This window comes from Onychomys torridus, chromosome 5 (genome assembly GCF_903995425.1).
Source record: "Onychomys torridus chromosome 5, mOncTor1.1, whole genome shotgun sequence".
Lineage (NCBI taxonomy): Eukaryota > Metazoa > Chordata > Mammalia > Rodentia > Cricetidae > Onychomys > Onychomys torridus.
The window spans coordinates 31,184,274-31,256,362 of NC_050447.1; positions in this window are offsets into that span (position 1 = coordinate 31,184,274).

The following is a 72,089-nucleotide window of genomic DNA, read 5'->3' on the forward strand; positions in this document are numbered from 1 at the left end:
GAGAAACACCCAACCATGACTGCAAACACCATTAACACAAGGACACCTGGGCATCTGTGTGCTCTGGGAACAGGAGCAACACTCAGGGCCATTGTGACATGCCAGCAATCTCCTCCAGCATTTCCACAGCCAAAGGACTGGGACTTTTCTTTTTAAACTGGGCAGGAGAAAGAAAGAAATATTTGCAGGAGGGGGGGGATATAAGCTCTGTGTGTGTAGCAGCAATTAAGAAGGGAGTTTATTCTAAAGCCCTGTCAATATACTGAGTGGGTTATTTTTAAGTTCCCCCCTCAAAAAATTGAGCCCCTAATTAGTACCCTCATCAAAGCCTGCACCTCACAGTTGGAGGCCACCCAGCCTCTCATGTGTACCTGTAATCACATTCAATAAGTGGGGTGCACACCTGACAAACCCATCCACTTCTGGAAGAGAATATTTAGAGAAACTACAATAGGAACGGTGGCCCTGTAGCTTTCAGCTGTCACCATTTCCATATGGAATTAAGACCAGCTATTTCATAATACATCTTTTCTGGGCAAACTATTGTAATATGGCTAAGACCCCTGGCCAGAACCCTGGAGACCTAGGCTTGGGTACAGATTACTATGCAAAAAAGCACTGAGTTTTCCCAAATTTTCCTGTACCTCTCATAACAATGCTAATATGAAAGTCATCCAATTTTTCAGATGACAAAAATGAGCAACAGAAAAGCAGCAGTTCTTGCCTAATCTTACTAGCCAATTACTGAAAGATCCAGCCTCTTGCCTTCCTAGATCAGGTGAAGTAAATTCAAAGTCCTTCTTCCTGCACTGGTAATGAGTTCCCCATCAACTCCAAAGATAATTGGTATCAGTGTTATCAGAGCTGAAGAGATGGCTCAGCAGTGAAAAGCAGGTACTGCTCTTGAGCAATACCCTAGTTTGGTTCTCAGGCAACTATTAACCACTTGTAATCTTCAATTCCAGAAGATCCAACACCCGCTTCTGGCCTCTACATGCAACTATACCATACACACACACACACACACACACACACACACACACACACACACACACACAGAGAGAGAGAGAGAGAGAGAGAGAGAGAGAGAGAGAGACATAAATATAACTAAGAATAAAAATAAATCTTTAAAAATCAATGTTTACCTCTCCATAAAGCCTCAGAGAAGGTTCCTTAAACAAGGGGCAGCCTCTCCAGAGTCCTCTTCCCGTGTGGTTCTGGGATTCTAGACATGCAGGACAGTCATCACCAAAGCACAGGGAAGACAAATATCTTATTCACAACAGATGAAAATAGGAAGAACCATTACTGCAGCAGAGATAAACAAGCCCTGCCCAGTGTAAGGAGTGCTGGAAGAAATGTGATGACATTCTGGGCTTCCTGTCCCCCCCACCCCCTGACTACAATGGGTTTTCATAAGCCAGTATGAGCCAAAGAGCTCTGTCTTAGTTTGGGTTTTTATTGCTGTGAAGAGACACCATGACCATGGCGACTCTTATAAATCAGAACATTTAATTGAGAGGCTCACTTACAGTTTCAGAGGTCCAGTCTATTATCATCATAGCGGGGAACATGGCAACATGCAAGGCAGACCTGTTGCTGAAGCGGAAAGTCCTACCTCTTGACTCAGAGGCAACAGGAAGTTGACTGACTGTCACACTGAGAGAAGTATGAGCAAAAGATACCTCAAAGACTGCCCATACAGTGACATACTTCCTCCAATACCTCCTAACAGTGCCACCCCCTTTGGAGGCCATTTTCTTTCAAACCACCACAAGCCCAAAAAAGGCAAATGTCACAAACAGTGCAGCAGCATTTGGCAAATGCCTTCAAGGGAGAAGGAATCGATCTCTGTGGACTTTTGGGGTTGGAAAAGGCTACCTATCAGCTTCTTTTAGATGGGACATCCCTCTTTGTGGTCACAGAGACCATGTAAACCAGATACAAGACTCCTAATTTTCAGATGAGGAAGTGAGTTCAGGAAAGGCAAACAAGTTGCCTGATGTTAAAAAGATGGCCCACCCACAGTGATGCTAGGTCAAAGGACAACCTCTAGGGGTGAGGCTCCTTCACCTAAGACAGGCAGCAAGCCACTCTGATGCAGTCCATCATCAAATCTGCTTCAGCCTCCCAAACCACTCAGTCCAAATGGCATTTGCGTGGCCAGATGACCCATATGGTCCAAGAGCAATAGAAACTATTCACAGAGCTGGACATGGCAATGCATGTCCGTTAACCTAGTGTTCTGGAGGTGGAGACAGGAGGACTGCAAGTTCAATGCTAACCTGGGCCTCATAGTTCTTAAGACAGAAAGACAAAAGGGAGAGGAGGAGGGAAGGAGAGGGGAGGAGGAGGAGGAAAGAGAGGAAGAGAAGACACTGTAAGATACTAGTCTCATTCATCATACACAGATTCTCACTACCTCACCCCAAGCATCCCCAAAAGTGATTCCTTTAAAGAGTTCACATCACACATTTTCTTCTGCAATTAATTTTTCCACTCAATGTTTTGTTGGTGGGATCAACTTTATCCATGTTGGTGCATGTCATTCAAAGGCATTCATCCTCATTTCATAGAGCAGATGTTGACTCCTGAGCCAAACCCTGCCAGACACCTCTTGGTTTATGAATAACGTTGTTAGAGAACTTCTGCAGTTATTCATTTAAATGGATTGCTTATGGCTGCTTCCTTAATACAGTGGGGGAATAGCTGTGGCCGGGATGGTGTGGCCTGCTAAGCCTGCAATATTTACCATCTGGTCTTTTCTGTCAAAGTTTCCTGACCATCCCCCACCCCGTTATACAGTACACCATTGTATTACTTAAATAATTTATTCATTTTCCTATTGGTGGGCATTTAGATTGCTTCACTTTGATGTTATTTAGAGTATGGTTGGGAATCTTACACATATCTTTGAATTTATCTAGGGTGTGCATTTAAAGACGATGAAGCATGTTAGACTTTTCTGGAAATTTAATTTTTTTCTCCTAATTGGTTTTGCTAGTTTGTGTTCCCAACAGCAATGTAAGATAACTATTAATTATCTTCTGTGATATCAAATTCTGAACTACGTTGGGTACTGTGCATATGAAATAGAATCTTCTGGTTTTAGTTTGCATTTTCTCTAATTGCTAGAGAAAGTAAGCCATTGTGTTCTTCAATAGCTTGCCCTCTATGGCTTTGCCCACCTTCCATGGTGGTGTTTGCATCCCTCCCAATCTTGACAGGTTTGCCCATGTTCGGATACAGGTTCTCTGGTATAACACTACACAATCACTACCCCGAAGGTCAGTACCTCCCTTTCCATGTTCAGAGTTTAAAAAAGAAATGTTTCTTAGTGAAAATCATCCTTTACATGGTCTGTGATTTTCTGTCTTATGGAATCATTGCTTACAAGAAACAGAATGTCCAGGTGCATGTATAAATGTTCAAATTTAGAAGGGAAAGATCAAATGTCTTCCAGCATCTTTATACCAAAAAGGTGATGTCTCAGAGACACTGTGCATCCAACACCACCTACTTGATATTTTCAAACTTTTACATTTTTGCCAGTTGAATGATTAAGAATATAGCATATCACTGAGGCCTTCATTTACATTTCTCAGATCACTGATTATATAAAATGTTTCTTTGTGTGTTTATTTGCCCTCTGTACACACTTTATGAAAGATGTTGATTCATATATTTTACCCATTTTAATTCGGGTATGATTTTCTTTAGGATTATCAGTTATTTCCTCTTCTTGTAACCAGCCCTCTCTGGAATATGTAGACTACAGAAAGTTCATTGCTGATGTGTAGGATATAACTGAATTTTGCATATTGTCCTCTGTTTCAAAGGTGTCTTTTCATTTTCCTTAGGGTATATACAAAAGTTCCTCATTTTAATAAATTGCAGTTTGCTGACCTTTTTAATAATCAGCAGTCTTTGTTACCCTTTTTTTTATCTTTTAAAGAAATCTTTCCCTACCCTTAGAAATAATCAAGACAAACTCTTACATATGTAGAACAAAAACAAACAAATAAACAAACAAACAACAAAAAACGTTGCACAACACACCAATGCCAATTCCTGGGAAAGAATACCAACCAGCTGTGGTGGATTCAGTGTGAAAAAAAAAAAAATCACAAAACCACCACACCAATAACTACAGTAGGACACAATGAAGTGGAAGAATCTGAACAATGTCATCTAAAAGTAACTCCTAGGGGACTTAATGCCCTTTTTGGCAAAGCTAAAACTATGCAAAAAGATTAAAAGCATGTAGTTTAAGGAGAACCTAAATGGAACGACACAACATCAAACGGAACTAGAATAATGAGCACACCATGGAGAACGATGGTTCCCACATGCTGCTGACGTGAAGGGCAGGACAGAGTGGGGTGCTCTAGGAGTGGGCAATTACCTCGAGGGCTTGGTGTTTACTTTGGGCAGTGGCTTCATAGGTGCTTGTTGCCTTTTTAACAGTTACAAATACAAGAAATTCAGGAAAAAAAAATAAAACTGTACCCAAAGTAAGAATTATAATTAATGAAATTACATCTTCTAAAAGTATTGGTTTTTTTGCATTGAGATCATAGATGTAATCTTCCTAAATCTTCTCCTAAACTTTTTAAAGCATTACATTTGATTTTAGGGGTTTAATTTGCCTGGAGGTGTGTATGCGTAAACTGGCAATCTGATGGTTTTCTAATGTGGTTTATTATTTATTCCTATGCCATCAGCATGTCTGCTGTGTTATACATACCACTGGGAGGCTATTATAAATGTGCCTGGATTCTCTGGATTATGTGCCATTCTTCTCTCTGTCCAAACTCACAAAATAGTACACCTTTTTAATTAGTACAGCTCTCTAACAAGTCTCAGTGCCTTGCAGAGGTAATTCCCATCTTTTTCTGCTTTGAGATGCCTTAGCTACTCACAGCTCTTAAATATTCTACATTCAGCTTAGAAAAAGCCTGAAATTCCACAGATACCTTGTTGGGATTTTCATTACAGTTATATTAGCTTTATAAAGTTAATTTTCGTAGAGCTGACATCTTTCTAATATTGATTCAACATGTGCTAGAACCTGGCATATATCTCTGTTCTGTGGGATTTTCTTATAAGGGTAGCAATATTCTTTCATAGAACTTAGACAAATTTTTCATTAGATTTATTCCTAAGCACATTACATTTTGCTTCTATTGCATATAGTATATTAATGCTTTGTTGCAAATACTTAGGATGCAATTAATTTTTGCATATTGATCTTTAACGCTTTTTATTTAACTAAATTTTTATTTTTCAGGAGGAGGGGTAGGTGGGTGCATGTCTCAGTGTGAATGTGAAGAGAGAGGACAACTGAGTTTGTTTTCTCAGACTCTCAGTCTTGATGGCAAATTTTCACCAAGCTTTCTCACTGGCCCTATGTAGATCTTAGAGCCAACAAACTTGACAAACTTTTCTTCTAATTCTAGTCACTGTCTTTAGTGTTTCCTGTTTTGTTTTTTTTTTTTAAATTTGTTTGTTTTTTTTGTTTATCAGTTTTTTAGGGGTTTGTTTTTGTTTTCATTAGTTTGTTTTTTGCTTGTTTGTTTTGTTTTGAGACAGTGTCCTATTAAGTAGCCCTGGCTAATCTGAAACTCACTATGTAGACCAGGCTGGCCTCAAAATTCCAGAGGTCCTCCTATCTCCAGTGTTGGCATTAAAGGCATGAACCACCACACTTGGCCTCTCTTGATTTTTCTATAATGTGCAATCAAAACTGCCTATGAACACGGAATTTTGTTTCTTCTCTCAAATCCTTGTCTCTCCTGCTTTGCATTCTTCTATCCCTGTGATGACAAAGACTCCTGATGTAATACTGAAAGGAAATGCTGAGAACCCAGTGCCTGTCTCCTTAACTTTAAATGTTTGTCTTTCCCCATTAAATAAAAGGGGTTTTTAGGGCTTAACATGTGCACTTGGCCCTATTTAAAGAAGTTCCTCCTCCATAAGTGTTTACAAGCAAAGAAGGTAGCATGTCCACACAGCCAAATCCAACAACATCCAGGGTATAATGACAGAACCCCCTTATCCTCAAAGCCTCTAGTTTAGATAAAATAGTATATGCTTCCTCAGTGAGATGGCGTTTGTCAGTAATTCTAAGGAGGCAACTTGGAAATTTGAATGTGAGATAAATAAAAGGATAGTGGTCGTTTCCGTCGACCTGGAGGTTCCAGAATGTTCTCTGCCTAGCTGAGAAACTTACAGCACAAGTAACAAAACACTAACTACCTGCACCTTCTGTCTACAATGCGAGAAGAACTGCCTCAGAGACAGCCCAATATGGTCCAATCTGCCCTAAGAGAAGCAAAAAACACACACAAAATAGAGTAATTATCTTATCAAAACCCAGCACAATTGGCAATCTGAGAATGAAGCCTCCAACAACCTGGACTGTCACATGCTGTATTTTGTTACTTACATCCCCAATATAAACGCAAAACTGTGAAAACCAGGGGTGAGATTGAATGGCAATGGATCCATTCTGGCGCTGGGCATGAGTCACTTATTGAAGACATAAATTATAGCGCTGTCACCATCAGCCGTCTTATTTGCAAATAAATGCTGTCATCTAATTGTAGAAGACTTGGAGATTGTTTAACAAATTTCTCTGAGGAAAGGCTCAGCAGCAGCTAGGATTGCCCCGACATCCAGATTCTATCTGTCCCACTGGGCTGTCTCTGCATATGCTTCTTTTTGTTTGGCAAGACAGACATTGTTAGCCTATCTTCTCAACCTTTCTTGGAGGTAAAGCTACAAAGGCCAGGTGAGTTTCTTGACTGATTCCATTAAAGGATCATTAAGAAGAAGAGATGGAGAGAAGCAGCTTCTGAAAAACAGCAGGAGGGGGAGGCGACATTCCTCTTTGTTACAGGATGTATGGCCAAGCAGGATGCTCAACACTGGAGCTGAATGCACAAAACCTATTCTTTTTCCATGATCATGCTAGAAAAAGAGGAAGCCCACCCCTCCTCCCCTCCCTGCAACACACACACAGCAGGATGAGAAGGGCTGGGGACAAAGCTGGGGATCCCTGGATACCTGGAGTGTGGACTGTGTGTTTTGAGCCTGTGGACACCCATTTACCACCCACTAGTGAGTACTTGACTCTACTCTTCTGAAACCTTGACCTGTGCATCATCTTTTCCTTCCCATCCATCATTTTCATCTCCATATTACCTCCACCTCCATCTGCATCTCCATCTTCATCTCCACCCCCTAACCCTCTGACTCAGGCTCTGAAGTGTCTCCTTTCCCTCCATCCATAATAGTAACTGTGTTAAGCAATACTACTATGAGAATGTTCTGCCTGCTAGCCACTGGATTACTCACGTGATATAAGGCTATCTACTCATTTAAATCTCTAGCATAACTAGTGCCCCATGCTTGGGGCCTTCTCAGAAAGATCACACTTTGCAGCAACTGTAAGGTGTCAGTGACAGTTAGCATCCATTTTCAACGTGACAGGATGTGGAAGCACAGAGGAGACCAGCCTCTGGGCATGCCTGTGGGAGATCATCTAGATCAGGTTAGCCTCTGGACACATCAGTGAGGGACTTTCTTACACCAAGTTATGTAAGGTGAGAAGGCCCACCCTAACTGCTCAACCAAATAAAAAGGAGACAGCAAATTGAATACTAGAGTTCATCACTTTCTTCCTTGACCTCTTGCCACTGTAAGTCCCTCACCACCACAGACCATGCCCTTGAACTGTGAGGCAAAATCCCTTTCCACCTTTAGGATACCTTTGTAAGGTATTATATCCCAGCAACCAGACATGGAACTAATACAGCGTCTAAAACTCCTAGATAAAAATGCAGGTGGACCTGGCTATGTTAGCTCAAGTTCCATGCCCATGAACTGTCCAAGCCTACATGTATGTCCCTGTGATACTATGCAGCTGAAATCCCCCGGAACCCCTCTCCTGTCCTGTTTTAGGAACTAGTCCCATCGCTCAAGGATACGCCACTAGCAGCATCATCCCAGGTTCTCGGGAGTGGGAAAACAGAAAGAAAGCCTCCACCGTTGTTTTCAGCTGCCTCACACAAACACCTCTTTCACCTATCTTTTTCTCCTATCTTTCTGCCCTTTCAGCCACCCCTAATCTCTACTCCAAAGGATGGTGATTGCACTTCCTGGGATCATCAGAGTTTTATTCAGTTTCTGATGACATATTTTCATGGCTTTCTCCGACACACTGCCCTGGTGATAAAGAGGTGGTTTCATAGTGGGAATTCGGGTAGTACAAGAATATTGAAGGGTGTGAGGATGGGGGATCCATTTGGCATCCCCCCTTGTCTTTTGCATCAAAGGAGCTCAGATTCAGAGCCTGGTAAACTCAATCCAAGAAGAGTCAGTGACAACAAAAGGAAAGATAATGGCTTTTTACTGGGAAAAAAGGAACCACAAAGGCAGACTCGACCTGCTTATCTTGCATTCTGGCAGAACTGCAGACCACCAACTCAGATACTTCAAAAGACCCCTGGCTGGTTCCCCAGCCCCTCCCCGGGGGTTCCTGCAGAGAGAACATCATAATACATCTCCTCATTTTCTCCTGCACTTTTGAAGTCAAAGTGTGGTCTGGTTAATTAGATGCTAGTGGGGGCCAGGGGGCGCTGGAATCCAAACTCAATAAATTTCATTTCTGAAAGACAAAGAGGTCAAGTGCATATTAAACTTGAGCACGCAGGGAGCTCAGCCGGGGCATTTATTCAGCCGGACGCCTTGCCTTGCAGGTTAGGCAAAGAAAATGCCAGGCAGCTTTTGGAGGCTGGCTGAGTGCAAAGACGGGCCTGGAAGGATGCCCATCTAGCATTGTGGGAGAAGAGGGGGTGAGGGAAGCCATTCAAATGTTTGCAACATAAATAGCTCGGTCCCCACAGTCAGAATTTGAAATTTCTGCCAATATCCGACTCCTTTCATGAGACTAGCCGGGTAAACAGACTGGTTCTTCATTTCACCTCCTGCTGGAATCAAATCCACCAATTCGACTCTCTCTGGGGGAGCTGGCAATGGCAAGGGCCTCCTGCGAGCCCCTTGGAGCCACTGGATGGAAGCTACCTCTCACTTCTACTCCTAGGCTTATCACAGAGCCACAGCCCCAGGCTGGCAATTTCTTTTGCCCTTCCTTCACCTCCTGTTTCTTTGACCTTAGCAGTAAGGAACATGCGCATACCACCCGACCCCAGGTTAATGACTCCATAGTTTTGAGAAAACCAAACACACCAAAAGTCCATGCCATTCCAAGGTGATTTCTTTGCCTCTTACTTAAGGAGAAAATACAATCTCTCAATCTACTGCCCCAGTATCATGTAGACTGTTGGCCTGCCTTTATGATCATAGACTCTAACCCGCTAAAGCCATAAGCCTCAATAAGCATTTGCTTTTACAATTTGCCTTGGTCATGGCATCTTATCACAGTGACAGAAAAGTAACTAAGACAGAAACCTTGTCTTCCAGGCTCAGGAAACAGACATCCAAGGTCAAATTTGGTCTCTCTGCTTCTCATCCTCTGGATACTTTAAGAAGGACTTTCTGGTTGTGATTCATGAGTAAACACCTATTTAACATTTCCTAAGAATCTACTTAGTATTTGGCTAACCTCAGGAAATGGGTGACATTTTGACAATTCCCTACCCAGATACATCTCTTAATAAGAAATTCAGGTCCCAAAGCTGTTTTGATTGTTGTTGCTTGGTTGGTGTTTTGTTTTATGTGGAGATGGGAATAGGGGATGATGAGGGGTGTGTTCACGTGCAGTCCAAAGGTCACCCTGGGATACCATTCCTCAGGAGCTGTCCATCTTGGGACCTGGAGCTCATTGGTTAGGCTAGGCAAACTGCCAGCCAGGCCCAGGGATCTTCCTGTGTCCACTTACTCGGTGCTAGGATTGCAAAACCTCACCCTGCCTGGCGTTTGCTGTGCATTCTGTCCTCACACTTTACTGGATGAGCCATCTCCCCAGGCTCGTTGGGGGTTTGTTGTTTGGTTGGTTGGGGGTTTGGGTTTTTTGTTTTGTTTTTGTCTTTGTTTTTTTGGTTATTTTTGTTTGTTGGTTTTAGTTTTGATTTTTGAGGCAAAGTTTTGCTTTGTATATGAGACTGGCTGGGACTCATTATTTAGTCCTGACTGGCTATAAACTTACAACACTCTTGCCTCAGCCTCCTGAAGACTAGAATTACAGGCATACACCACATGCCTGGCTTTCAAGACTCAGCTCTTAAGACCGTGTTTTGAAATATCCCTTTCTATTTTGTTGTGTTCCGTTTGTTTTCTTCTTTGCTGTAACATGTTTTGATTAGCAAAGGAAGGGCTAGTCATGTATGAGGTGTCCACATTAAGGAATTTACTGATTCGTCAGTTGAATTACATTCACAGGCCGATATTGAGAACATTCCCTTTGTTCAGACTACCTGGCTCTCACCCGTGATTTGGGCACATGGCAATTCTAAGACAGCTTTATCCCCAAAGCTCGCCAAGCCACCGCAGCACTCTCTGCAAACGGGCGGAATGCCACGTAGACATACTGCAGTTTGGATTTCCCTAAAACCCTCAATTTAAGATTTCTTGTCTGGCAAAAACCCATCTCAGCCCACTGCAATGTGGGGTAGGTATAGCACCATCTCTCACTCGGTTCCCCTTTCTATTTCTGCAGCATGAAGTCCCTGGGCTGTAATTGTTTCCCTCTCTGCACAGTTCTGGGCTTCCCAAATCAAGCCTGTATTGAGACACGTTTTTTTTTTTTTGTTTGTTTTTTTGTTTTTTGTTTTTGTTTTTTTTTTTTATTCTAACTCTACCAAGAGTGGGTGGAAAGAGTTCTGCTGAACTCACAAAGCTGTTTCCAAAGCCTGCATTCATCACCATCTTTAGACATCAGAGACCCAATGTGGGTTCTCTCTAAAAGCTGTTTCTACACTGACTGCCCAAAAATCTAAATTGGGAATTTGAAGGAACCATTCCCAGTGATCAAAGTGGTGATTCCCATCTGCCTAGATTTTAATTCCCCAAAAATAACCTACCAGGAGTCTCAGAGGTGTAGTTTAGAAAGAAGCAAGATAATCAGTCACCAAGAGAAATTCTTCTTTGGAGCAGTGAATGGAACTAGCCCCCTGCAAAAGCAGAGGCCACCAGCTTCCAGAGTATAGAACTTTGTGTGCCAAAAGAGGTACTCAAAGAGTCTACTTCCCACACAAGCTTGACCACAGTGAGATATCACTTCACCCCTGTTAGACTGGAAATTACCAAAAGATAAGAGTGGGCAAGGATGCAGAGCAGGGGGAACTCTTGAGTTCTGTTGGCAGAACTATGTATTAATAGAGCCTTTATGGAAGACAATATAGGGATTCGCCCACAAAGTAAAAATAAAACTACTGTGCAACAGCAACCTGCTTTCTGGGCTATGTAAGATACCAGATCAGTTAGCTGAAGAAATCTGTCTCCTTCTCATAGTCACTGAAGTTTTGTCCAGTTAAGATAAGGAATTAAACTAAGTGTCCACCAACAGAAGAACAGAGAAAGAAAACATGGTGTGCATGTACAGTGAAATACTATTCTGCCCTTAAACAGAAGGAAGTCCAGGCCTGGGTTGCCTCAGCAACAGGAGTGCTTACCTAGCACTGTGAGGCCCTTGTGTGATGGGTAGCCTTTGCTGCTAACTTGACTGAATTTTGAATCCTCATAGGAACACTTCTAGGTGTATCTGAAGGTATTTTGGAAAGGAAGAAGGAGGCAAAGTCCCATAGACTTGGGTCTTGGACTGAATATAATGAAGGTTCAGTGAACACCAACACTGGTCTATTTTCCTGACTGTTGGCACAACATGACCAGGCACTTCCTGTTCCTGCCATCATGCTTGCCCCCGCCCCCCATGATGAACTGCAGCCTCAAACCAAGAGGCAAAATAAATTCTTCTTTTTACAGGTTGTTTTTGTTGGGTATTTTGTCAGCAATGAGAAAAGTAGTTAACACACTCAATATTTTTTTTAAAAAAAATCCTCTGAAGAGAAGGCAGTGCTGTCATTTGTAGCCACATGGGTAAACTGAGGTTATTATTTGAGGTGGATCTCATTCATAGCCCAGGATGTAAATACACTTGAAGGATAGTAAGTAAAACAAGTCAATGCAAAAAACAATAATTATCACTCACATGTGAAAAAAATTGTAAAGGTCATTTTTTTTCTTATTTAATTTTACATGGGAAGTATACGGACAGAGAAGTCACATCAGCAGGTACCTCAGTCGTTGCCTGGGCATCTCTGACAGCTGCCACTGGCAGAGACTTTGGAAAATGGGCTCAGCAACTTCCTAGAGCTTGAGTAGCAAATGCTGCTCCCTCTGGTACCCACTGGCATGAGGCTAGGCTCTCAAGGAACCAAGGGGGGGGGGGAGCCAGCTGCCAGAGCTGCTCAGTGTGATGGAGGGCCTAGCTGTCACCTAACAGTTTAAAATTTGTCTCATGTGGTCAGAGAGCACTACAGGCACAGAGTAGAGCCAGTTCCCAACACATAAAACCTCTGAAAAGGTACAGTATGCTTAAAAATGCTTATGTACTAAAGAAAGAAAAGAAAATAGATATAGACAGCCATTAAAAAAATAAATAATTTAAAAATAATAAAATAAAATCTTTAAAGAAAGAATAAAGTAATATACAAAGAATAAGCTATGTAAAAATGGGAAATACACAGGGTTTCTGGATTCTATATAATGCTTTATTGAATTCGAATTTTTTAAATGCTAATGTATAAAAAATAATAGCTGCTGAGAGATATTGGATTATGGAACTACTAAATTAAACCAACCTATGTATTTTAAGAATGTCTTAACTTCAAAATGAAAGCCAAAAAAACCATGTTATGTTGGGGGAGAGGTTATGCCTTTGTTTCCACAGGAAACAAAAAGTTATGATTCTCTTCAAAATTAATAAAGATCACTCTTTGTATATAGAAGTATAATTCATTTTTGCATATTTTTATCTGTGACTCTTGCTTAATTATTTGTTTTAATTTTATCTTGTTTATTTTAGAATTTCTAAATTGAAAAAAATTATATCATGTGAAAATAGATTCTATGTCCTTGCCAATGTGAAGCTTTTCTTCCTTTCATTCTTTATCTATCTATCATCTATCTATCATCTATCTATCTATCTATCATCTATCTATCTATCTATCATCTATCTATCATCTATCTATCATCTATCTATCATCTATCTATCATCTATCTATCATCTATCTATCTATCATCTATCTATCTATCTTTCTATCATCTATCTATCTATCTATCTATCATCTATCTATCTATCATCTATCTATCATCTATCTATCATCTATCTATCATCTATCTATCTATCATCTATCTATCTATCATCTATCTATCATCTATCTATCTATCATCTATCTATCTATCTTTCTATCTATCATCTATCTATCTATCTATCTATCTATCATCTATCTATCTATCTTTCTATCTATCTTTCTATCTGTGTTTAGAGATTGGGTGTCACATAGCCTAGACTGGCCACACAAACTCAATATGTATCTGAGAATGGTCTCAAACTCCTCTTCCTTCTGCTTCCATTTTCTAACTGCTAGGGCTACAGTCATGCACCATCATACCTATTCCTTACCTGAGAGAGAGAGAGAGAGAGAGAGAGAGAGAGAGAGAGAGAGGTGGGGGGAGGGGCAGAGACACAGAGGAAGCAGGATGTGCAGTATTTAGATTAATAGAAATGGGTTAATTTAAATTATAAGAGCTAGTTGAAATCAAGCCTAAGCTAAGACCAAGCTTTCATAATTAATAAGTCTCGGTGTCATTATTTCGGAGCTAGCTAGAAGGACAGAGAAAGAGTTGCTACAATTTTCTTTTTTATTTTTACATAGGAAGTATAGCATGTTAGTGCAGTTCCCTTAATAACCAGAAGAGGACATTATATCCTCTGGCACTGTGGTTATAGGCAGTTCACAACTGCCTGGCATGGGTGCTGGAACCGAATGCAGGTCCTCTGGAAGAGCAGCAAGCACTTTTAACCTCTGAACCAACTCTTCAGCCCCTATAAGTAAAACATTTTAAAGTCAGTATTTTGGAAACAGAAAGTCAGGCTAGGGATGTAGTTCAGATGGTAGAGTTCTTGCCTGACATGAAGCAAGTCCTGGATTTGACTTCACACTTGGGAGGTAGAGATAGGAGGATCAAAAGCTCAAGGTCATATTTAGCTACATAGAAAGTTCAAGGGCAGCCAGGGCTACAAGTGGTTCTTTCTCAAAGAAGTGGTGAGAAAGGGAAGAGGTGGGGATGGGGATGGGGACAAGGAGGGAAGAAGGAATAGAAAGTAGACAAGTGCTTATCAGAGGCTGTGGTGGGAAAGATTGGTTTGCATGAAGGAATAAAACAGAATGTCCTCCAGGTGTAAATGACAGGGTTTAGAGTTTAATTTGCTGAATGATGTTCAGTTGTGTATATCAACCACATTTTATAAGAACTTCATCAGGGAAATTTGCTTCCAGGAGTTTTTTTTTTCCAGTGATGGAGGTCAAATCCAGGACTGTGCAAGCAATTGATCACTGAACGATCCTTCAGCCCCACCCCTATTTTTGGTTCAAAGAGAATTTTTTGTTTGTTTTGATTTGATTTTTTGAAACAGGGTTTCCTCTGTGTAGCTGTAGCTGTCCTGTAACTCACTATGCAGACCAGGCTGGCCTCAACATGGAAATCTTCCTGCCTCTGCCTCCAAAGTGCTGGGATAAAAGGGATGCACCACCACTACCCCACACAAAGAGAATTCTTAATATGTCATCTACTCAAGAACATCCTACAGGTGAACAAGCCATTCATGGAAATACAAGTGAGACATATGTGAATTCACTCACATGCACTCTTGTGGGATGACTCATTCCTAACAGGCAAAAAAAAAAAAGATACTTTCTGAGAGCCAACCTGCATCTGCCTAAGAGCCTTAGCAACAGTAGCTGAGACATGATCTGGGATGACCTGGACCAATGATAGGCAGCCATGTCACCAACATATGCATATTCATCAGACCTTCCCTCAGGGTAGGGTGGAGGGTATATAAGCTTGCCTCTTCCTGAATAAACTGAGCTTGTTGTTTTGACATTCTCCCAGAGTCTGTGTTGTTGACTCTGTGCTTACTTGGCCCCTTTCCCCAAAGGGAACAACAGCACAGGACCCTGCTACACAGTCTAAAGATCTTGTAGAATGGAAAAGAAGAATGATGGTCACCAGAGGTTCTGGAAGGCAGTGACAGGGAGAGTGGGAGCTAGGAGCTGGTGAGAACAGTCATAACTAGAGAGGACAGGAGAGTCCTGGCATTCCTCCACACAGTGAGATCACTATAGTAGCAACGCTGTAGTGGGTATTTCAAAACAGCCAGCAAAGAGAACTTTGAGTACTCTTAATGCACAAAATATAACTGTGAGAGGTGATAGATATGCTAACTACCTTGATTTGATTATGTGGATAAGTTATACATGTGTTATTACGCAATGTGTTCTTGCCTAGAAACAGCCACTGTACTCACAAATATGTACCACTTAAGGACAAACAAAAACAACAAAACAGAAACAATAAAAATCAGACTTATGTGATGATTAGACTAGTAAGGGTGTTTGCGGCCAAACTTGAGGATTGGAGTTCAATCACCAAATTCTACACTTGAGAGAAAATTGACTTCTGAAGGTTGTTCTTTGATCCTCTGACTTCCTACACACACACACACACACACACACACACACACACACACACACTAAGATAATTCATAAAAGCCAGAAGGTAGAAATAACTCAAATGTCCACCAGGAGATTAGTGAGTGGTATGTACATATAATGGAGTGCTACTCAGGACTAAACCTCAGACATACAGAACAATATGGATAAATCTCATAAATCTCTGATCAAAAGCCATCATACAAGAGCCACTCTCCGTGATTCCTCAAATAAGAAGTTCTAGAACATGACAATCGGACTCAAGTTGAAAGAAATGGGAGCAGCTGCTGTTTCCAATGGAGGAGATGGCAGGGCTTGCCTGGAAGGGAGCACAAGTCAGTCTTCCTGGGTGACAGTGTTCTATGCCTTCAGAATCATGTGTGTTACATGGATGAAAGCGTTTATCAAAACTGATGAAACCATGTGGTTAACACTTGACTGTGCCTGCCTGTTCTGAGCTGAGCATTCACTGGGGAAGTGATACTTTAATTCTTGAGTTGTTTTCCTTAAAGCTTCAGAAATCTCACACCTTCCCCACTGCAGATCAACACAGGGAAGCAAGCATGCTCTCAAGTTCAGCCTTCCCCTCTTACCCTTACTTGCTGATATGGTATGCATCTCCCCACAATCCTCTTGTTTGCTCCTCGTACAACCACAGTCATATCTGCCTCACCTATCACACCTACTAGGAATTGAACCCAGGACCTTGCACATGTGAGGCAAGTGCTCAGTCCTTGAGCTAGCTTCTGGGTCCTGTTTTTTTGTTTCATTTGTTGAAGATGTTGTTTTTGATGGAGGCTTGATGTGCACATTTTGCTTCTGTCATGTAGCCAGGCTAGTCTAGGTCAGGAAATAAAGCTGCACATTATTTCATTGAAAGCACAAACCACAAACTAGGAATTTACTTGTGTCCAACACACACGCTTGCACACACACCCCAGTAATGGACTCTTCCCAGTTGGTTTGGGTTTTGGGTTTGGGTTTGGAGTAGGGGGGTTTTGTGTGTGTGTGCGTGTGCGTGTGCGTGTGCGTGTGCGTGTGCGTGAGAGAGAGAGAGAGAGAGAGAGAGAGAGAGAGAGAGAGAGAGAGAAATTGTGTATACAAGTTCACTTGCCTACATGTGTGGAGGCCACAGGTCAACACCAGGCACCTTCCTCTATTGACTCCCCCTTACCTTTTAGTCACAGTCTCTCCCTGAGTCTGGAGCTCATCAGTTTCACTAGGATGGCTAGTGACGAAGCTCCAGGGGTCCACCTGCCTCTACTCACCACCCTCCCAACTGTGGGTTTACTGATGCATGTTACCAATCAACCCAAACTCAGGCCCTCATAGCAATCATTGTGTATATCTCAGGCTGGCCTTAAGTGCATAGCCACCCTCCTGCTTCAGTTTCCTGAAGACCATGATTACAGACATGCACCAGTAGGCCTGCCATCTCCCCAGTTCTTGCCACTATAACTGTGCATGTTCCTAACATTTCTAGCCTTTGTCTTTCAAGAGGAGAATTCCCCAAAGGGAGACAGCTAAATCTCGAAAACAACAGTGTTGTTTGTTTTAATAGATACCTTGGGTTATATTCCCCAAAGAGTGCAGAAATGTCATTTAGTGCTCAGTCTGATATACTTTAAGTCTGTAGATTGGTTTCCAAGATGGAAATAAATTATGACTCATTTTAGGCAATTCATCTGTGTCCTTAGGGGGAAAATCCAACTATGTATCTAAGGCCTACAAACACCTAAGTTATTCTGTCAGAGCCTATCTGAGAAATCCGACAGTATCAGCGTTACAGAACTGAGATAGCCCTGCTTAAGGAACTGTCCAAGGCAGTCACACATCACTATGACCTTAAATAAGCTTTTTCTGTTGTTTACTGTCCTCATGAATAATTTTATAATAATAATTATGCCTGTAACTTGATAGATTAAAGATAATGCTAAGGCACTGAGTGTTAAGAGTCTGACACATATAAAGAGCCTAATCAGTCATTACTGGGCTAGTTATTTTAAGACCTCCAGGCCTCTGGTTTTCATTGGCGAAGTGGGGGCAATTATCACCTGTCTTAGAGAATGAAGTAAGGAATTGCATTAGAACAATGCTTACCTTATATGAAGCTTCCAACAAAATGAGCCAATACCATGCTTAAAATGCAACATTACCAAGGCAGAGTCAGACTTATGGAGCTGCCCAGACCTAAATGTGGTGTCAGCATGGGTCTGGCACCCACAATTCTCCAAAATGCTGGGGAAATAACTTCCTGGCCAGCATAAGCAAGGTATGGATTCTTGGAAAGCCACATACATTTTCCAGGATAAAGCAAGCAATCAGTAGCACCTGTGCAGACACTCTTGTTTCCCCTGTGGTAGCTAATATACATTTAGCTCCTCCCACTGTAGAGTGGCTGTGAGCACCAGGAGCTCCTCCTTCCAGGTGCTACCCTGGCTGCTCACTTCTCAGGTGAGCATCCTGGCATGGTGTGATGCTGAGCCAGGGTGTTGGAAGAGTGTCAGGTTATTTGAATAACCTGATAGAGTACTTGCTGAGGCCAGAGGCCTAGACTGAGGACTAGAAGAATTATAGAAAACAGAGTCCCTGTCTGCAGGAAGCAGCCAGGCCACCCTTACGGGCCTGTGTCCAGTAGGCATGCTGCTTCCCAGGAGTCACCTGTACTATGGGCAGGAAAGGCTTGAGAATAGATTCAATGGAAGGTACAACTAATGCTTTTTTAAAGCTCCAAGTAAAGTCATTGATTATATTTTTGGAAGATCCATAAAAGAACCCACGTGATCTCTTTCTGAGGATCAGCTTGGCTTGATTTGCCAAAGGCTGCTAATGATGCTCTTATTTGAAAGTTAAGTAGCATTCTTTAGCTTGGGACCAGAAATACTAGCCCAGACCTTCAACTAAACCAAGGGTTGTGAATACAGTCTGGTGTCTTATGGATGAGAAACACAGAAAGGACCATAGCATCTAGAGTCAGGAAAAGAGCTGAACACTGTACTCTGTGATGATTAGGTCCCACTAAGGTCCTCATACAGTAGATTTTCTCTACCATCAATTCCCTCCACACACATCAAGTCCTCTGGTGGGGAAGGATGAGGGAACTCTTTAAAACCTCCTCACTCACACTGGGAGGGTCCAGAAAATATATATTTCACAAACACATGGTATATTGGGCAGCTTTCTGTTGCTGTCACAAAGTGCTTGTGGAAAAGATGGTTAAAAGTAGGAAAGGTTTGCTTTCCTTCAGTTTCAGGGTTTTCAATACATGATCACTTGGCGCTACTGCTTGGGACACATGGTGAGGCAAAGCATCACAACAGAAGTGTATGGTAGAGAAAACTGCCCACCACATGTTAGCAGGAGAACCAAAAGAGAAGACCACATACCCACCATAGCTTTTGAGGTCACACCCACAAGGATCTACTTTCTCCAACTAGGCCCCACCTCCTATAGGGTCTGCTATTTCTTAACAATATTATCAATATTAGCCATGTGGACTTTGAGGGGACACTTAAGTTTCAAGTCGTAATTGGGGATAAATTATTTTTATGAGGAAGAGAGATAAATGGTACAGATGATAGAAAGATAGATAGATAGATAGATAGATAGATAGATAGATAGATAGATAGATAAGAGATTGTAGATAGATGTATAGATTGATATAGAGGTGAATAATAGTTGATAAAATAAATTATAGATAGATACATGCATAGATAATAGATAGATAAATAGATAGATAGATGATGGACTGATAATAAACCATAAATAGATAAGCCAACAGCATGATCATAGGTAGGTAGATAGCCAGTATCACCGAAGTGTTCTGTGATTGCTTTTTATGGGCCAGAACTTTCAGTGGGAACTGTAGCCACTCTGTTAGAAAACTTTAGTGCAGTTGGGCTAATTGGATGCTGGGGAGGTAGGCGCCAATGGCAGTACTTGTCTCCCAAAAGTAAGGTGGGTGTAATTATAGTAATGAGCAGCAGAGGCCTGACTCATGTAGACCTGTGGCACTGGCTACATAATCATGGTGTCCCTAGATGGGGAACACAGGGAATGCCTATTAAACTGCTGCTTCATCTGTGTAAGTAAGAAATCCTTCCAGTCAAGCAAGCAAATGTCTAGCTCAAAGCATAGGAATTCTCAATAGAGAATTGTGTGACCCCTCAGACTGGAGCCAGTTTACAGATCCAGACCCTCTTGAATGAAGGGTAACTAGGTTCCTTTGAGGATGGACCTGGTTTATTCTGTGAGTCTTCCCCAGCCCCCAGTTTTCCCCTAAGGGACTCAAAGCCTTCTGCAGGGTAACTGGCAAGTGAGCAGTGCTCACTTCATACCTCTGGGCCTCAGGGAATGTGAATATATTTCTATTGTAGGGCTCAAAGAAAATGGGAAGTTACTCTTATTTTTAAGGACCTATTTATTATGTGGCCTCTTTCTTTATATGACACCATATCAAATCAAGTCACATAGTAATAGACCATCCCAGGGACATGTGTTTCAAGTACGGTGAGGTGAGAGGCCCTAGATAAAATGTCAATGATCCAGGATCTTTGATTATAGTAGAAAAGAAATAGAGTAAGCTAAACACCATGAGGCAGAATAATAAAGTATAGTACATCCCCCTGTGTTTTACCTGACGTCTAACTGGGGTCATGGCCTAGATTATCTGACTAAAGCCTTATGAAACACAAGTGCATTGCTTATTGATTGGAAGCTTAATGATTAAAGAGTCTTAATCATTATCCCTGTCTCCTCCCCCAACCAACTCATCCTCCTCCACACCTGCTATCAGAGGGAGCTTTTTTAAAATGTAGTCACTCATCTGCTTAAACTACTATCAAGAGTTTAGTGGGAAATCTAAGTATCTTACCATAGAATTCAAGACTTTGCTAATCCAACTCCGTCTCCTAGGAATTCCTGTCTCACATTATCTACCCTAGCCTCCTTGAAGATGCCTCTATATCTGAAAACCAGGATTTCCCCTACCTAGTATTATCTCCTCTACTTTTCCTATTGTTTAATTATAACCATCCTTCAAGCTAAAATATTACCTCATTTCTAGACCATTCTATTAAGTGTTTTTGTAGTTCTGTTTATGAACTTTTCATACACATACTGTTCCAATTACATGTCCTTGTATGTTTCTTATTTACCTCTTGTTCCATCTTTGTGAATACTCTCTTGTATACAATGTTTATAAACATTGGTGAGTGGGTGGACGAGTTAGTTAGTTAAATAAATTAATAGGAAAACAAAAATCCTAACTACTGGAGAGAAAATAAATATGATTGATAGATAATAGATTGGATAGATATGTATGAAAAAGAGAGAGACAGAGAGAAAGGAAAGAGATAGAAGGCTTGCATGGGTAGTTAAATAAATAGTAATAAATGAGTAGGGAGATAATATATGGATACATATATGCATAGATGGATGGATAGGTAGATGGATGGATGGATAGATATACAGACACACAGACAAATTTTATGTGTGTGTGTGTGTGTGTGTGTGTGTGTGTGTGTGTGTGTGTGTGTGTGTGATAGATGTTGAATAGGTAAGTAGGCAAGCCAGATTTCCTAGGACTTAAATACTACTCTTCTATCCCTCTAATGACTCATACATTCTTCCTAAAAAAAGAAGAAAAAAAATACTTATTTTTCTCTCAAGTTAAATCTTGCAAAGTTCTTTTTTTTTTTTGGATAAAGGAAGTGGGGAGCAAATAATAGGTGACTCACTTTCTTTTCTGCTAATGAAACCTGCTTTGGCAAATTATAGCTTGTAGGGTGTTCCTAAAGATTATAGAGGCCAAGCTCATGTAGCTGGACATATTGGAAGATTCTGTGACTTAAGCCAGTGTTTCCTTAACAAAGACGCCCACAGTCTCACAATCCACATTTTGGGAACAAACCAAATAGAAGTTTTCCAGCCCTTACTGAATTTCATATGGAGCCACACTAGCTTCCCTTCAGCAGTTAATTTAATTACATATTAGGATCATACATTTATGTACCTTTTATTGTCCACTACTTCTCAAACATGCCCTAAAAACAAACATTTTAGCAACGAAAGAGTCTGTAGACATCCTGATTGCCATGTTCCAAGTATTTATAAGAACTGAGCATTTTTCAGGGACCCTGGTGGGCATGGTACATGCACTACTCCTCCTGACCCTCACAACAGCTCCACAAAGAAGGCACTAGTGTTCATGTTCCCCACTGTACTGGTGATGACATCAATTCCCAGAGAGGGTAAGCAGCTCAGGCAAGGCCACAGCTCTCCATCAGTGAAGCTGCTAGCATCCCATATGCTCCCACATGACACAGGGCAGCTAAAGAAGCCAAAATGCATCTTTCCTCTTAGAGCTGGATAAAATTACGTTTATTTACTGCTTTCAAAAAGTACAACCCGGCCGGGTGGTGGTGGCTCAGGCCTTTAATCCCAGCACTTAAGAGGGAGACCCAGGCAGATCTTTGTGAGTTTGAGGCCAGCCTGGTTTGCAGAGCAAGATCCAGGAAAGGCACAAAGCTACACAGAGAAACCCTGTCATGAAAAAACAAACAAACAACAAAAAAAAAAGTACAACCCATAGAGCCAACATGATGGCACACATGTGTAATCCCAACAGGCAGGAAGGAAGAGGCAAGAGGAGAGAAAGTTTGAGGTTATCAAGTAGGACCTTACCTCAAAAAAGAAGTGAAGAAGGAAATGGGAGGTGAGGAAGGAAGGGGAAAAAACGAAGGAAAGAAAGAAGAAAGAAGTCATCCCATAAGTCTATTTTTCCTAACATGCCAGGCCTTCCTTCACTGTTCTAGACCACGAAGGAGGAAGCATGGCAGTTTCCACTACCTGCTTGTCTTCCTTCTCCCAGACTAGAATACCTCCAACCCAGACTTCTCTATATCAAGAAACCCTAAAGATAAGCTCATGAATTTGAAGAAGAGCAGGGAAGGGTATATGAGGAGGGTTTGGAGGGAAGAAAGAGAAGAGAGAAATGTTGTCATTATTATAATATATATAATTATATATTTTAATCTTAATATATTATAATCTCAATAAATCCCTCCCCCCCAGGAAATCCTGCAGAAGAGTGAAAGGGGAAAGAGCCAGGGAATATGGAGGACACCAAGGAAACAAGGTCCTCTAAATCAACAGGATCAGTGCACATATGAACTCACAGAGACCTAAGCAGCATGCACAAGGCCTACATTGCTCTATACCAGATGGAGTCCTAGAGCTGAAAGAAGAGGACACATTGCCCATCTCTAACCCAGATGATATCTCCAGTAGATAACCAATTGCAAATGAAAATTTTGTTTTCTCCAAGGGAGTCTTACTGGGGAAACTGCTCTTAAGGGTAGGCTACATGCCCAGCAGTAAATGGCCAAGAAAAACAAACTCATCTTTGGGGGTTCCTTGTTTTATAATGTCAAGTCTTTTTTTTTTTAATCTTATATTTTAAAATTTTTGTTTTGTTTTGTTTTGTTTTGGTTTTTGTTTTTTTATTTTTGAGACAGGGTTTCTCTGTGTAACTTTGCGCCTTTCCTGGAACTCACTCTGTAGCTCAGGCTGTCCTTGAACTCATAGAGACCTGCCTGCCTCTGCCTCCTGAGTGCTGGGATTAAAGGTGTGCAACAACACCACCTGGCATATTTTTTCAATTTTTATTTATTTTATTTTATTCATATTTTTCTCTATTTTTCACCCTACAGGTCACTTGCATATATATTACAGATTCCAATTTAGTGTTTTTATGGGAATCCTGTGTGTGCAAACAAGTTGGTTCTTGTGCCTTTTCTTGGACTCTTATCCTCAGGCTTGCTGACTTTGTCCTATTCCAGTGTGTTTGTTCTTGTTTAATCTTGTTAAATTATATTTTATTTTATTTAGAAGTCTGTTTGTTTTCTGAGAGACAGAAAGTGGATGGATCCAGAAGGGAGGGGAGGAGGAACTGGGAGGAGTAGAGGGAGAAGAAACCACAAGCAGGATATATTATATAAGAAAGAAAATCTATTTTCAATAATAGGAAAAAATAAATTTTTAAAAATTATAATCTCAAAATTAAAAGAAAATTAAAAAAAAACTCGTGATCAAAAAGTTAAAGGTGGGAGGCAGAAGAACTGACTCAGTGGTCAAGAGCACTGGCTGCTCTCTCAGATGACACAGTTCAGTTCCCAGGAACCTGCACAGCTCTCAATCATCTGGAACTCCAGTTCCAGGGGATCCAACGTCCTCTTCAGGCCTACAGGGGCACCAGCTATGCGTGTGGTGCACAGACATACAGGCAGGCAAAACACCCTCACACAGAATAGAAAATAATAATAATAATAATAATAATAATAATAATAATAATAATAATAACGGAGTTACCATACCATCCATCAATTCCATTCCTACATGTCTACTTAACAGACCTGAAAACATATCTTTTTTTTAAATTATACATGAAAACACATAGAAACTCTATTCATAATAGCTAAAATGAAGGGAAAACCCAAATGGCCATAAATGTACAAATGGATAAACAGAATATCAAACATCATGTATATGGATGGACTTCTGTAGAAAGGGTGTGCCACGAGATCATTAAACTAAGCAAAAGAAACCAGGCTTCAAAGGACACGTGTGTGACTCTGTGTTGGTTAATCCTCATTTTCAAGTTGACCAGATTGAGAATCACCTAGGAGACATACCTCTGGATGTTTCCAGAAAGAGTCAACTAAGAAGGAACATCTGCCCTGAAGTAGGTGACACTGTCCTATGAGTTGGGTGCCCAGACTGGAAAAGTAGGGGACAGGAGAAAGGCCTCCAAGCACCAGCACTCATCCCTCCCTGCTTTCGGATCACAGTTCGTTTGATGTGACCAGTTGCCCTGTTCCTCAAAGCCACACCTTCCTTCCACCCTCAAACCAAACGCCAGCATAAACCCTCCCTTCCTTAAGATGCTTTCATTGGGTATTTTGTCATTAAAGATGACTAAAACAGATTCCATTTACATTAAATCCAGAAATAGAAAGAATTGTAGTTTCTAGGTACTGGAGGAACAGAGAAATAGAAAGTGGTTGCTGGTGGGCACTGGGTTCCTCTTTTGAACAACAAAAATGTTCTGGAATTAGATAGTGGATGATACTTGTGCAACTCTACTAATTGTACACTCGGAGAGGCAATATTATGATTGTGAATTGTATCTCAACAAAAATAAATATTTTTTAAAAGATTAGCAGTCACATAAGAGATTTGTGAATGCCATAAAATTGGGAAAGATGTAACATGAGAAGAATTTGATAGATGATTTTCCGAACTGGACAACAGTCCAGAAATGTGCAGATCATCACTTTGGAAACAGTGGTGAAGCTGAAAGAGCTGTCCTCAAGCATCAACAATAAATACATTTCAACAACCATGCTCGAAGAAAGGCAGAATTATCCTGCCTTCTGTGGAAAACTATATTATACATTCACTGTCAAATGAAGAGCCAATGACAGTGTGCAGCCCGGGATTATGGGGGAAATACTGGAGACATGTCAAGAAAATAATAAAAATCACCTTATTCTGCTGAGTTTTTATCATGTTCATTGTATTTGTCAGTTAAATGAGTCATTTGTTACATCTGTTTTTGTTTTTAATAAAAACTTTTTTTTATCTTAGAAGGGCTGGGGAGGAAGGAGGAGGTCTCCTGAGCTGAAGGTGGAAGTGGACCTGAAGGATAGGTTTTGAATTCTTCTTTCTGAAACCTAGACAGGCAAGACATTCAGCCAGGTCCCAGTCATCTCTAGCTTTGGCTCATTCCCCATTCTCTGTTGGGTACCAAACTCCAGGGCCACTAAGAATAAACATGGGGGAGACACCTAGGGCAGATTACTCCAGGAAGATCCTTCTTTCTGTTCTTGCTGTTCTCAGATATGGTCTTCTCAGCCCTCAGAGTATGTATCTCAGATAGGTAACCCTGCTAAGTCTTGCTCTGGCTTAATGCTCATGGATAAATCAGGGTGCATTGAAGTCTGTGGAGTTGACTTCGATTACCCAAAAGTTCTGCAGTGTGCAGCCTAATGCCAGAAATCTGCTTCAGTTCTTGGACTTAAATACCACACCAACAATATAATACCCTTTCTTGATAGCTCTGTTTTGTTTAATTCAAAATGTCTTGGGCATTTTTCCTCCAAGACATCATAGGAAAAAGGACTTAAGAAGTGAACTTAAGTTTTCCTGGGTCCTCTGGCTGTAATTAAATTTTATAACACAGTTACTTCCTCCTCTTCCTTCTGCTGCTGCTGCTTCTTCTTCATTTTTTCCTTCCCCTCCACATTTCCCTCCTCTTTCTATTTATCTTTTTCCTCCTTCTTCTTCCTCTGCTTCTCTGATTCCTTCTCTCTTCTTCCTTCCTCCTAACATTGTTGCTGTGATAGAGATTGAATTTGGGGCCTTGTGAATGCTCACATGCTCTGTCATGGAGAAATACCTCCAGCCCTCAGTACAGCATCTAAAAATAAGGGGAAAGCACAATGCAAGGTAAGGAAACAGGATCTAACTTCGGTCTCAGCGGGTTCTTGAAAAGGAAAAGACCTACCTCAGTGAAGCAGATAAATGAACTGGAAAAAAGAATGGTGTTACTATACATAAGGTTGGTGAGCGGCAGGTGGGGCTGATGAGCAGACATTGGACGTGTTGGATGGTAGCAATGCTTCCTCATAAGACAGGAGCTCCCATTCAGGTCACATCCCTTAGCAACCCACACAAATGCCGGGCAGAAATGTTCATACCAAGGACATAAAATAATTCCAACTTCCCTACCTGCCTACTCCTTTATGATCTCACCCAAAAACTCCAAGACAGATGATTACAAGAAGATGGATGCCTGGGGATAAATGTCACTGGTCCCATTAATTCTCCAGGTCACTCTGCAGACTTCCTCTGTGCTGAGATAGATGACTTGTGCTCTGTTCATAACAATGACCATCAAACCTTAGCATTTGCTTAACATTTTACAATTTATATGAACATAGATCTCCATCACTCCATGAAGAAGTATGATGGTATAATTAGAACTATACAGATAAGAAAACTGAGATCTGGGGAGGTAAAGTGAGCTCTCTAAAGTTTTCCATGTTGTATGTATTTTTAGGCCTGAGCACTGTCCTAGTCTCCCTAAGATAAATAAAATTCCTTCGGAACTTGGGAAACAGATTAACTTAGCTTGGGGCTTCCCTTGATTCTTTTCATATGTGAAAGCTGGGGCTTGCCTCTCAATGCAGTTGTCCCTTGGGGAAAGGCCACATCTCTTTTCTTTCATAATGACAGGTGCAGTCAGACCACCTTATACTAGAGATCCATATTCAGTAACTGACCATCTATAGACAGAAAGTATCAAGGAGGGAACACTCTGTACTGACCAAACATTCTTACCATTGTTCATTCCCTCAACAACACACTCTGACAACTGACACCACATTTCCACTGTATTCGGTCTTAGAAGTGAGAGACATGATTTAAGGACTATGAGCGGTGTGTATAGGTCGTATGCAAATATTATGCTATTTTGTACAGGGCACTTAGTATCTTGAGTATCCCTGGGGGAACCTGGAAGGAATGGCCTGTGCATATCACATACATTTCATATAAATTACTCTTCAGGACCCTGAATCACTCCACTTTCTCACTTAGGAACTATGAATTCTTTTAAGACTTTTCTACTTGTCAACTCTCTTTCCAGATCACAGCATAAATGTGTCTTGCCCTCGAGCCTCCCACAGCTCACCTGGACTAGATCAGGAGAGACTGGCATGAAGAAAACCTTGCAGAGGCCTCAGTATGGACGCTGCTTGGAGCTCAGCAGCAATGGAGTGACACATTCCTCACACCAAAGCCAGCAGCCCAGGCCACTCCTGACTCTGAGCCCACATTCTTTCTCCCACCCCACATGGCGGGGACTGGTTCTCTGGCACCATCATGCAGGACTCAGGGGTTCTACAGACTCATTTATGTGAAAATAATAAAGGTGGTTTCTTATGAAGGAGGGGGGTAGAAGAGCTCTGCGACCATCCAGATCCCAACAGCAAACATAGGGCAACAATCCTGCCTCCTGAGTAGAGGCAAGACATGGAGGTACATGTCCCTCACATGCAACGCACTCTCAAGAAATTCCATTTATGAAATATATAGAGAAAGCTGTGGACTCTTGTTTCAAGTTATTAGAAAATGTGTGTTTTGTCATCTCTCAATCTCTGTTCTTCAAACCCTCTTTCTCTTCCTCCTGATTTTCTTCATCTCTTCTCCATCCTTCTTCTTTCTCATTTGCATCCCTTCAAACTTCAAATTCTTCTATTTTCCTCTCTGTTTATCTGTCTGTCTATCTATGTATCTATCTATCTCTCTATCTATCTATCTATCTAGTCCATACTACCTGTGAGCACTCCTGTAACACAGGTGATATGCATTAAAGATATTACAAACCTGGGGATAAATTCAATCTTAAGTAAACCAGGGGCAGAGTTGCTGCAATATTCCATACCTACATCTTCCCTCCCATTCATCTCTCCCCATCTCCTTTTATCCACTTGTTCATTCATTTGCGCCTCAGTTAATAGTAACACCAATGATGTTCCAGGACCTTTGAACTAACTAGTTCAACCTCCTTTCCCAATAAATTCTAAGCCTATAGGGGGAGCCAAATATATGAACCACATAATGTGCCAGACACCTCAGGATGGTTGTAGAGTTGCAGAGACAGCTTCCGCAATGAGCATGACCCTGAAAGGTAAATAGAGATTGATCAGGAGGATATGATGATGTCCCAGATGGAAAAACAAATGATGGAAAGTCAGAGTCTGGGAGGATCTGGGCTGAATCCAGAATTATTTCTATTGCTGTTTGAGACCATAATGAAAGAAAGTCTTCCATTTATAGGTTGTGTTTTAAGTTGACCAAGATGAAGTCAAAATGGGCATAGTAAAAGAAAAAAAGTCATGGAACACAATTATTAGAATGGAAATAAGTAGAACATTTAGGGATAGTGAGTGAGCTCACCAATATTGATGTGGTTGATTTGAAGAAGACTTCTGTCCTGGAAGAAAGAGAAAGAGGAGAGAGAAAGAGGAGGCAGGGATGAGGAAGAGAGGAAAGAAGAGAAGGGAAGAGAAGTCCTAAACCTCCTTCTTGCCATGGAGTCAGCTTTTCAAAAGTAAACTCTCAGAGCTGGTGCTATAGCTCACTGGTAGAGTACATGCATGTAGAAAGCCCTGGATCCCATACTCTATGACATATAGGCAGGGTATGGTGTCATACACCTGTAATATCAGCACTTGAGAGGCAGAGGCATGAGGATAAGAAATTCAATGTCATCCTTGGCTACATAGCAAGTTCGAGACCAGCCTGGGTTACATGATACCCTGCCTTAAAAGAAAAAAAAAAAAAAGAGGAAATTGTCGTATCTCTGACATATTGTCCTTTTTACTATTGTCCTTAAGAAGGGGCACTGTCCCCCCAGTCCATTAAAATATAATTCTCACATTCATCTCATAAAATAAAACCTCTTTGAAGTTAACAAACTATTTTAAACATGATAAAACATGTTTTAAAACACAAATTATCAATTATCATTCATTCAAACCTCTGAATAATTGTTTAAAACTCAAATTGCCTTCCTAACTTAGGTATGGATTAATGGATTAGCCATAATGAAGGGGTATGTGTCAATTTGACTGAGACCACAGAGAACGGAAATATGAGAAGGAAATCCTTAGCAGGAAACAGCAGAATTCAGGGGTTCAAAATTACATGGAAAGCTTGGAGTAAACAAGAAGCCACCAGCTCCTTGGTCCAGGCAAGAGGAAGATGGGAGTGTGCTGGTGGCAGATTTTGCCTACTCTGCTTCTGTCATCTTGATGGCAGTGTGGAAACTCCTCCCACAGTGTTTGATTCCCAAGCCACACAATGCTGGGAGCATAAGAAACATCTGTTGAGCAGGATCGAATTCACAGACATCAGCATCTCCTCCACATGTACATTCTCTGTGAGTCACTACAACAACCCAGAAAGAAGGGTTATCTTTCTCATTTGGAAAAAAATGAAAGCTAAGTCCTGGTAGGGCAACGTGTTCTGGATTGCATAGTTTAGGGGCAGCCATGTTGTGGTTTATGTAGGGTCTGATTTTCTGTGAAGCACCTACTCTTGCTCATCATGGGCACATTTTCTAGAGGACCAAATCAGATTGGGCACCATGCAGACAGACATAACCAGCAAGCTATAAGTATTTAAGGGCTTGGCAAATGTCCCTGGGAGGATGACTACCTCACTCCTGTCTGAATCAAATATATATATATGTATATAATGTCTTTGTCTTATTAGAGGAATCTGAGCAGCCTAATGTTCCTCAGTAAAAAGAAATCAAGTTGTGCTCAATTCCCCAGTGCTGGCATAATGACATGGGTGGCTCAATCTTAAGCCTTGGAGGATACATGTTCCAAACTGAAGCATGGGGAGGGCAGAATCCTTCCAGAGTTTGCCATCAAACCTTGGTGGCCCTTGGCTTGTTCACCAGGCATGCCTGTATCCAAATCTTCTCCTTTTATAAGAATGTCACTCATTGCATTAGAGCTAACTCAAAAGACCTCATTTTTACCTTTATTACCCTGTAAAGACTCTATTTACAAATAAGGTGTGCAGTATGAGGATCATACATCAACATGTCTTTGTGGGGGGACATAGTTCAACCCATAGCACAGCTCAGCTGCTACCACTCAGCCTGGCTTCATTTCCTGCCTGCCACCAGCTCCCACCTATCCCTCATCTCCTGAGGCCTCTGTGATGCTCTGGCTCATCTGGATGGTGGTTGGAACACTTCCATCTCCAGCCTTGAACCTCACCCGACCCAAGCTCAGTCTGCATTATGCTGCCCATCAGCTTTCTGTGAGTTACAAAGAAGCTTCTCTCCAGGCAAGTTGCCAACTTCACGTTTATTCCCACTTGTTAACAGCATCTGGCAGCTCCTCTCTAACAGCCCCGTGCTACTCTGTCATAATCAGTGCTTTGTCTGCTGTTTCCGGTCGGGTGTTTAGATGCAGCTGGGGACAGTCAGCCATTTTCTCAAAAGCTATTGTGTGCTTAAGAAGAAAAACCCAAGTCTTTTAATTAGTCACCATCCCTCTGCATGGAAGCCCAAAGCATATCCACTTTACCTCACTTCACCCTGCAGATGTTTCCCCCAAGGTGAGGGACAGAGGGAAGTGGTAACAATAATGTAGAATTTCTACTACTTTTCTAAGCACTTTCCCATCCATAATGCCTCAGAAATAAATAAGGAGAGAAGCATCCCCCTTGGGCAGATGTGGCAACTGAGGCTAATCTCTGTGGCTAAATAATTAGTAAGTAGTCTATTGAACCAGGCATCATTCTACATTGTCACATCTCTCCTGTTCCCAAAGCCTAGAAAAATCTCATTTAGATGAATGCTGAGTAGGGAGCATCTTCCTGCCAGGACTAGAAGAATGTTCCTTTGTTTCCCTAGAGAATTTGCTCTCACTGCTCCTGCTACCTAGAATGTTCCTCTGAGCAACATTATTCTCCCTTCAGCAACATTATTCATAAACTGAAACCTCCAGGAAGTATTTCTTGGTGCTATGTAAGGTCTCCTAGTACACTCTCTTCTAGAAACCCTAACTTCCCTGAATATGTGTCATATGTAACTACATGTTTAACAGCCTTTCCCAGATAGGTCAAGACAAGAACCAAGAACTCCACATTCCCAATCCCCAGTGTTATAACCCCACTGATCTGTCCCTAGAAGATGGCTTAGTAAACACCTGCCAATGAAGGAGGTTATCACCTCCTGCCCCCAGCAAAGCTACCCCTTCCTCTGAGCTTTGGTTTCTTTCCTCGTGGTCTTGGTTATGGTTTTTATTGCTGTGAAGAGACACCATGAGCATGGCAATGGTTATAAAGGAAAACATTTAATTGGGGTGGCTTATATTTTTAGAGGTTTAGTCCATTATCATCATGGTGGCATGCAGGCAGATATGGTGCTGGAGAAGGAGCTGAGAGTCCTATATCTTTACCCACAGGCTACAGGAAGTAGTCTGAACTAGGCACAGCTTGAGCATAGGAGACCTCAAAGTCCACCTCCACAGTGTTACACTTCCTCCTATAAGGCTACACCTCCTAATAGTGCCACTTCCTATGAGCTTATTACATTCAAACTACCACACCCATTTTGTTTACAATTAAAATGACATTAGCACAACAGCATATTTCAAATAAACAAACAAAGAAATCTAAAGCTGTTCTTTGCTTTTGTTCTTTTTGGGGTCCACCACCCAGCTCCCAAATAAATCACACATGGAGGCTTACTTTTAATTATGAATGTCTGGCCTTAGATTTGCTTATTTCTAGCCAGCTTTTCTTAACTTTAAATTATCCCATCTGTCTTTTGCCTCTGGGCTTTTACCTTTTCTATTCCTGTATATCTTTATTTGCTTCTTACTCCGTGAGTTGCTGTGTAACTACCTGGGTGACTGGCCCCTGGAGTCCTCCTCCTTCTCTGGCTACTTCTTTTTTCCTCCCAGATTTCTCCTTCTATATATTCTCTCTGCCTACCAGCCCCACCTATCCTTTATCCTATCTTGCTATTGGCCATTCAGTTCTTTATTAGATCATCAGATGTTTTAGACAGACAAAGTAACACAGCTTGACAGAGTTAAACAAATGCAACATAAAAATAAGTAATACACCTGAAAACAATATTCTACAACACAAAGCATTCCTATGAAACTATATACTATACAAAATACATGAAATTGGGACCATTAGAAAATTTTGCAATACCAACAAGCTATAATTTATCATCTATTAATTGTGGTATGATTGTGTTTCTCCTCTTCTAGACTTCTATACCACTAACTCTATACCATCCCCTTGAGTCTCCTGGAAATACACACAACAAATGTTTCTAGAATTAATGAACTAATTAATAAATATATCAGATAATGAAAGTGGGAAATATTTCACAAAACTAGAAAATCTTGCCCAATAAGACATTTTGCTAAGATAGAGTTGTTGCTCTTTGTAATATAAAAATTCATGTTATCAAGAGACTACTTCAGGAACCCATTACAATAAGAAATTTCCTGTGCTGTTTCCAGAAAGACCTTTGTGTAGTTTGTATGTTTGGGACTCTTATGTGCTATTTTTCTGTATTTATTGAAGCATTATCAGCATATTGAACGCAAAACTCATACTAGGAGTAGGAATATACAGTCCTTGAGGACTTAACCATTGTCCATGACCAAAACTATTTTTGATATTAGTATTAGACACAGTAACTTAGGATAGATATAAATGTAGCCTTGGAAAGAGAAGAAACTTTGAAGTTGCATGGACCTGGCTCTTCTAAGACCCAAAGTTTCTCTCACTTTGCACGTCACAGAATCACTGAGCAGAGGTGGGGAACTTAATAGATAGATTCTGACTCTCTAGGTAGAAGGTGGTACCTAATGTTCTGCCTTTCCAGCAAGACCCCCTGTGATGCTGATGCTACTAGCCATAGACCACTGACCATGCTTTAAGTAGAGATAATCTAGAGTCTTCACTTACAAACATAGCAATACCTTCACTATTACATGGTCTTGGTAATCTACCAGCATTAGAGGATATTAAAACCTAGGATTATGATTAAATATGAACCCCATCCTAACTCCATCTATCTCCATTTTAGTAGAATAAGAATTCAAACTTCTAAATTCTGGGAAAAATCTTTCAAAGACTCTGTTTCCTTACCTCTTCTCCAGAATGATAGATTTAACTGGAAAGTTCTTCTTATATAGACAACTAGTCTACCTCCAGCCTTCACTCCCAGAACAGCAAGCATCTCCTTTGGACAAATGTAATAATTCTTAACTAGTTCCTACTGATTACTGCTATTCTCTTAACTACTTTATAATCAAACATAATCTAAAAGATCTGGAAAGATGGCTCAGTGGATAAAGTACTTGCATTAGGACATAATTCTGATACTCATGTAGAAAGTCTCACATAGAGGTACACATCATTGGGATCAGAGACAGGTAGATCCTGGTGACTCATTGGCCAGCCAGTCTAGCTGAATGAGTGAGCTCCACGTTCACTGAGAGACACTTTCTCAAAACACAAAGTGAAAAAAATGATTGAAAAAGACATACAGATGACAATTGCTGGCCAATACATGCACATATACACACAGTAGAACACACACACACACACACACACACATGTGCGCGTGCGTGCACACACAAACAGAATACCATACACAAAGATTATTTGAGTTTTTAATTAAAAATTGATCTGAAGAACTTTTAATTCAGCCATAAAGATTAATTTCAAAACTTATTACTATACATATATAAACTCTCAAGGTTGAGTCTGTGCATTAATCACATTGTTAGTATATGGACAGTGAGTGTTGACATTTCTAAAGAGAAGGCTAAAGAAGAGAAAAACTGAAATGTAGAAATTAAGGAAGTTTGCAGATGATGGTGGGCTCCTTGATTGGCCACTCAAGACTACCCATTATGTGATGTATGTCTGATTCTTTGGCCTTTCCTTCTATATTAGCCATGTCCTGATATTCTCAGTTCATGCCACACTACTTTCTGACCCTGACTACTATGTGTCACCCTCTGTATTAATTACTTATCTCATTGCTGGGACAAAAGGCCTTACAAAAGCAACTTAGAGAAGGAAAGTCATTGTGACTCATGGAGTGAGGGTACAGTCTGTCATGACAGGGGATGTATGGCATTGGAAGCATGAAGCAGACAGTCACATCTTGTCTGCAGTCAGGAAGCAGAAAGACGTGAATATCGGTCCTCTTCCTGCTTTCTCTTTCTAATTCCATCTTGGATCCCAGCACACAGTTTGGTGCTACCTACATTCAGAGTATGTCTTCTTCTCCCAGTAAAACATCACTGGGAACACCCTCACAGACACACGCAGAATTGTGTCTCTTAAGGAATTCCATATGATCACACTGACAATGAAGCTTGAGTATCATAGCCTTTTCTACTCTAGCCCCTTTGATAATACTATTTCAATCACCTTGAATGTTTTTCCTAATTTGTCTGTCTCACAATACTTAACTCAGACACAACTGTGCCTATTAAGCCTTTCCTAACTCTTCCAACATAAAATGACATTTTCCTGTTCTTCCTGCCCAACTCCCTATAGGTTACCACAGCATGTGCTTACTTATAATCTATTTATAATTCCTCCAATCATTTATAATTCCTTCCCTGAGTCAGAGGCCACACTGGGTTGGTTCTTTGTTGATGAAGGAATGAAGGAATGAATGAATGACAGACAAATGAGTGAACCTCTGTGGTAACTCTGTATGGATAACTCTATGTCTATTACTACATTAATCATTCAAAGTTTCAACTGAGTGCTATTTGTGTTTATCTGTCTACTACTCCTTTATACTCTGCTATTGAAGGTAGGTTCTGGGACCTTTACCACAGTTCATGTCAATACTCAGTAAGTATTCATTTAATGAATGTGAGTCACTTGAAGTCTGAGGCAGATAAAGTTACTTCATAATACAAAGGATAAATGCAGCATGGTAAAATTTTGAAAGGCTGTCAAGTCCATGTGTTGATTTATGGAGAAAATTAATATGACAGCATCAACACTTCCAGCCCTCCCAAATCAGTTTCCTCAATTATGTGCACCCAGAGCAGGGCACAGCTGTTTGTGAGACATGACATAAAAGAGGTCCCCCTCGGTTTGTTCAAAGGTCTTCAAGATATTTTTAGTTGACAAACAACCATGTGTCACTCATCAGACATCCCATTAAACCAAATTGTACAACTTGTTACATGTTTCCCATATTAATTGTAAAAGCTCTCTGTGTAACTTTGTTCTTCTGGGAATTGAGCCTAGGCCAAAAGCAGACACAGCATATGTATATGCCTGAAAAGTATTGGCCCCACAGCTTCATTTATCATCTACACCTTGCCTCCACCTAGGTCAGCACCAACCTCCTCAGAGACTTAGCAACACAGGATATGTATGTAATCTACAAATTCTCTGTCCCAAACTCCTGAATGCATCTGAAATAGGAAATACCTCAACTCATTTGCTACAGAGTATTTAGAAGTCCTATGAGAGTATAAATGATATAATACTCATCAAATATTGAGTGCAGGTGACACACACAGTAACTGATAGTTTAGACCACAAAGAACATGGTAGGCATCCCATCTCTGGGTGATGAATTCCCCAACTCTGAGCCATGGTGATCTGTAGCTATCTCCTCTGAATTGAAATATCCCCTCCTGGAGGGAGGCTCTTTAAAAAGAAACTTGCAAGGTTCAGGAAGTAAACATAACCACAAGTCTCAGGATGCTTCTAGATTTACACAATTCTCAAGATGAGTGACTAAGTTTATAAAAGCAATAACAATTGCTGAGGAGCAAGACTCCCCACCAACCAAACTGCCTAGGGATTGGACATGGAGCTCCAGGGATATATCATGAGATGTCCATCACCAATGCTAGCATGAGGTTTATAGTGGTACAGCTGCCTCTGAGACAACTCTACTGCCCTCAGTAACCCCTCAAACAAATTCACTTATTCATTAAGCTAGACCTGAGTAGAATCACATCTTCTGTTGCTAGTGTTCTGTGAGATGAAAAGAAGCTTGCTTACATCTCCCTAGAAAACATCTCACAATACGTGAGCACCCTGTCTCTGAGTTGTAAATACTCCATCTCTGAGACTGTAAGTCAGTATGATGTTTTTATACAAATTTCATCAGCTCCTGATTTGGAAGGCCCCCGAGTAAGGGAGCTAATGTGCTGACTTAGTAGCAGTGTAAGTAACTATGCAGTAGTAACTTACGCAAAATAAAAGTGAATTCATCCTGGAATGACAATCCTTGTGTCACACAGCCATCCCCGGAATATAAGAGAGTGACATATATTCCTTGTGACTCACCCACCAGTTACCCATTCCTCTCTGCTTTCTCCATCTCCCAAGATCTGCAAAAGCATGAACTCTCTCTCCTGCTTTTTGAAGATAGCTCTCTGTTATTATAACAGATACCTGGTACAATCAACTTCTAACAAAAAATGCTAATTTTGACATAGTTTTAGAGGTTTAAGGACCCACTGATTTGAGCCTCTGTCATACACTGTGATGAGAGTATACAGGAGAGCAAAGCCATTTACCTCATGGTTGGGGATAAAACGGAGCAATGGTTCTCTTCAAAGACACTTCCTAGTGACCTGAAACTCCCTACTAAACCTCCATCCACCTCTTAAGCTCCTCCTGCCTCCCAATAGCATCAGGCTAGGACTAAGCTCTTAGCATGTGGGCTTTGGGGGACATTTCAGATCTAAACTGTGACAAGGGTAAATATTTTTAAATGCAATAGCTCAACTTTACACAAGCAAAAATCAGTTGTAAAATACAGGGGAGAAAAAAAAAACATAATGAAAAGCAAACTTGTATTTAAAATATATATACAATTATAACTCATCTAAAAATAGATTTAACAAGAAAAATATAAGCATTCTTTGAAAACATACTAAAATGCATTTTCAAAAGACCTAAAATGAAAAATTATATTCTTGGATTTAAAAGCACACACTGCATATTTCTTTGTTCTTCCTATGAATACAATACCACTTCACTCAGAATCCTTTCATTATATTTAACAAAGCAAGTATTAAGGTACAATGGTATGGTTTTCTGTTACTGTAATAAAATACCTGAGGCTGCTTACTTATAAAGAGGATTATTTAGCTCAAGTTTTTGAGGCCCAAATTCTATAACTGGGTATCCCTATTGGTTTTGCCTTCTGGTGAGGGCCTCCCAACAGCATCATACTAATAGAAACTGCATAATCAAAGCAGAAGTCAGAGGCTGGGTTATAAATCAGGCTCACCCACAGTAACTAGGTCTTGGGAAAGTGCAGAGGTCTAATAAACACTGTCTTACTTCCTAGGCAATGAACCCGCTAAGCACCTCTGTCATAGCTTGGTTCTCGACTGTACCCCAAGGCTCATTGCTGAAACTTAGTACCTGGCTGGTGTGATATTGGGAAGTGGTGAAAACTTTAGGTGGAAATAAGTGACTGGAGTCACATCCTGTAAGGGCAGGCTCTGTACTGGAGCCCTCTCCTCTTCATTTCTTACTCTTTGCTCCCTGGCTGCCATGAGGTGAACAGCCTCTACCACAGCCTGAAGACAACTGGGCCAAGAGGGCATGAACTGAAACCTGTGAAACTGAGCAACATTAGGCTTTTTCTCTTTTAAGTTTACTTTCCTCAGGTATTTCAGCACAGTGGTGCAAGGCTGACTGACACATGCTCCAACTGTACTCTACCTCCTAAAGCTCTCATTCCCCTCAGGTAGCCAGAATAGCACCAACCTCCAACACATGAACCCTTGGGAGATGCAGGTGAGCCAAACTGTAAATACAAGTGTTCAGATGCTTAGAAGAAAATGAAGGAACAGGGAGACATCATTAAAACAAATAATAATAACACAGAAAGGAACTTGAGAGCAAGTTCCAGGTGTTGGAATTCACACTAATCTATAATAAGTAAAAGAGTCTGGTGTGAATTTGTCTGGGGAATATGAGCCAGAATGGGAGCCCAGGATTTATGAGAAAGATTACTGTTGCCTAAAGATCTGTTTGCTGCATGCTGTCAGGTGCCCTCAGTCCACTTAGATCTGTGGCCAGGAAAAAAATGAAGGAGTCCATACATGCTCTTTGTTCTTCTTTTTGAAGAAAAAGAAAACCAAGTATGACATTAGAGAATATAGGGACAGATCAGTGAAACAGAAAGCTGTAGCAAAGATACAGTAACATGCAATAAATGAGCAGAGAAAGGTTTTCCCAATCAGTATGGATTAAGATGCCTAACAAAGGATGCCTTAAAAATTGCTTTAAAATGGAAAGCTGGTTAATACCATAACAATTATGTCCACATCAGATATTCCTATTTCACATCACATACAAAAATACATTTTCAGCAGGTTAAAACTATAACGATGGGACTACCAGAAAGAGAGATAGGAAAATTAATGTGACTTAGGGTTATAAACTTAAAAAAGGAAAAAGATTAGCAAAAACTCAGGAATCACTAAAAAGAGAGAAATGAAAAAATCTGGTTCCATAAAATTGTAAACATTTTCATGTTTACCATAAAAGCAGAATAAGAGTTGCGGTTACAACTGAAGGAGAGTAACTTCAACATATTGAAAGTTCTGGGAAGTCAACAATAAAAAGATAAGCACTCAGCTTCGAATAAATCAAAGTTCAGGTAGGCGTACAAGCACACCACATGTGCACACACACATACATTACACATAACACACACACACACACACACACACACACACACACACACACACAATGACTGGGAATGAACCCCTGAACTTGTAAAATTTTTAATCTCTTTAATGAACAAATCAATATGTAAAAATATGTATTATTATATTTATCTAACAGATGCAAAGCAACAGGACTGAAAACAGGTCAGCAGGAAAGTGGTTCGCTCTTACTGAAATGCAAATGGTTACAACTCTTCTGAATAACAATTAACTAATATTAATTAGAGAACACAATACTGGACCCTACAATCAATTGCTCATTTTAAAATATGTCCCCATCTACTCAGGGATATGGTGTCACTTGATTTATCAATACTGAAATGTAAGGAAATACACTTTTAATTAATTATGATTTTAAAAATATGGAATCAAATATTATCTCCCCAGGAGAAAGGATGAGGTAGGGGCTGGGCACGATAGTACATACCCAAAATCCCAGCACTGAAAAAAATGGAGACAGAAGGATCAGGAGTTCCGGCCCTCTGAGCCACACAGGGAGATCCTAACTAAAGGGATTGTGGGGATGGGAACTGGAGAGACTGCTTGCTGCTCTTTCAGAGGACCCAAATTCAGTTCCCATGACCCACATCAGGGAACTCAAAACCACCTGTACCTCCAGCTCCAGGACATATGATGCCCTCATCTGGTCTCCAGGGGCACACACATACGTGGTATACACTAACACAACACACACATATACAAGTAAATAAACTTTTTTAATTAAATGTTTTAAGAGTTTGGTTCCTTTTAGAACAAGATGGAGGACAGAAGAAGAGGAGGAGGGTTCAGGTAGGGGAGGGAAGAGTCAAATCTTGGTTAATGTTGGAGCGGATGCCCATAACATGAATCTATACTGCTTGGCACGAATAATTTAAAGCCCAAACTGTGAGGTCTCTTCATAACCATTTCTGTACATTTAATCCGTGTCTCCTTTCTTCCATACAAGGAATAATTGTTCTCAAGACTCAGAAGATAATAGATTTGAATATCTCATAATTACTCATTTGCTTTATAACACGTTGCATTCATAACAATTTTGGAGTAGCCGTACAACAGTCACCAACATGATGCCGCCACTAATATGATGATGACTGAAAGCCAAAAATAAATTGGTTTTGCTTTTGATCTTCTTTCTGTGCCATTTTTATAACTGCAGAATGCATGCATCTCACTCACTGCCAGGGCATTTAGCCTCTATGCACTAGTTTCTCTCATTTAAAAAAAAAAAATTCTTCTGTGGGTGCTGTAAGTAATTATACATTGAATGCTTGCTACAAGTCTTTGCGTTGGGGTCTTTCGACCTGTCTGGTACTCTGGTACTCTCCTAGGGTTCCTGTGCTAGCAGAGTCCTCTTGAAAGTCTGAAGGGAAGGATGCAAGATGGGTCAGCAAGTACCAGTGCTTGCTACGTAAGCCTGACCACATGAACTTGATCCTGGAACCACAAAGTGACTCCCAAAAGTTATCCTCTGACCTCAACATGTATACATCCTGACTCAGCTCAAACATACCATAATAATAAACAAATAAATTTTAAAAGAAATTCCCAAAGGAAGCCTTCCATGAGTTTTTGTGCACAAGTTAGTTCTCCCATCCACTGGAATGTATTAGAGATAAAACTGGCGGCTCACAGGAACCCTGTCAGTGCATTAGACGTGTTACTTAGGGTCCTTCTAGAAAGATCACTTCGATAACTTTTAGACCTAAGTATCCCAAATATTCTTTTATATTTTTCTATGTCTTCCAGAGATAGAAGAGATCACTAGTAGATTACTGTTTTGTGTCAATATTTTCAAAGTCACATGTTTTTACAATTGGGGATTTGGGGTTGTATTTATTTCAAGGCAGTTTTCTTAGAGTTTGGGTGTTTGTTCTACTCTTTTCTTTTGTTATTTTTCTTCAATAATTCTTAACTTAAATATGTTGGGTTGTCTTTTTCTTTTTTAAGAAAAGGTTTCTTTAAAAATTAGGTGTGTATATATGGGTATATGCACATGAGTACAGTGCACACGGAGGCCAGAAGAGGGCATCAGAGCCTCTTGAACTGGAGTTCCAGCAGTTTGAGCCACCTGAGCAGGTGCTGGGAACCTCACTGCTCTTAGCTTCTGAGTCTTGCAGCCTCTGGATTGTCTTTCATCTTTAAGATTTTCTTCTACTGAATCTCTCCCAGTTTTTGCACTTGCTTATGACAGGATGGTGATAAGATGAATATGCTGCCCTTGAACTCTCTGTGTAAACCAGATAGCCTCAAAGCTATGATACTCTTAACTCTGCTTCCCATGTGCTAGGGTTACAGATGTATACTGCCTCATCTGGCTTGTTTATTTTCATTTTCTTTTCAGTCTCTAATTCCATCAATACAGCTTATGGCAGCCTATTGTCTTTCTCTTTCCAGGGGTTATTTCTTTTCATTTATGATTCTTTCCCAGGCTCTGTCACTTGGCTTCTGTGTCTTTCTAATTCTGATCTATGGTATTCTTTTCTGTCCATTTCCTAATGTCTTTTCTGCACTTGGAATAGAGCATTCACTTGTTTTGTGGCCTGGCTCCCTATGTGCAAAAATGGTCTTTTCTCCTTAATTCTCCCATTCCCTTAAAACAATCCCTCTCTCTCTCTCTCTCTCTCTCTCTCTCTCTCTCTCTCTCTCTCTCTCTCTCTCTGTCTGTGTGTGTGTGTGTGTGTGTGTGTGTGTGTGTGTGTGTGTGTGTGTGGTCTTAGATTTGGTCCTGATTCTTTCCTGTGACTCTTTTTTTTTTTTTTTGGTTTTTCGAGACAGGGTTTCTCTGGGTAGCTTTGGTGCCTTTCCTGGAACAAACTCGATAGCCCAGGCTGGTTTCTAACTCACAGAGATCCACTTATCTCTCATAGTTCTCATCCTACTTTCATATCGTACATATTTTTAAAGTAGGCTCCACCTCTGAGACAAAGCATATGGTATTTGTCTGTCAGAGTCAGTCTTATTTAGCTTAACATCATGATCTCCAGTGATACCCACTTTCCTGAACATTTACACAATTCCATTTCTCGTATCTCATTTCATTTTAACTTGCATTTCCCTTCTGGCTAAGAATATTGAACATTTCTTACATATTTATTAGCTGTTTGTTCTTTTAAGAGCTGTCTGCTCAATTCACTTGCCTATTTATCGATCAGATGGATCTTTTGGTGAGTTTTTGGTGGTGTTGGTCTTTATATATTTAAATATTAATCCTCATCTCTTCTCTCTGCTGATTGTTTCCTCTGCTCTGCAGAAGCCTGTTAAATTTATAAAAATCCCAGTTGACAATTCTTGCTGTTATTCCTCACATTTGGGGAGTCCTTTTCAGAAAGCATTTGTCTATGCCTCCTTCTTGAAGCATTTTCCCTAAGTTTTTCTCTAGCAATTTAAAAGGTTAGGGCCTCACATTAAAGTTTCTAAATCTATTTTAAGTTGATTATTTTCCTGAGATGAGAAATGGAAATCTAAGTCCATTCTTCTACAGGTGAATATCCAAATTTCCAGGTGCCATTTGTTTAAAGAGACTTCCTTTTCTTTAACGAATGTGTAGTGGTTTGAAAGAGAATGTCCCCCACAATCCTAGGCATTTGAACACTTGGTCTCCAGTATGTGGTGCTGTTTGGGAAGGTGTGCATATGTATGCTGGAAGAAGTGCACCATTGGGGGCAGGCTTTAAGATAAAAAAGCCTCACCTACTTCCTCTCTGCTGGCTGAATGTGGTTCAGGCACTGAGCTTTCTGATCCTGCTGCCATGCCTGCCACTTATGGCCATGCTGTCCCTGCCATTATGAACGCTTAACCTTCTGGAACTGTAAGCCAACATAAATACTCCCTTCTTAAGTTACCTTTGGTCATGTTACTTTATCACAGCAACAGAAAAGTAACTAATACAGTGCAGTTTGGGCAACTTTGTCAAAAACAAAGGGATTGTAGCTACATGTGTTTATTTCTGTGTCCTATTCTATCCCATTGTCAATTTTTATGACAATTCCATCCTAGTTTTGTTACTGTCTTAATAATGGTTTCTAGTGCTGTGAAGAGACAGCATGATCATGACAACTGTTATAAAGGAAACCGTTTAATTGGGGTTGGTTTACAGTTCAGAGATTTAGACTGCCTCACACTGGTCAGGCTTGAACTTCTAAGACCTTAAAGCCCACACCTGGTGACATACTTCCTCCGACGAGGCCCCATCTTCCAATAACGCCACTCCCTATGGGCCTACTGGGTCATTTTCATTCACACCACCACAGTGACTATGCTCTGTAGCATTGTTTGAAATAAGATAGTACGCTATTTTCAGTGTTGGTTGTTCTGCTTACGATTGCCTTGGCTATTCAGGGTCTTCTGTGCCTTTGCATGAATTTTAAGATTTTTTTCTCTAGTTCTTTGAAGAAGGTTAATAAGATTTAGATAGAGATTATACTAAATATGCAGATTGCTTTTAGAAATAACCACCTTTATAATATTACCCCTACTTATCCAAAAGCATGCGTGGTCTTCCTATCTCCTAGGGTCTTCCTCAATCTCTCTCCTCAAAGATTCAGTTTTTATTATAGAGGTCTCTTACCTCCATGATCAGGTTGATTCCTAGGTATTTTTAATCTATTGTAAGTAGGATTATTTTTCTTTATTTCTTTTCTCATCAAACTTATTGAGAAAATAAAATTCTTTGCATGTTAATTTTGTAGCTTACTACTTAGTTGAAAATGTTTATCAGATCTAATCATTCTTTGATGATATCTTTAAGGTCATTTAAAAATAAAGTCATATAATCTTTTCCATGTATCCCCTTGACTTATTACAAGCAATATACTGAATAAAGTAAAGTGAACATCTTGTCTATTACTTATTTTAGAGGAAATATTTTGCCTCGTGTTGGCCACATATCCCTTTTGTTGTGAGATCTGTTCCTCTTGTTTCTAGTTTTTCCCAGGCTTTTATCATGAAGGAATGTTGGACTTTGCCAAAGATCTTTCTGTGTCTATTGACATGATCATGCTATCTCTGTACCTAAATCTATTTATATTCTGAACCATCCTTGCACCTCTGGACAGAAACCTGGTTTGTTGTGGTGTATGATCTTTTTAAATGTATTATTGATCTTGGTTTGCAAGTACTTTATTGAGAATTTTTGCATCTATGTTCATCATGGAAATCAGGCTATAGGTTGGTGGTTGCTATTGTGTCTTTATCTGGCTTTGGAATCAAGGTAATACTGGTTTTATAGAATAAGTTGGAAGCATTCTTTTCATTTCATGGAATAGCTGAGGAACACTGGTGTTAGGTCTTCTTTCAAACTCTGGTAAAATTCAGCTCTTTGGTCCTTGTCTTTTCTTTCCCGGGAGCCTCTCCATTACTACTTCAATCTCATTGCTTGTTATAAATCTTCTAAAAATTTGCTCTAAGAATTTATCCACTTCTTTAAAGTGTCTCTTAGTGATCCCCTAGATTCTACTGCTGTCTGTCATAATGTCCATGTTTTCATCTCTAAGTTCATTACTTTGGGTATGTTTCTTAATAAAAGCTAGAAATTGCTCCTCATCTCCCTTCAAACAAGTTAAAGAGAAATGAAATCTATTCATAACACAGGGTTTAGTGGCCACCCCTAAAGACCGTATCAGCCCTGCTGGTAACTGCAGAGAAAGGTCAGAACTAAGGATACGAGGACAGCTGAGATTTCTTCTCGTGGTTTAGAGAAGTGCAGAACTACCCAGCATGTGGCCCATTCTGCAATGCCTTTCTTGAAAGCATCCCTGATGGAATATAATAGGTTTGTACCTTATACAGAGAGCTGGTGTAATAGATGAAACCTTTCCTTTAACCAAGCGACTTCCTAAATGTGAGGTCTCAGACACCAGGAAAGGTAGAGGGGAAAAATGGTTGCCAAAAGTCTTTTGCCACTCTTTAGCTCAAACTCATGTTCCTAAGCTAAAGTGAGTCTATGTGTTATCAGGCAGTAACCTCAACCAAAAGAGGGCAGATGTCACGTTCTGGGAGCAGTAGGTTGGGTAACCTGGGGTGGAAGTGAATGGTTACAGAATCCCCAAGTGTCAAAACAGACAGACATCACTGACCATTTCTGAGTAAGACAAATGCCCTTAAGGAGGAAGCATTGAGAAAATATCACCATCAAACAAAACCAGAATCTGGTGAAGGCTCTCTGAACACATCGCCATCACTGCAAATGGTACAACGGTAGAAGACTGGCCACAGGGATAAAGCAAGAGTCTTGTATCCAAAAATGAATGGCTGACAGGAAAATTCCAGACAGCCATAATGACCTTCCTGAGGGCAGGTGAGTGGGGAGAAAAAGTTAGGGCTGGAGAACACTAGGAAGCAAGAAGTGAGTCCTAATAGACAAAATAATGCCCCGAGGATACAATGAGCCCTTTCTGCACTCCTAAAACTGGGTTAACGTCTATACACTCCAGTGTCCCATTATTAATAGGGTCATATGTATTTTTTTATATTTAAAAATTTTTATTTGTGCATGTGTGTTTAGATGTGTACATATACATGGAGGTTAAAGGACAATTTGTAGGAGTCAATTCTCTCCTTTCACCACATGGGTTCCAAAGAGTCAACTCAAATCATAGCTTGGTGGCAGGTACTTTTAGCCTCTGAGTCATCTCACTGGCCTGTGTTCTTCATACTTTTGTGAAGAAACTCAGCCCCAAAGAGGTCATGTGATATACTGTCTTAGTTAGGGGTTCTATTGCTGTGAAGAGACCATAACCATGTCAACTCTTACAAAGAAAACATCTTGATCACAGGCAACAGGAAGTGATCTGAACTAGGCATAGCTTGAGCGTAGGAGACCTCACAGCCCACCTCCACAGTGACACACTTCCTCCAACAAGGCCACATCTACTTCAACAAGGCTATACCTCCTAACAGTGCTATTCCCTATGAGTTTATGGGGGCCAATTACGTTCAAACTACCACACACACCAAAAGTCACACTATGAATATCAGTTAGTGGCAAATTCAAGTCCAAGACTCCCCACTCCCAAGCTTTCATTCTTCAATGCTAAGCGTGGGTCTAACACCCAACTCTGTACCAGCTGGCTGTATGGCATATGCTGACTCTTTCACCTTTCCAAATTCCACCATCTCAGAAACAGAGATAATGCTTTCAAGGTGTTCATGCTTCATGTCCAGTATGGAGTGTCTGTGCACAGAAGATGTTAGCATATATATGTGCTGTTCTGTCACCCATCATTGGCTGCCATCTGTGTACAATCTCCCAAGCAACCATTTGTCTCTCCATCATTCATCATCTTACCTGCCTCATCTTCCTCATTAAATCTGTAGAGACTGCCTTGAAGAAAGAGGTATATGGCACTCATGGGAAACACACATGGAAAGATTAGCGTTTTTGTCAATGAGTTTCAATGACTTCCCTCTGTGATGTTTTTGAGCAGCCAGGAAATTTGCATTTCCCAGAGAGTCAAATGGCATTTGAGAAATTATGTTGTCTGTCTTATCCCAGGAAGAAATCTATCTAACCCTTAAATACCTAACAGTCAATAATCCTCACTAGGAGATTGGTTGAGTAGTCAACCCTGCAACTGCTTCCAACCCTTGTCTAGAAGCCACATTTGAAGCTTGGCTGGGTTGTGCAAGGTAAGGAGAAGGGGCCCAAAGTACTGTCACTGTCACTCATCCTAGACTTGGAGGAAAGAGTCTAACCTTATCTTTGTGCTTCACAGATTGGGAAACTAAGACTGGAGAGTAGAAATAACTTGTCCAAATGACTGCTAAACCTGAAGACTGAGCATAGACTCACAGCTCCTGGTCTGGCACTTTGTCCTGGCAAATTCAGCAACCTGTTCTTTGGGAGCTGGAGACAATCCCATCATCAGAAACAAATTATAGCCAGGCATGGCAGCACATGCTTGTCATCCACCATTTGGGAGGCTCATGCAGGAAGATCGTGAGTTCAAGGCCAGCCAGGACTACACACATCTTGGGCTATGTCACAAGACCCCAGAGAGGGAAGAAGAAAGAGAGAAAAGGGGGAGGAAGAAGGAGGAAGAGAAAAGAATGAGGAAGAGAGGAGAGGAGAGGAGAAGAGAGGAAAGGAGAGTGTGGTAGTTTGAATTAAGCGGCCCCCATCATAGGGAGTGGCACTATTAGGAGGTGTGGCTGTTTGGAGTGGGTATAGCCTCGTTAAGTGTGTCACTGTGTGGGCGGGCTTTAAGGTTTCCTATGCTCAGGTTACTGCCCAGTATCTCAGTTGACTTCCTGTCGCCTCCAAGATGCAGCACTCTCAGCTCCAACACCACCTCTGCCTGCACATTGCCGTGCTCCCCATCATGATGATAATGGACTGAACCTCTGGAACTGTAAGCTGCCATCCCAATTAAATGTTTTCTTTATAAGAGTTGCCATGGTCATGGTGTCTCCTCACAGCAATAAAATTAAAAAAAAAAAAAAAAAACTAAAACAGAACGGGGAGAAGGGGAGGGAGCAAGAGCCTTAGCATTTATGATGGGATGTTAGTCCTTCTCTGCAAATGTATTTACCTTAGTCTCCTGGTAGGTTAAAATGGGAATGATAAAGTCAACTTCACAAGGTTAAAAGGGATGAGATGAACATCCTGGAACAATTTCCAACTCCAGTAAGCACTTGACAGAGTTCCATTTCTCTTCTTATCTACACTTAGCTAACCCAAGAAGCAGACGTTGGTACAAGAACTTAAATGCAAGTCCTTTACTTTGTGCATGGTTCCAAGAAGCACCAATGGGTAATGGGGAAGTGAGGCAGGGAGGTGAGGAAGCCGATACCCTGAGTATTGCTAAGTAGGACACACTGTGGGCAGTGAAGATGTCATCCCACTAGTGACGTCTGGAAGAGAGCATGCAGCACACCCTAAAGTCTCACACCTCCACTTTGCTGAAGATGAAAATCCGCCCCCTAACTCTCATCCTTCCTTGGATGAAGGCAACTCCTGAAACATCACCTCCCCAGCACAAGCTGAGCAAGGCAAGGAAAGCCCTTGGGAAAGTGGGCACAGATGCTGGCAGTGGGCAGTCAAATACGTGTATGAGTATAGTGGGTGTCGTGCAATATGAATTTGGGTGCTGAGAACAGCCGCCGCAGGCCACCGCTACAACACCCAGACCCATTCATGCTCACTGGAAGAATAGAAGCTCATTCTCTTCTATTGCTGATTTTTCAAGGTGGATGCTTATCACACTTTCTTGAATAACAAGGAAATTTAAAATAAAGTGTGGGAGGGGCAAACTCTAGGTCTTACTCAGTCTTGAGGTGATAACTGAAACACAATACCAGTCTTCATTATGAGCTGGCCCTTTGAAGATCCATATATTGATGCCCTAGTCTTCAATATCTCAGAACAAGATTGAATTTGGACACAGGGTCTCAAGGGAGGTGACGACAGTAAAAGGAGACCTTTAGAGTGACTGCTAGGCCAATAGGACTGGCATCCTATAGAAAAGAGAAAATCCAGACACACATACAGAGGAAAGGTCAAGTGGAGACCCAGAGGCCAGCTGTAAGCCCTTAGATGACCCCAGCCCTGCTGACACCTTAGCAGCGAGCTTCTCTCTCCCAGAACTGTGAGATAAACAACTGCTGTCACTGAAGCCACCTCATCTGCAGTAATATGTCACATAAGCCCTAGCAATGTCACACATTCTCCTATCAGTCTGTCTTGACTCTCCCTAGTCAGTTCTATTGTGTGAGGGTCCTGCTAATCCTTTATTTCTGAGGATCTTAGTCATAGGCACCATGTCCTGTATTATACCTATAGTTGCTGGGACCTCCAAGCCTTGAAAGCCCTAAATGCATCTCCTAAATTCTAGACATACTTTTTCCTGCCCCAATTGGATAGTAACAGCCCTACCATCAAGGGATAATCAGACTTTGTCCAGCCATCGTTTTAACTCCCTTCCCCAGCTGTGGAGCATCCCAGCAAGAAGAACCCATCATGGACAGGCCATCACTATAGGAACCCCTAGTGGTTCCCTTGGATACCAAGTGGTGTGGTCCAGCAGGGTGAAAAACACGAGCCACTCAAAGTGATAGTGAGAGCACCTACTGCTCTCCCACTCCTTCCTCCCATTCACCAGTGTAAGGATGCACCTTCTGCTTATCACTACTCCCCAGTTTCCAGACTTCAGGTCCGCAGTGGGGGCAGCACCAAGATCGATCACCTCCCCCCCTTTTCTGGGACTGTCTCACAGATGTTGCCAGTCTAAAAAGGCATCTGGGCCAGAGTAATGTACATATAAATAAAATATATACTATATTCTAGGTGCTGTGTATAGAAGGGTGGAGTGCCCATGACCAGGCAAGACTACCCAGCAAGATTGTCTCTAAAAATAAATAAGATAAGGTAAAATGAAATAATAACATAAACGATAAAAATGTAAGTACCTGAGGAAGGATTAATGCTCTTTATTTACACAGTGAGCATTCCCCACCCTTCACACACCAGAAGCTTAGACTTCCCTTGACCCAGAGCACCAGAGAGTCACCTCCATGCACTGGTTTCAAAGGCAGCAGCACATGGTTACACAATGACAGATGTATCCCCCAGTGATTGAAGTACACTGCCTCCTTTAGATTGTGTGAATCACCTTAGGTGACCAGGAGGCTGGGGAGCTTACGCAAGGTTACTGTGCCAATGGGTGATTTGAACAAAAGCCAGTTAATCCAAGAGTCCTTTCCCCTAGCATAGATGTGACCAGAAAGTGATCCTCAGACGTACAGAGGAACGCAGGCCCCATTTGTAACATGGTTCTGTATAGAGTCACTTGAGGTTCCCAGACTGCAGTTAATGCCAGCATGCTCCTGGTTTGGCTCCCCTTCCCCTGCCACTACACCTTTGACACAGTCCTCACTCAAAAAACAAGGAGCCCCGCCTGAACACTGGAGAAATGCTCATAAATGGTCCGTGATTATGTATGTAAAGATAAAAGAAGCTTTGAGGAGGCAGGTGTGTTTGCTTGGAACCAGAAGCCAAATCTTGCCACTCCCTGCCTTGATCTGGGGCTTTGAGAGTGTAGAGTTGTGAAGGCTGATAGGCAGCACGGACAGTTGTAAGTGGGTTGACACAGCATTATCCACCAAGGTGTCTCACCAGGGAAACAGGAGAGAGCTATCTGCGATGATGTGATGTCATGCTGAGGCCACATGCAATTCCCCAGCCCTTGGGTGGTAGGGCAGTAGGAGCGCTTTGAACACAGGAAACATTCTTAAAGCACAATGCCTGGCCTCTGCTCTCTCTGCCCCTGGATGAAAGAATAGAAGAGCTCTCCCTCAAGTCTCCTATTCTTCTTTGTTTAATGGTTTCCATAGATCCCACTGCTTAACTGTCTTAGGACAAAAATAAAAGAGGAACAGAGCTGGGAGAGGACCTTAGAAGTGTGGGGGAGACCGGAACCCTGGAGCTGCCAGAGTTAGATCTTTGTGCATTGTACTGCACAATGAAAGTTCGCTAGCCTGGAAGGTTTGATTGAAAGGGGTGGGTGGGGTGGTCTGCACCTGTCTCGACTAGTTTCTCAAAGGGCTGGGAAGAGGGGAGCAGGCTGTAAGAAGATGCCGGCGGTGGCCAAGGGGCTTGGCTGGAAGTTCCAAGAAGTAGCATAATGGGGAAAGACTGGGTTTATGACTCTAAAAGGCCTACATGTCACTCCCTCTACCACAGAATGACAGTGTGTCTTCATACTAGTGGCTTCCCTCTCTGAGCTCCAGCTCTTCACCTCAAACTGACGGTTGCAATGCCATTGTCATAGGAGTACTGTCTTAGGCCGGTACCCCAAAAACAGACCCTGAAATGAGGATTCCTATCAAAGGACCTTTGTAGGAATCATATCAGGAAAACTATGAGGGAGAAGGTCATGGAAAGATCAGGTGTGCGTGTCAGACCAAGGTGTGGGGAGGAGACAGGGGGTGGTTCATGGGCCTGCAATGAGATTGGCACCTGCCATATATTGGAGACACCCAATTTGGGGTCCACCTAAACATGACAAGTCAGAATCTACATTTTAACAAGGTAAGAGGGGTGAATAAATCTCACAGGTGCCCCATGGGGAGGTTCATTCTTGGCCAATAGCTGCTCAAAGTCAAGGACACTGGCATTAGTCATGCTGCCATCAAACAAGGACTCTCCTGCTTATGTCACTGTCCTGTCAAGGCCTCTCAGCCTCCCTTTTACCTCAGTTTCCCACACTGTTTCCTGCAGAGACTAGGGGGCTGTTCTAAGGTGTGGCATGCTGACCCTAAACCTCAGGCCTGTCTGGTTCACCTCCTCACTCTCTTTGGCTCACCCTAGAGGGACGATGTTCTTTAGACCACTGTAATGTCCAGAGCTCCCTCCCATGGAACAGACTCCCCAACACAGTCCAATATAATGGACTGCCTGACCCAACCATGCTGCTGCACCAAACACTGACACTAACCTTCTTCTTGTTGGTCATGACCCTGGCCTGTATTCTGCTCTGAAGAGAACTAACTCCTGGGTTCTTCCAGTCTTGGTCTTAACCAGGATACAGTTTTGTATTGCTCTGTTTCCTGTTGCTTTGCCACAATATGAAACACTGAATTTAAAGAAATGACATTTATTTTCCCTCATAGTTGTAGTTCAAAGTCAAGAGGTATTGACTTTCTCGCTGGAAAAGCTCCGAAGCAGGGAAGGACATCATGTAACAACAGGGGAAACACATATGTCACCTCTGATCTCTCTCTCTCTCTCTCTCTCTCTCTCTCTCTCTCTCTCTCTCTCAAGCGAACAGTATTCCATAGTGATCTCTGTGTTAATGGCTTGAACTAACACTAATCACATCAGCTCCTTCTTGCAACCAGAGATGAGCTCCCAGCCCACAATATCGAGGATGACCTGGATCCTTTAAATGTTGGCCTCGGCAGTTATCTAGAATGCATGGGTCTGCAGTGGGATGCAGGCACAGGCACAAGAAAATCTTAACATACCCGGCAGATGCCTACATGTAACCAAGGTTGAGCAATGCAGAGCCTAACATTCTGGCCCCATGACTGAACCTACTTAACCCTACAGAGCAGCCAGACCCTATCCAATCAAGGGTCAAGCCCAATCAAGGGTCAGCAGCCAGAGCTCTGGATGTTCTCTGGCCAGCCCCTCTCCTGCAAGTTGGCTAGTTAGGTTAGGATTCTGTCCTGTCCCTATATCTGCTCACTGTGTCCCTTTTCTGTCTATTTAAGGGAAAAGTAAGGATATACCAGAAGATCTGGGTTCAAGTCCTGACTCTGCCACTTCATGGCCATGTGCTGTTGTTTATTGAATGGATTGTATTCCCCTTGCTTTCTACATGTGATCAGGCAGGAGGTGGATACACATGGCTACCATAAAGCCAATCAGACTCACTCTATCTCAAGATGTCCTTAACAATGAGATACAATAACCTCAGCCAAACTATTCTGTCCATTCTCCCTTAGAGACAGCCTAAAGTCCACTGGCCAAGTCCCCCAGGTGTTATTACCTCTATCCATTTAGAGGGGTTTCTTCAGCTTTACCTTTGTTTTGTGAATTCTTCTCTTTCCAACAAATTTTTCAGAGGTGTAAATTAGGTGAGGTCAGAGTCTATTGCTTACAGCCTGTATCAGACCAAACAACTTAAAACGAGGGAGGATTTATCTTAGCTTACAGGTTCAGAGGGTTCAATCCATGATTGCTTAGCTCTGTGAAATCAAGCCAAGCACCACAGCAGTGGGGTCATGTGATAGAGGATAATTGTTCACTTTGTGGCAAGCCAGGAAGCAGAGAGAAGGATGCCAACACTTGGCTGGCACTCCTTTCTCACACTTATTCCATCCACACTACCAGCTCATAGGATAGCACCATCCACACTCAGGAGTCTTCAAACCTCTGTTACTCCTCTCTAGAATCCCTAGACAGACAGACATCTGGAGGTGTGCCTCACAAGTCTCCTATGTCACTCCAAATCTGGCTAAGCTGACAAAGAAGATGAACTGCCACATAACCCAAGAGTTTTACCTAATGTATCACAACTTGGGGTGCCCACTTCATAGAGAAGCAAGACCCCCGTGAGGTAGGGTTCCATATCCACTTAGTAATAGAATCTGAATTGCACTGAGCTATCGGCCCCATATCTACACCTCATGAAAGTCTCAACCACAGACATTTGGGAAGCAAGTGTTGGAGAAATCACTGCTCTATGGGAAAATTAGTGCAGAAGAGACCCAGACCCAAGGCGCTAATCCTGTTTGTATGGGTCCAGTGCAGAGCTCTAAGCAGTCAGGGACAAAATCACCAACAGTGGTTAAAACTCAAAAGCTCTGTCCTCAAACTGAACCCTCAGACAGCATGGCCTGTGACCCATAAAGAAGAAATCACAAAACTAGAGAAAATGGTCCCTCTTATATTTTAAGGAATATTTGTGGCAATTGTATATAATTTTCAAGGTTAATGGCATCTTAATGAAAGTCTCGTTTATCTACATATTAGTGTCCTGAAGCTAGCTTCATTTACATAATCATAAATTGCATTTCAACTGTCCTCGGCAGCCTGCTCCCCACTTGATGAAAACATAAACGGTAATTTTATTTGGGCTCAATTGCATACATACTGCATTTATGCAGCATCAGAAAATAACATTTTAATCTAGCTAGCAAGTTGGGAACTCATTACTACAAAATAAGAATGTTGGTGAAGGCCCTGTACCTCGCCTGGGCAACATCGTAGAGCTGAGCCTGTTGGCAGAGGTGTGGGTGAGCCAGCCCCGACACTGTAAGCATGGGAGAGCTGCCTGCACTACTAATCTGTCTTGTGGCAGCATGGGCAGAGGGGGGAATCCCCCCCTCAACACCTGAGGCTGGTGAGAGAGCTGGTCCTGAGGTCATAAGAACAGGAGAGCTGGCCCTGCCCCTCATCAGCTCATGGCTGCAGGGAGTGAACTAGCCAGGACAATGCTAGAGAGCCCAACCTGGTGGTGAAGACAGGGGAGAACTGGAGGGCTGATCAATCTTGCAGCAATCCAGGCCCAGAACCAGGTTTGGCCCATGCCAAAATTCACCCCATCTGATCTACTGGGGGGTGGGGGCAGCATCAGTCCTGTGGACCCAGAGCTGCAGGATCTCTGTGACACAGGGCAGAAACGGGATGCCCAGGAAGAGTTCCAGTGAGGGTCCAGCATGGATGATGTAGCAGAGACTAGGGCTTCAAACCAGACCTATAATTCTATTCAATAAATGCCTGCATATAAAAATATATGGATTAATAAATATATGGATAAACTATGTGACTCACTATTGCACACTGCAGCTTCAATGACAACATTCTGCCCTTCTTCCTTCCCCCCCACCTCTTTGCTCTTAAATTTTATTTTGTTTTTTTTTTCACATCAGGAGGCATGATGTGAAAGACACAAAGAATAAAATAAAATTTATAAAAAAGAACGTTGATAAAAACACCAAGTCAGCTTTCCAAATGCCCTGGCAATGTCATATATTGTTGTTAGTTTTAACTGAATTTACTCTAAGTGGGAAAAGTCAAGGCCTTGGGATAGAAATATCATTTAGTCTCCAAGGGGCCAGGAGCCCATGAGCACAGGATTCCAAGGGCGGGGTGGGGTGGGGGGCTGGGAAGCAACAAGTAGACTAAGAGCTGGGAAGGAATCATAGCTGCTTTGACACAGGCAGACTGACTGGGTATGCATTAATCCAGGCAGGTGTCAACCCAGCCCTGTCCCATAGCCTAACCTATCCCCACCCTTGTCCCAACCTGGAAATGGACCCCAGGTCACAGTGTTTGAGAGCTCATTTTGATTGTCTGCTTTTTCCACTGTGTCTAGCTCTGAGCAGGGTGTGATAAAGAGCAACAAATAGGCACAAAACCTTGCCCTGTCCTCATAGGTAGGAGAAGAGATGCTCAGAAGTTGCTATGGAATAAGAAAGACACAGCATAAAAACCCTTCACAAATGCCCCTAAAAGCCAGCCACCCTCACATGATTAATGTAAACACACTCAGAGAGATGCAAACACCCAGGTTCTCCTGCCACTGCCAGAGTCAAGATGTAAGTTGGGAAAGGCAGACAGAAAGTCTTGAAAGTTCACCAGGAATGTTGCAGGTTCCCAGGAGCCAAAAAAGGATAAACTGGAAGTGTGATCGGGTGCAAAGTCTCCATGGGATTTCCTGTGACATCACCTTTGGCTACTATCCCTCCAGTGAGCATTGTCGCACACCTTGGTACCTGCAGCACACACCCCAGTGACACTTTCTGAAAGATGTGTGGAAAGCCAAAGTGAGAAAGGCATGTCTCACAACAGCATCTTTCCCAGCCAGCCTGGCTCACACCTCCTTGGATTCCAAGGGTGTGCGACATGTGTCTTGATAATCAAGGCACCATCTGAAGGCTACATACTGATCAGTGGGATCACAGCTATCTACCCGTCTCTGCCTAGGACCACAAGAGAGAAAATGACTAGAATGGGCTGGATGTGAGAAATGAATATTCAGCCATTCCCAGAGGCAGAAGTGGTGGACAAGACAAGTTATTTCTCCAGATGTAGAGCAGGATAAGGTGAGACAAGTGATGCATCTGTTTCTGGTAACTGCTGGCATGCCGGCCAGCCTTCAACAAAGGACTCTCAGATGCTACAGTTTTCTGCAGACCAGGGACAGGACAGTGGATAAGGATGTGCAATATAACCAATCTATGGCATATACTCCCACAATGGCCAGCAAGGCTCCCAACCCCATGTCACCATGAGTGCAACATTGTTCACAGGACTCCTGTGACAAGCAGCCCACACAGGGCAATGTGCCTTGTCAAGATAATGCTCTGGAAGGCGGTCTTTCTCAAGCATGTGGTGCCTGGGAAGCCCCTTAGGACTGCAGTGCCAGGCCCCTCCCCAGATCCCAGGAATCTCAGTGGTTAACAAACATCCCAAGGGCTCTGAGAATACTGGTACAAAATCAGTTGTCAGCTCTTTATCTCTCTGGCTTGCCCAGGGTCCAGGCTTCCAGAACCTGTTCCTGCTCCTGTTTGGTCTACAAATGCATTAGTAATGCACCAGGAGCAGCTCCAATGCTGACTTTAAGATATAGCTATGACCAGCTTTCTAAAGAGAACACTTTGTTGCAATCTACCCTCTAGAACTTACAGGAACATGTTTGTTATGAGTGATACACAGCACACAGAGGTTTCTGCAGATGGGAAGTGATCTTAACCAAGACAGATGAGGAAGTGCCCCTTTTGCTGATTGAGTCCCCAAATTTGCACATGTTGTTTTTGTAACAAAGTCTGCTCTAGGGTGTCTGTTTCTCCTGGACCCTGGATCCCAAGTATATGTGCATTCATTACTTCCAGTAGATTCCAGTGACTTACTACTTGTCCTCCCAGAGACTTTGGGGGGACACATTCTTCTGCATGTGACTCAGTGTCCTAAGATATCATGGGCTGGGACTCTGTTGTCTTAACCTGGGAGTCCAAACTGAAACGGATAGATGCCATGACACCCCTGTGTCCACAATTCAATGGCATGAGCAGAACTCATGGCTGATATGAAAGTATTGAGTACCCTGCCCCTGGATATATAAGAGAAGAAGCCAAAATGCTGGATATCAGGAATGGTAGCAAGCCTGCCACCAATAGCCATCGGGAGAGACAGTGGACCTCCAGGCCTCTGAAGTCCTCTCATGCCAGGCCTTTTATTCTGTAAATTTCAAATTCAGTTTCTCCCATTACATCATCAAAACTACCCATGTTCTGCCTGCACAGACTAGTTTTGCACAAAGTGGAGAAATACAATTTAAATGTCTCCTAAGTGGCAGAGTCATGAGAAAGAAAAACAAATTAATCAACAAAGAATCCCTTTTCAATGGTTTTCAAGCCAGCTTGTGTGTGTCACCAAACCACAGGTGAAATGCTAACAAAACTCTGGGAGCCACAGCAGCATGGTTTAAATGTGTTCTATTGTTCTGCAGAAACAGATGTGGAATCTATTTCCAAGCCTGCTCTTTTGAATGAGAGGGAACTTTTCTGTATGTTCAGGGAAAACTATTAGACAGCAGCAAAGGCCTCCTGAAGAACAGAGCTTAGTGGAGTCACTGCTGCATGGCAGATGGAATGATCCAGAAGGCCCATCAGCAGCGGGTGCAAACATCATCTTCTCTGGGTAGCCTGAGACAGATGCAACCGGACGGGCCCTGGGAGAAGGAGCCACTAGAAAACAACCGCGATGAAGTCATTTACCCTTTTTAGCCTAATTTCAACAGACACGTCTGTGGGAGAGGCAAGCTCTGCATGCTGTCTGCTGGCAGAATCCATCACAGCCAGAGCAGAGGGAGCCCTGGGAAGCCTAGGGGCTACCTCCCACCCCACCCCCATTGCCCTCTCATCCCACCCTGCATAGCACCACTAGTCCTGTCTTCCAGGCACAAAGTGTCTTTTTCTCCTCCATACTTTCACACGTGTGCTTTTGTCTACACCTTCTCCCCTCCTGAATCTCAATTTGGTTCCAAGCCCAGATTCAAAACTCACCTCATCCATACTGGAGTCCCTGTCTGGTAGCAATGTTTAGCATTGCCCCCTGCAGGCTGATAAGCCAGAACACTCTCTCCCTGACCACCTTACTGAGTAGATCCCTCATTTTACCTTACGTTTCACCTCTTTCTAAAAGGCCTCCCTTGATAACTGGAAGTCTCAAAGGGCAGGAACCAGGCCATCATCATGTACCAAACCTGCCAGCACCTTAACCTGGTACTTGCACCTGGCAGAACTGAGGGGAAAAAATGTCTGCTATTTGCAAGCTTCCCAGTCAATGGTGTTTTGTTGTAGCATCTGGAAGAGTCTGAGACATCCTCCTTGTCACAGTACCCCATCATGAGACTTTCCAGGCTATGGTATCACAGTTTTTCCATCTGTAGAATAGACAGACAGGCTCAAGACTTATTTTTACTATTCAAACAACACATTATGCAAAAAAATAATATTTGTAACAGACTTGGTTTGCTCAAGGTATCAGATGAGTGTGAAAGACTCATTCATTCCTCCTTAACAGTGTGGTAATTATCACCCATGATTTCTACAAGGATTTAAAGACTGCCATCAACTGAAGACATGCTATTAGCATGGGTACCTGCTACCAGTGGGAGAGGCATCTCTAACTTGAGAGTGGGGATGGGTCTGTCCTCTGCTCTCTGATGAACAGTGCACCCCAACTTTGGGTTCCTCTCAGCATGTGCTGAAGTGTGTCTCCTGACATGACAGGTGGAAATAGAATCCTCATTTAACTGATGAGGAAACTAGGGGTCAGAAGTGTTTTCCTGAAGCCAGATCCAGTGCTCTTGGCTCAAGATGCTGAAGGAAGAACAGTGATGTTGTGGATATGCCAGGTGAGCTCCATTAGGACCATTAGGCGAGGGACATCAAAGGTTTAGAGTAATTAGAAGCTGTATCCCTCCTCATTCTGTGTGTAATGGAAATCTGTGACCATCAGAAAGAGAACAGAATTCAAAATCAGCTTCATAACACACTCACATAACAGTATGCAATGTGTAAAAGTACCAAGGTCATAGCTGAAAACAGCTATGATCATGTGCTCTTAGGGGGTGATTGTCAGGGTTCTGTCAAGGTTAAAGCAGGGTATCATGACTCCTAGAAAAACTAGTCCAGTTTATAGAGTGCTCCAAGTAAAGGTTCGTCATACCTCCATTCACTCTTAAAAGCATCCCAGTGAGTGTGGCCCCCCCCTAAGTCAAAGGAGGTATTTAAATAAAAATTATCTGGGAGCTCCACCAACCCCTTAATTCAATCACAACCTGTGTTGATAAGGTCTAGCCTCTTTGGAATTTCTTTAACTGTCCCCTGTGGTGGTATTGTGTTCTCCAAAATAGTGTGCACTCTAATAAACTTATCTGGGGTCAGAGAACAGGACAGCCACAATATTAAACATAGAGGTTAGGCAGTGGTAGCATATGCCTTTAATCCTAGCATTCCAGAGGCAAAGATCTACCTGGATCTCTATGTGTTCAAGGAAATAGCCAAGCATGGTGACTCACACCTTTAACCCCAGGGAGTGATGGCAGAAAGTTATATAAGGCGTGAAAATCAGGAACCAGAGCTAGTTAAGCATCTGGCTGGCTAAGCTTTTAGGCTTTGGAGCAGCAGTTCAGCTGAGATTCATTTGGATAAGGACTCAGAAGCTTCCAGTCTGAGGAAACAGGATCAGCTAAGGAACTGGCGAGGTGAGGTAGCTGTGGCTTGTTCTGCTTCTCTGATCTTCCAGCATTCATCCCAATACCTGACTTCAGGTTTGATTTTATTAATAAGACATTTTAAGATTCATGCTACAGTTCCCCCAGTGATTCTAATGGACACGAACATTCAAGACTTTTGCCCCAAATGAATGACAGCTCTCTGGAAAGCAAAGGACTGTGGCAGTGGTTGGCAGGTAGGCCCAACTCCCCATCGGGGAATCAGGCAGTGAAGGAGAAAGCATAAATGGAGCTGGTCCACAGACCCCATGAGTCATCTTTATGTGGACTCCCACCTTCTCAAGAAATAGTCGGAAACCTCTAGGCAGTTAACATGGTGGGGGAACCACACAGCTCGGCAGTGAGCAGGTAATTAGTACTCATCTCCTTCCCAGAGGAGGCCCTGTTTCACCTTGAAACAAAGGGGAAGAAGCAGGAGACAGATTTGTCCACACATTTGGAGACATTCTGCCAGAGAATTCTATCGAGGTACTTGGAGTCAGGTCCCTGGCAGTGATCAGCAACAGAGCCCAGGGTGGAAACAGGTCTTGGGCAGAATTTGTGAACAGATTGTCTCCAAATGCTGCGTCTCTCCTAATTAATGCTGCAGAGTTAAGTCTCTGGCCTTTAGGTGCACACCAGGGAGGTTCTTGGAAGAGCAGGGTCTGCCATCTCCTTGTCCCTGTCACAGAGAGCACAGCCTGTCCCCCAGGCAACTCCCCTGGGTATTGAATCTGTTTGAACGTCTGGCACTGGTCTCCTAGTTGGAGACCTTTTCAAGAGCAGAGAGAGATGGGGGGTGGAGGTGGAGAGAGGGTCTTTATAAAGAGGGACAGTGAGCATCACCATAGCTGGCCATGGAGAGGCCAACAGCTACCAAGTACAGTCCCTTGTTACACCTGCCACTATTTTAAGCTCCTGGGAACTTCTTTGGTGTTATATTAGGAAAACCTGTTTCACAGAGGAACTTCAACATGTGTGGGCAAACCTATCATTTGTGGCTTTATAATCACAATTTTGACTCTTAAGTAAATAAGATATTGCCGACCATCCGAGTTAAATTATACCCATATTCACAGGCACACACACTCCTGGTATTTTTCAAACTTTCTGATCTTTGCTAACCTAGGAATGAAAAATATTATCTCCACATAGCTGTGTTTCCGTGTGTGTGTGTGTGTGTGTGTGTGTGTGTGTGTGTGTATGCATGCATGTGCCTGCACATGCTCCCATGTATGTGGGTGGGTGGGGGTTTGCATGTCTGTGGGTCTGTGCACATGCATGTGTGAGTGCATACAGGTGGAGGCCAGAGGTCAAGCTCAACACTTATTCCTCAGGAGTCATTTATCTTTTTTAAATGCTGTGTGTGTGTGTGTGTGTGTGTGTGTGTGTGTGTGTGTGCATGTGTACACACACATGAGCATGCAGTGACATGACAGGGAACAACTTGACGGAGCCCTTTCCCTCCCTCCACTGTGTGTGTTCTGCAGATCAGATGAAGGCTGTCAGGCTTGGCAGAAGGAACTTTGCCCACTGAGCCATCCCACCCATCCTGTCCACCATCTTTTTTGAGACAAAATCTTTCACAGAATCTGGAGCTCACCCATTTGGAACAGCTTTGTGGCCAGCAAGCTGCAGAGCTCCTCCAGACTCTGCCTCCTCAGCTTTGAGATCACAAGCACACACCATCACACCTGGTTGTTCACAAGGGTTCTGAGAAGTGGACTCAGGTCATGTTTGCTTGCTCTTTCATTTGCTTAAAACACAGCCCTGTTTCCTTTTCTGTAGGCCCTGTTTATAGTCCTTGCCTGTTTTTCTTACTGGTTTGTAAATGCTGTTAATATAGTAGAGGAAGCAGCCTTAGCTCTGAGATAACGCACATGCATGTTTCCAGTTTTATGTTCATCTTTTTATTTTGTTCATGGCCAGTCAGCTATGATTATATTTTGTGTATATTTTTTTAGATGATAATATAATTATATCATTTCCCCTTTCCTTTTCCTTCCTACAAAACCTCCCATTTATGCCCTTCCCCCATTGCTTCCAAATTGATGGCCTCTTTAATTGTTGTTATATACATATATGTGTGAATGTGTGTATATTCCTAAATACATTTAAATACAACACCCTCAGTCTGTACAACATTACTTGTATATATATGTTTTCATGGCTGAGTATTTGACATTGGATATCATTTGGTTTGCTTATCACTGGAGAAGATATTTCTCCCACTTTCAGAATTCCTTAGCTGCCTGTAATTCCTTGTGTATGGTTGAGGCCTCATGAGTTTTTCTGGTCCATGTTAGCATGAACTATGACTATTTCTAATATATATAAAGTTTCTGGGGTTCGTCTCACCCCTTAGAAAGGATTACGAGAAGAAAACTCTCCAATCATTTCTTTCACATACGGTCTTAAAGAGACTAAGCCAAGCCAGAAATCACTGGACAAAAAAAAAAATCACAGAAAAGCATGACCTACCATGTCCTACATTCTGCATTGAAGACCATGGTCCCCAAGAGGAAGGCATACCATTCATTTCCAAGGATGGGACACAGTGGAGTGTCCAGGCATCCCAGCTCCAGAGGAGTTCATTTTCTTGGCTTGTACAGTATGTGCATATTTCTGAGGCATTGTAGAAGCCCTCCTAATAAACTCAGCATCCTCTGGTCAGATAGTCTCCCATACAACTCCAACCTGCTCCCCTTTGCATGAAATACATGCAGTTCTCTGAGTCAGTAAAGACACGTAGCCTTCCTTGGGGTACTAAATAAGATTCAGATGTACTTATCTGTTTCTATGGATTCCATTGCTTCTTTTCTAGATGTTTTTGAGATTGTATTTATTTTTATTTTATGCATGTGAGTGTTTCCTGAATACACCATGTGTATGCAGTACCCACAGAAGTCAGAAGAGGGAATAGGATACCCCTGAGACTAGAGTTATAGACAGTTGTGAACTGCCATGTGGGTGCTGGGAACTGAACCCTGGGACCAGGGTCTGGAGATACATGGTCTTACTGTGTACCACTGTGTGGGGACATGCTCAGATGCTGGGGAGGTGGAAGGAACAGGACAGCATGAATACGGCAGTGACAATGAAACCCGAAGCCTCTCTTGAGCATTGAAGCATAGGAGAGTAAGGCCCAGCTTTGGCCACAGAACTGCTCCATTTCTCCTGCAGGCCCCTGAAGCCTCTGATCTCCAGCCTGGATCCCAGGCACAGTGGCAGGCCATTTTGATCCTTTTGCAGTTCCTTCAAGCAGAACTGTTCCCTGTTCCAATCTTCTTCATCTGGTCTCCAATGTGCCATCCTTACTTTTCTGACTCCTCCCCTAAAAAATAAAACAAAATGTAAACCACTGGCCATTCCCAAAGTTTGCACCATGTATAGACAGACTGTTACAAGCCAATCTGTGTTAAAGATAGTTTCTGACAAAATACACAGGGTCTGGGAGGCCAATCATTTGTGGAGGAAGAAGTTAATGTTTAGATGAGACTAGGGAGATTCACCCAAGGTCAACAGTCTGGCCAGCAACACCAGAGCCCAAGCTTGCTGTGTTTCTGCCCCATGCTCCTCACCAACCTGCTGTGGCTCCCAGACCAACTGTCTCCTGCTTCCTTGGGGAAAGTCCTGGTAAGTACTCTGCTTTTGGACTTTGTCTGGGATGAAAAGAGAACAGGTTGACTTTGTAATGTCATCAAATATTAAGCTTGATTTTTCCCTGCTACTGACATCTAAATTGCCAGTGAGCTCAAGAGCCCCAGTGGAGCCTGTTGGCTATGCTAATAGAATAGAGCTGCAGCTAGGCAGGAGGGGAGGGAAGCCCCTGTCTCTATGTAGAGGGAGATGAACAAGAGGGACTGTAGGGCTCTATGGCTCCCTGGGAGCCAGGGACAGAACACCAGCTAATCAAGGCACATTCAGGTAAAGGCCTTCAATTAAAATTTTAAACCAGAGCATTCCATAACCATGCATGCTTGAAATGCCAAGGGTCTATTGAGGTCATTCTGTGAAGTTGTCAAAAACTGAAGAAATAATGCATCACTTGTCCTCTGGACAGATTTTGAAAGAAAAGCCCTCCATGACACAGGACCTACTGTGTGAACAGAGGCAAGAAAGGAAGTCACCTCTTCTCACCTCACTGTTTGAGAGAATGCAGTGAGAATTATCTTTGCAGGTAGAAAAATAATTGGCTTGGGGAGAGAGTATTACTCCATGCTAAAGTACTTAACATGTGCAAGTCCCTGGGTTTAATTAACATCACTTAAAAAACAAATGGCTCTCAAGTTTGGCTTCATATAGTATTTTCACTAGGTGCATTACCCTCACCAAGCTGTGGTTGCTCATCTGTAAATACTTGGCTAATAACACCTTCCTTGAAGGGCTGCGTGAAAAGCTAAACATAGTGTGTTAAGAAGCACCCAGGACCTGCCTGACCCCAACTAGGCCCAATGAGCCCTCCTCTAGAGTTTAAGATGAGTGTTATGATTTACTAATACCATTGCCTTAACTTTTCATATGGTAAAACCAAGTCCAGGATGGTGAATCAACAGAATCACCATGGCCCTCAACAGAATCGAGCTCAAGTCAGGAATTCTCCAGAAATAACCACCCCCCATGTCAACACTTCTGTTCAGCTACCCCTCTCTTCTTATCCAGAGTTCTGCACCTCTTATACATTTAGTGTGGGGTACACAAGGAATGGACAAAGGACTGCTTCCACAATGCTCAGCCCTCTGTTTTCTAGAGCAAGGCTGAAATCTACTTCCAAACATCACTGTGGGGCCTCCTTCAAAGAATGATGGCCATCGAGGACCACAGGAAGTAGAGGAAGGGAAGGGGGACAGAAGAGGTGAAAATAAAGGGGCAGGGGAGAGGAGAGGAAAGGAGAGGAGGGAGGAGAAAAGGGGGAAGGGAGGAGGGGAGAAGAGAAAGAGAAGGGAGAGGAGAAAGGGATGGAAGAGGATAGGATGGGAGAGGGGAAGGAAGGGGAGAGAAAGAGAGGAGAAAAGAGGAGAGGGAAGGAGAGGAGAGGGGAGGGGAGGGGAGAGGGAGGGCAGAGGAGAGGGGAGGGGAGGAGAGGAGAGAAGAGGGGAGGGGAGAGGAGGGGTGAGGAGAAGAGAAGGGAGGAGAGGAGAGGAGAGGGGAGGGCAAAGGAGGGGAGAGGAGAGGAGAGGAGGGGAGAGGAGAAGAGAGGGGAGGGGAGAGGGGAGGGGAGGGGAGAGGAGAGGGGAGGAGAGGGGAGGAGAGGGGAGGAGAGGGAGGGGGGGGAGGGGAGGGGAGAGGAGAGGAGAGGAGAGGAGAGGAGAGGGAAGGAGAGGAGAGGGGTGAGGAGAAGAGAAGGGAGGAGAGGGGAGGAGAGGGGAGGGGAGGGGAGGGGAGGGGAGAGGAGAGGGAAGGAGAGGGAAGGAGAGGAGAGGGGTGAGGAGAAGAGAAGGGGAGGAGAGGAGAGGGGTGAGGAGAAGAGAAGGGAGGAGAGGGGAGGAGAGGGGAGGGGAGAGGAGAGGAGAGGAGAGGGAAGGAGAGGAGAGGGGTGAGGAGAAGAGAAGGGAGGAGAGGAGAGGAGAGGGGAGGGGAGAGGGGAGGGGAGAGGGGAGGGGAGAGGAGAGGAGGGGAGAGGGGAGGGGAGGGGAGAGGAGGGGAGAGGAGAAGAGAGGGGAGAGAAGAGAGGGGAGGAGAGGAGAAGAGAGGAGAGGGGAGGGGAGGGGAGAGGAGAGGAGGGGAGGGGAGAGGAGAGGAGAGGAGGGGAGGGGAGGGGAGGGGAGGGGAGAGGAGAGGGGAGAGGAGGGGAGAGGAGAGGAGAGGAGGGGAGAGGAACCTTAGAACCCTCTGCCAAGGACCCAAACAGAAGGGAAAGCAGAATCGGTTCTGCCTAACACGTGAACTAGTGAGGGAGAGAAGAATGAAGTGAACCAAGGGTTCAAAGTCAGAAGAGCCCCATGGGAATGACAGATGTCAGAGTCCCAGGCACTCATCCACTGTGGATGACAGAGGTGTCATCCTGAGTGGACCCACAGCTAGGAGCCCCTGCTCTGCTTTCTCCAGCCTCTGTTTGTGATGGAAAGCTTCTGGCCTTTGTGCTGCCTGAGGTGAATGGAATTTAAGCAGCTATTTTCATGGGCTGCTGGGTATATATGTGATGTTTCCAGCAATTAAAATAGTGTTGCTTCTAAGAAGCTGGGGAATGGAGTCAACCCATGTGGCCCCCATATTACCTCCTTATAGGTGACCTATTTTACATATTCAAGTCCAGACTCTGATCCTATTTCTTCAGGAACGTTGTGTTGGCCCAAAGGAATGTGCATTCCATATGGCAAGTAGAGAAGGGACTAGAGTGAGACTATAAAAAAGAAATAAAGAAATGCAGACGGAGAAATGCAGAGAGATCCTAGGGATAAGTTCATCTAATTCTTCAGTGTGACCCAAGGAGACGCTGGGTGGATCAGAAAGAAGTGACCTACCCAAGCTCTTTGCTCTGCAATGAGGATTAGAATGAACCTGTCCTCCTAACCAGTTCCCTGGACACCTCATGAATATTTCATGCTAAGCTCAATTTTATCGATCTTTTGTGTAGACATGAGCCTCCTCCCAGACCCAGACTAACCTTCCAATTAGAAAACACAGGAGCCTGTGTTTGGGATTGGACTTGACTTGAACTGTGCACAAAGCCCTGGGCCATTTGTCCTACTACTGTTGGGCTCTGGAGAGGGGTGCTGCTGCCCCAGGGCTGGTGATGCAATAAGAGCTCTGGTCTGTAAAGTACAGACCACCACACTACACTGTCCAGTCCAAAACACACAGTCTCCACACTGGATTCTGGAGCCCACTGTGGGCTTAGCATTGCACTTGCTTGTGCCTGTATGCCCTTCCTTATCACAACACCCTCAAGTAAGGGCTGCTCTTGTTCCCATCTACAGCTAACGAGGCCAAATAACTCCCTCCAGATCTGCAAGGCCCAAAGGGCATGTAGTACTTAATGCGATCTTGCTACAACCCATACCTACTTGCTATTAGCAAATCTTCTCTCCCTTGTTCCATCCCTTCATTATCACTATAGCCCCCATGTAAAGCCCATTTCCCAGCTAAGAAATGCATGCCCAGAAAGGAGAGCTCATTAGGAAGTAACATCAGCCACAATGGGGTTCACAAGTCCATAGTGTGACTCAGACCTTGTTTAATGAAACCTGTCAGCACTAGTGTCTTCTGTTGTTGGGATTTATGTCTCCTTGAGGTAGGGGATGTGCACAAGTCAGTAAACGCTGGAGTCTAGAGAAGAGTGTAGAGTTTAAGGAATATGAAATGGCATGAGAAAACTAGGGAACTGTGATTCTCAGTAGAACTGAGATGACAAATGTGACAGATCCCAAAGTGTACTCAGTAATTATTACCCCCTTGTCCCAGGCATTGTGTGTCCAAGTTTCAATATGACTGCTATATGGATGGCTCCATTAAAGACATTACACCCTGTTGTGCCCTTTGGTCCAAAAACTACTTAAGAGGAAGGCTACCATTGCCCATATCACCTTGTACATTCACAGGCTAAGACTCTTGACATCCACAGAAACAGATGTTCTCACAACTTGGCTTCATAGCTCTGAGCATTGACCTTAGACTGAATGTATGACCTCAGATCCATATCGAGTCTGATGGATCAGACAGGCCATAATGGTAAATATTGGCAGTTGTAACAAAAACAAATAAAATAATTATTTTGTGTGTAAGACGGAATCTTTTGTAACTCAGGCTGGCCTCAGACTTGCTACATAGCCAGAGCTGACCTTGAACTCAGTCCTTCTGTCTCCACCTCCCCAGTGCAGGGATTACAGAAATGCACCACCACACCACCTTCAAAAATAATTCTTACATGTGAACTCAAGATTCTTTGATGAACCTACATGGCTTTCTGGATCCCTATATTTGTGGGGGGGGGGGGACTACAAAGAACCACTACCCATGAAAGCACAAGGGAGGGTTTGTCTGCCTGACATTCATACATAGGCAGTCTAGGTGCTGGGAGCCATACCCCGGTAGAAGACTTTAGAAGCCCCCACTGGGCTCCACTGAGATGCAGAAATCATACAGGTATGGCTGCAGCAAGCTGAAGCCCTCCAGAAAAGGCTGTCTGCTGGGGAATGGTGATGATTTGTAATCAAATTGTGTTTCATTAAAGAGAAAGTGTCCAGAGGTTTCTTGTTGGCTGCTTCCTAGCAAATTAAAGATAATGGAGTTAACAGAGAACAACTGTAAGTCAGATACCAACAAGTGACATGAGATGGAAGAAAACTTTCTCTCTTTGGATGCTTATGTATGTCATGTGCCTGGAGCCCTGATTCTGCCCTTGATCAGAAAGTTGGGTCCATGTTAAGACAGTACACCACCCCCTGACCCTCTGACTTTGAACCACAGTCTATTCTATGGTCTTTCCTCCCATCTTGGGGGTAGGGGGGGTAGACAGGAGTGGATAGATGTGTGTGCATAAATGCCTATGTAGATGGAAAGTCAACCTTAGATGCTCCTCAAGCACCATCCACCCTTGTTTTTTTCTCACTGACCTAGCTAGGCTGGCAGGCTGAGCACCAAGAATCCCCCTGGCTTTGCCTTCCGAGTTCTCGGACCACAAGGGTGTGCCATTGTGCCTGGCTTTTCCACATGGGTTCTAGGGATTGAACTCAGGTCCCCATGCTTTCCCAGTAGGCATTTTATTACCTGAGCTACACTTCCAGCTCTGGGGAAGATATCTAAGTGACCTGATGTCCCATTTTGTGGGGTGAGAGATGTTTCCAGAGCCCAGGACTTCAGTGCTAAAATTGAGAAAATTCTGAACATGAACAAGCTGGCCACCCTCTTGAGCTCTTGGATCACGGAATGTCCTGGCTTTGTGGGATTTTTCTGTCTCTAGTGTTCATGAGAATCACCAGGTTCAAAAACCTACACATCCCACAGCAGATGTGTTAGGAATTTAGTTGGGTTCCCAGCACATAGAACAAACACCACAGGGATTGCCCACATTCAGAGCTCCTAGCCAAGCACAACAATTCAGGCTCTCCTGCGAGCATGGAGCCAGCAGTGGCAAAGCCTCCAGGTCTCCCCTGCAACCTCATCAGAGCCCCAGAGCTGGCAAAGATCCAGGTAAGGAAAGCAGAACCCAGAAATAGGGTGATAATCTTATGGCCACCAGGAGATTAAACAATACCCATGGCCATCTGTTCCAAGTCTAGTGGCTTCTTGGCTGCTGAGTGTCTTCCCCAGGCACACAGGCATGGTCCCAGGAAGCATACTCTTTCAGTGCACATGTGCACCCCTCACCACCAGCTGTTTGGACACACCTCTCACCCCTTGGTTGCTCTCACACAGCTGGGCATACCTCACTGCTCAGAAAAGAGAGCAGGGGCCAGTATCCCAAACCATAGGCCCAGATGTTGGTCCACATCATATTGCACATGTTCAGGTGGAAGAGAAGATTCTGGAAGGTAAGACAGAAGAAGGGCAGACTTCCTCACCTTGCCATAGTCAGAGTGGCTCCCTGGAGCAGAACCTGATGAGGCTGGGGATTCTCTGAGGCCCAAACTGGGCCAGTGAAACCTGGAACTCCAGCCAAGAGGGATGGAAACCCAGGAGGAGATGGGGCCTGGGAGGAGGAGGCAGTCTGTGATTTTTAATTTACTTTTTCTTGCCCTGAGACAAAAATTAATTTGACTTGGGAAAATAAGGAACTTTTAACTTGACTTTTGAAAGTAAAATTTCTGCAACTCTTTTTCCACTTAACAGAACATTCCCTTAACTTCTAAGGCATAATGTTAATATGCACCAAGGATAGGGAATTCCCTGGGCTCAGCCCACATATCACTGAACTGATTTTCCCCTCATTTCCTAGTAATACTGGCTAGGTTATGCTAACATGAGAGTTAACAGCTAATTTTGCTACAGGGGAGATAATAACAGGAAATGATCTTTAATAATGAGTTAAATAGATTCCTTGCATGCCGATTCCTTTTATTACAGAAGGTCAATGGTTATCATATGTGAGTAAATCTAGATGAGGCTAGCAACAAGATATAGAGAAAAATGTGGAGCAGACACACTACAGAACAAGGCATGAGCCCAAGCCCACAACTGCAGGTGGTGAGGAATAGGTTGCTATGGAATAAGTCATAAACTTGAGGCCAAACACTGGGCTCTAGCCCATGCTGGCTGTGCATCTTGAGAGCAGCCTGACCTCTCTGAAGCTGTCTGCTGAGCTCCTCATGGAATGAATGCCTGCTTCTTGGACGTCGGATGCATCAAATCTGTCCCTTGTTTTCTGCAGAGGATGCCATTCCCAGTTCTTTTCACATGTGTTGTGTCATTTGGCCTTCAGAATCACCGCCCTTAAAAACAGTCCACCAAGGGCCAGCAAGGTGGCTCAGTAGGCAAAAGCGCTTACTGTGGAATCCTGACAACTGAGTCCCACCCCCGGAAGCCATGTAAACAGTGAAAGAAGAATGAGATGCCACAAAAGATGTTCTCTGACCTCCATACTCAGGCTGTGTCACTTGTACAACACACACAAGCACACACACACACACACACACACACACACACACACACACACACACGTGTGCAGGCACACACTCATGCCCATACAATAAATAATAAAAATTTTAAACCCACAAAAACAGACTAGCCCTATGTTGGAACAAGAAAAGTTAAACATTGTCCAGGCTATGCACTTAACAGGAAGAAAGATTAGGACCCCAGAGTGGTCTTATGATGCCAGATTATTCATCTTAAAAGCCCCTGTTCATTGAACTAGCTGTCTCTCCATTTCTTTTATTGAGCATCTTTTTGATAACAAGTTTTCTCATGACACATTACCAGCCTGTGGATCAATATTTATTAGTAGTATACGCATTCTACTCTCTTCATGGTGTAGCTGTATGAAGAGGTACAGTTCTCAAAATATAACCTAACATACCCCAAAATGGAAGGAATGGTTACAAACTAAATGTAAACTGAAGTTGTGATGATGTATTTTTGAAGAACCTAGGGGTTGTGGACAGGCAGGAGAGACAGAACATGATGTCAGTTGCATTGGAGATGAATATGGCCTTGGGGTCAGGATGGCTAGGCCACCCTCCTTCCAGCAAAGGGGAAGTAAGGGGCCGGGGATTTCAGAACACTGCTCAGAGCTGTGCACAGTTCATCTCTCTAGGGTCCTTTCCCAGTTCCCTTTCCTCTGCACAGTGAGTAACTAGTATACTTGCCAGAAAGATCAGGCATTCTACTTTGCTTTTGTTGTTATAAACACTGACCAAAATCAGTGTGGGAAGGAGAAGTGTGGCTCAGCAGTTAAGAGCACTTCCTGCTCTTGCAGAGGACTAGGGTTCAGTTCCCAGCACCCACACAACCATCTGTAACTCCAGCCCCAGGGCATTCCATGGCTCTTGTGACTTCCACAGGCTCCTGCACACACATGATGCACATACATACATACTCTCAGGAACATACACATAAATAAATACATTAATTAATTAATTGACTAAAAACAAACATATAAAAACAACTTGAAGAAGAAAGGGTTCATCTACTCTCACAACTCCCAGGTCACAACCCATCACAGAGGGAAGATAAGGCAGGTACAGGGACCACAGAGAAACACTATGTATTGGCTTGTTTTCCATGGCTCACTCAGATACCTTTCTTAAACTGCCCAAGCCCATCTACCCAGAGATGGCACTGCCCAAAGTACCCTGCATCATCCTCCATCAATCAGCAATCAAACAAACAAACAAACAAAATGCCCCATAGACATACCCACAGGCCAGTCTGATGGAGACACTTCTTCAGTCTCTTCCTGGGTGACTCTAGTTTGTGTCAAGTTGACAAAAATTAATCAGTACAGCTTCCATACTCCAGAAACTTGTGGGGAGAGGAGAGAGTTTCAGTCCAGTTCAAATTGGCTGGCTCACTTCCTCTTAGTCAAAGCCCTTGTGTGGAAGTTTCCGGTTCCCAGAAGCTTCTAAAGCTGTGGGTGGCGATGTAATTACAGTGTTCTAAAGCAAACAAACACATACTCGAGTGGGAGGCTTGCATATTTATTTGGCTAATTAGAAAGAAATCACTGAGAGGCTATACGTCAGTCTTCTCTTTTCTTTCTTTCTTTCTCCTGTAATACTAATTGACATTTTATTAGTAGCACATCTTTATTTTCATCATGCTCTCAATACAGTACCAAGGCACAAACAACATCATACTCTCTGGCAATAAGTGAGGGTGAATCAAGCATTTCATAAATATAGCCGTGTCTAGGAAAACCCAAGGGCAGAGCGCCAGCATCAGCATCATATGAGAGAGTGTGACACCACAAAGACATTTATCACACTTGCCCTTCTTCCAATATTCTGCCTAGTTGCCTAGAGAGCTGGTTCTGCTCTGCCCAGCTCCCACAACGGCAATGGTCAGCACTCCTACAAGCCTGAGCTGGGATCGGGAAGGGAACAAGAGGCAGGAGGCAGCTCTGTCCTATGCATCTTCCATCTGCCTACTGTTCATCCCAAGGAATAATGACACACAGCAGCTCAAAACTTCAGATTCATTCACTTTCTGAGATCCTACACTGAGTCTGAGCCCAGCACAAGGCAGCCACCCCCAAAACGTGCAATCAGCAGACCTGCCTTGAATTTTTTGCTCTGAGCCCCCATATTCCATTGCTTAAATGCCTTCCTTTTGCAATTATCCCAATAATGAAATCAGATAAATCCTATAAAGCCATACACAAT